The 72,089-nt window shown below is 39.3% G+C and overlaps 3 protein-coding genes across 3 annotated transcripts; all 3 read right to left on the reverse strand.

The window, feature by feature from the left end:
* Nucleotides 1–31,192: 31,192 nt before the first annotated feature.
* On the reverse strand, nucleotides 31,193–36,880 carry LOC127675647 (immunoglobulin superfamily member 1). The gene is made up of 11 exons (XM_052171694.1): nucleotides 36,814–36,880; nucleotides 36,686–36,718; nucleotides 36,003–36,293; nucleotides 35,498–35,776; nucleotides 34,621–34,908; nucleotides 33,585–33,872; nucleotides 33,115–33,402; nucleotides 32,630–32,917; nucleotides 32,218–32,496; nucleotides 31,703–31,826; nucleotides 31,193–31,537 (listed from the first exon to the last, which is right to left on the reverse strand). The coding sequence occupies exons 1-11, from the start codon at nucleotides 36,845–36,847 to the stop codon at nucleotides 31,402–31,404; spliced, it is 2,328 nt and encodes a 775-aa protein (XP_052027654.1). The 5' UTR covers nucleotides 36,848–36,880; the 3' UTR covers nucleotides 31,193–31,401.
* A 1,879-nt stretch (nucleotides 36,881–38,759) lies between these two features.
* Nucleotides 38,760–40,180, reverse strand: LOC127674677 (immunoglobulin superfamily member 1-like). The gene is made up of 3 exons (XM_052170334.1): nucleotides 39,937–40,180; nucleotides 39,179–39,457; nucleotides 38,760–38,884 (listed from the first exon to the last, which is right to left on the reverse strand). Exons 1-3 carry the CDS (start codon nucleotides 40,178–40,180, stop codon nucleotides 38,760–38,762), a joined length of 648 nt encoding a protein of 215 aa, XP_052026294.1.
* A 1,449-nt stretch (nucleotides 40,181–41,629) lies between these two features.
* Nucleotides 41,630–46,525, reverse strand: LOC127675648 (immunoglobulin superfamily member 1-like). The gene is made up of 5 exons (XM_052171695.1): nucleotides 46,463–46,525; nucleotides 43,935–44,054; nucleotides 43,767–43,793; nucleotides 43,121–43,402; nucleotides 41,630–42,847 (listed from the first exon to the last, which is right to left on the reverse strand). Exons 2-5 carry the CDS (start codon nucleotides 43,972–43,974, stop codon nucleotides 42,498–42,500), a joined length of 699 nt encoding a protein of 232 aa, XP_052027655.1. The 5' UTR covers nucleotides 43,975–44,054; nucleotides 46,463–46,525; the 3' UTR covers nucleotides 41,630–42,497.
* Nucleotides 46,526–72,089: the final 25,564 nt, after the last annotated feature.

The raw sequence follows: 72,089 nt of genomic DNA on the forward strand, positions 1-72,089 counted from the left end.
AAGCAAATGAATATACCTTTTTCTCAGGACCTCATGGTACCTTCTCCAAAAGAATATACCTTTTTCTCAGGACCTCATGGTACCTTCTCCAAAATTGATAATATAGTTGGTCACAAGACAGACCTCAACAAATATAAGAAGATCAAAATAATCCCATGCCTCCTATCAGATCACTATGGAGTAAAAGTGTTCTTTAATAACAATAACAATAAAAACAACAGAAAGCCCACATACACATGGAAACTGAACAATACTCTACTCAATGATACCTTGGTCAAAGAAGAAATAAAGAAAGACTTCAAAAACTTTTTAGAATTTAATGAAAATTAAGGCACAACATACCCAAATCTATGGGACTCAATGAAAGTAGTGCTAAGAGGAAAACTCATAGCTTTGAGTGCCTCCAAATAGAAATTGGAGAGAGCATACACTAGAAGCTTAACTGAACAACTGAAAGCCCTTGAACAAAAAGAAGTTAATTCACCCAGGAGGAGAAGAAGATAGGAAATCATCAAACTCAGGGCTAAAATCAATCAAGTAGAAACCAAGAGAATCATACAAAGAATCAAAACCAGGAGCCGGTTCTTTGAAAATATCAACAAAGTAGATAAACCCTTAGCCAGACTAAGCAAAGGGCACAGAGACAGTTTCCAAATTAACAAAATTAGAAATGAAAAGGGAGATGTAACAACAGAAACTGAGGAAATTTAAAAAATCATCAGATCCTACTATAAAAGCCTGTACTCAACACAACTGGAGAATCTGGAGGAAATGGACAATTTCTTAGACAGATACCAAATATCAAAATTAAATCAGGATCAAATAGATCATCTAAACAGAACCATAACCCCTAAAGAAATAGAAGGGTTCTAGAAAGCCATCCAACTAAAAAGAAAAAAAAAAAAAAAAAAAAAAAAAGCACAGGACCAGATGGTTTTAGTGCAGAATTCTATCAGACCTTTAAAGAAGACTTAACACCAATACTCTTCAAACTATTCCACAAAATAGAAACAGAAGGAACACTACCCAACTCCTTCTACGAAGCCACAATTACACTGATACCAAAACCACACAAAGATCCAACTAAGAAAGAGAATTTCAGGCCAATTTCCCTTATCAATATCAATGCAAAAATACTCAATAAAATTCTTGCCCACCAAATCCAAGAACACATCAAAAAGATCCACCATAATCAAGTAGGCTTCATCCCAGGAATGCAGGGATGGTTCAATATAAGGAAATCCATCAATGCTATTCACTACATAAATAAACTCAAAGAAAAAAAAACACATGATCATTTCATTAGATGCTGAAAAAGCATTTGACAAAATTCAGCATGCTTTCATGCTAAAAGCTTTGGAAAGGACAGGAACTCAAGGCCCATATCTAAACATAGTAAAAGCAATATACAGCAAACCGGTAGCCAACATCAAAGTAAATGGAGAGAAACTTGAAGCAATCCCAATAAAATCAGGGACTAGACAAGGCTGCCACCTCTCTCCATATCTTTTCAATATAGTTCTTGAAGTCCTAGCTAGAGTAATTAGACAACATAAGGAGGTCAAAGGGATACGAATTGGAAAGGAAGAAGTCAAGCTATCACTATTTGCAGATGATATGATAGTATACTTAAGTGACCCAAAAAAACTCTACCAGAGAACTCCTACAGATGATAAACAACTTCAGCAAAGTGGCTGGTTAGAAAATCAGCTCAAGCAAATCAGTAGCCTTTATATATTCAAAGGATAAGCAGACTGAGCAAGAAATGAGGGGAATGACACCCTTCACAATAGCCACAAACAGCATAAAGTGTCTTGGGGTGACTCTAACCAAACAAGTGAAAGACCTATATGACAAGAACTTCAGATCTCTGAAAAAGGAAATCGAAGAAGACCTCAGAAAATGGAAAAATCTTCCATGCTCATGGATTGGCAGGATTAATATAGTTAAAATGGCCATCTTGCCAAAAGCAATCTACAGATTCAATACAATACCCATCCAAACTCCAACTCAGTTCTTCATAGAGCTAGAAAGAGCAGTTCTCAAATTCATCTGGAATAACAAAAAAAACCCAGGATAGCTAAAACTATTCTCAACAGTAAAAGAACTTCTAGGGGAATCAGTATCCCAGACCTCAAAGATTACTACAGAGCAATGGTGATAAAAACTACATGGTATTGGTACAATTTCAGGGAAGTGGATCAATGGAATAGGATTGAAGACCTAGAAATGAATTCACACACCTATGGTCACTTGATCTTTGACAAAGGAGCTGAAAGCATCCAGTGGAAAAAAGATAGCCTTTTCAAAAAATGGTGCTGGTTCAACTGGAGGTCAGCATGCAGAAGAATGTGAATTGATCCATTCTTATCTCCTTGTACTAAGCTCAACTCCAAGTGGATCAAGGACCTCCACATAAAACCAGACACACTGAAACTAATAGAAAAGAAACTGGGAAAGACCCTTGAGGACATGGGCACAGGGGAAACGATCCTGAACACACACCAATAGTTTATGCTCTAAGATCAAGAATTGACAAATGGGACCTCAATAAAAGTACAAACTTCTGTAAGGCAAAGGACACCATCAAAAGGACAAAACGTCAGCCAACAGATTGGGAAAAGATCTTCACCAACCCTAAATCCGACATAGGCCTACAAAGAACTCAAGGAGGTAGAACCCAGAGAACCAAATAACCCCACTAAAATTGGGGTACAGAGCTAAGCAAAGAATTTTCACATGAAGAATTTCGGATGCCTGAGAAGCACCTTAAGAAATGTTCAACATCATTAATCATTAGGGAAATGCAAATCAAAATGACCCTGAGATACCTCACTCCAGTTAGAATGGCTAAGGTCAAAAACTCAGGAGACAACAGGTATTGGCAAGGATGTGGAGAAAGAGGAACACTCCTCCACTGCTGGTGAGATTTCAAGATCGTGCAACCACTTTGGAAATCAGTTTGGTGGTTCCTCAGAAAACTGGGCATGACACTTCTGGAGGACCCTGCTATACCACTCCTGGGCATATACCCAGAGGATTCCCCAGCAAGCAATAAGGACACATGCTCCACTATATTCATAGCAGCCTTATTTGTAGTAGCCAGAAGCTGGAAAGAACCCAGGTGTCCCTCAACGGAGGAATGGATACAAAAATTGTGGTATATTTACACAATGGACTACTATTCAGCCATTAGAAACAATGAATTCGTGCAATTCTTAGGCAAATGGATGTAGCTGGAGAACATCATACTAAGTGAGGTAACCCAGTCTCAAAAGATCAATCATGGTATGCACTCACTAATATTAGCCTAGAAACTTGGAATACCCAAAACATAATCCACATATTAAATGATGTCCAAGAAGAATGGAGGAGTAGTCCCTGGTTTTGGAAAGACTCAGTGCAGCAGTGTAGGGGAATACCAGAACAGGGAAGTGGGAAGGGGTAGATGGGGGAACAGGGGGTGGGAAGAGGGCTTATGGGACTTTTGGGGAGTGGGGAGCAAGAAAAGGGGAAATCATTTGCAATGTAAATAAACAATATCGAATTAAAAAAAGAACACTAGAATGCATCAGTTCACCACTCTTTTCTTGTGACTGCTAATATAATGGTGATGCCTTTTTTTCCCCTGATGAATGGTAACTTTGAACTGTGAGCCAAAATAAATCCTCTCTCCCTTAAAAAAAATTCATTTCTGTAGACAAGGCCATAAAACTTCTCTGTATACTCCTAGTGTGAATTACACATCCATTAATGGTTTTACAACATTATCAACATTTGAGAAGGTAAGATATTTTCATCTGCAAGTGTTAGGGGTGAGACAGTTGTTACTTTTAAGGTTAAGTATTTTCTCCTATGTTTGTTACTCATTTGTCTTTCACTTTTGTTGGTAAATTGCTCACTCATAACCATTGCGTGTTAGATTCCAAAACATATGTTTATTTTGCTACCAGTAATAAAAGTTTTACTTTATATTCCATGTATAGTATATAAATTAAATCCATATATTAATAAATGTAAAGCAATATCTTGATTATAATTGTTATTACATAGTCCAATCCAATTTTCTTAGCACTCTCAACATTGTCTAAATTTTATTTCAGTTTTTGTTTTATTTTTTGGTTGCAAAACTTTTCTGTTCTACTCATTCATTCTGTCATATGTGTTCTTCGACTAAATTATTTGTTGTGCATTTTTTATTAAAATTGAATGTATAATAAAAGATTATAGAAGTTTTTATAAAGTATTGTAAAAGATTTTTATAAAAGATTATTAATTATGTGTACACATATGTGTCTGTGCATGTAAGTGTAGGCTCAGACTCAGGTCAGGAGTGTTGCATGCCCTGTAGCTTTGTTGTCAGGCCATATTACATGGGTTTTGGGGACTGAAGTCTGGTTCTCTGTAAACACAGTATGTTCTCTTAAATTCTGAGCTATCTCTCCAGTCCTTGGTTTTGTTTTATTATCAAAAATTTTAATCCACGAGGAATTTTGCTTTTGTTTGAATATAACGTATGATCTCTATTTTTGTTTCTGGCTATCTAACCCTAAATCTTTATGGCTCTTTATGTAATACATGTATACACATCTTTTCTAATTTTCAAATTTACTAACAGTGTGTGTTGAGAAATTCATACTCTCCCTACTAACTTTAGATGAACTTTCTCACATACTAAATTTGCATGCTCTGGGACCTTATATTCTGATTTATTTATCTCTTTAGTTATTCTTGCATTGACAAAAAACTACTGCAATAACAGAACTTTTTGATCTCTTGATATCTGATTCAATAACTTTGGCTCTTTTTCTTTTGCCATCCTATTTCTATAATTTCAATTCCTGATCAATTATAAGATCTACTTTAAATTCTACAAACACTACTACTTGTAGTTTGATCATACATTTAATTTATAGAGTTATTTGATCATAAATGACCGTTTTATAACAATGGTTCACTCCATGCATAGGTATTATATATCTTAAGTTAATTATCCTTTTAGTACCTTGCTTACAATGTCTTAGATATTTTAATATGACCTATAAGGGTTATATGAGTTAAATGTTTTATAATATTTCTTCTGAAGTAATTTTCCTGTTATAAATGAGGCCTTTTTCCTATAACATTTAAAAATTGGTTATTTTATTTTCATGAAACAAGTATTGAGTTCTCATGTGTCTGATATTGTTTGGTCCTATAGATAAAAATTAAGCAAATTTTAATTTGATGTAGTAGATTTTTATTGCTTTCTTCTGAATTTTCAGGGTAAATGGCAAAATTTTATCTATTTCTTCATAATGTTAATGTGTCTTATTTCTATCTTTGGTTATTTGTTTCTTATGGGCTTTGAGTACGATGTCAAACAAAAGCAATAATAATTGACATCTTTTTGTTTCTTTACGAAAATTCTCGTTTCATCATTAAATATGATGTTTGCTCTATGTTTATTATAGATACCTGTCACAGATTATGTGTATTTGATTCCTTTAGCCTTTACATAAAACATCGATTAGTAATAGGGGTGCTAATCCCAGGAACATTAATTGTCCATGTATATTTCCAAAGATTCAGCTGAGTAGCAACTTTTAGTTGTTGAGATTATATTGACTCTGATATGAGCTATCGTTAGGAAGCTACTATTTTAGTATGGCTCTAAATTCATTATTGTATACATTGAAGCATTAATTTAATCAGAGCTTTAAAGGTTTAAAAATGTAAACCTGTCTGCCTTATATTTAAGTTAGCAGAGGAACTAAGGAAGGAATGCTAATAAAGCATCAAATAAGAAATAACTGGAGTCCAAAATTTAAAATAAGAGCAGTGAAGAAAGGGAAATAGTCAAGATCCCTCTAATTAATTAATTGGAAGAACCAGATTCAGATTGTCAATGAGATGCAATCAACAAGGAAGAACATAACTTGAGAAATAATGTGTTTCAACTATAATTTCAGTCTCCTGAATGAAAACAGTAATGCTTCATTAATATTAAAATAAGTTCTGCAGAATGGTGTGTGTCATATTAAGAATATTAAGTTTTGTGAAATAATTTTTGGCATTTATTGAGGTGATTATATAATTTGTATTTGTCAGTCTGTTAATGCCGTGAATTGCATTAATAAGTTCTCTAATATAAGCCATATTTATTTTATGGGAAAATCCTTAATGGTCATGACTTATGGTGTATTTTTCTTTTAATACATTTCTGAATTTGAATTGCTAATATGCTATTTAGCCTTCTGCATGTATCTTCATAAGCAAGATTGGCCACATAATTTTCTTTTTCCTTTTATGTTTATCTAATTTTTGGCATAAAATCTTGCTAGACTTGCAATGTGAGTTGAGGATGTTTCTCCCATATTACTTAGAGCAGGAAAATGATTTATTCCCTGAAGATGTAATAGAATGCATCTTTCTGAACTTAGGGATCCTGTGTCTTTTTTAAGGAATAAATCTATGACAACTTCGTGATTGTTGTACAGGTCAGATATTGTACTTCTTGAGTCATTTTTGACAATTAATGTTGTCTAAAAAACCATTATCATTATTGACTTTCAAAACTTTAATGTGAATAAATTACACACAATAAATTGAATATGACTTGAATATAGGGATAGGGATAAGGACAGGGATAAGAATAGGCATAGACACTTCCTCACTCATTGTTTATTGACATTTACATCTAGTTTTCATTCACAAAATTTCCCTAAAGTTTGCCTCTGTTTGTAGCCTTTTCAACTAAATTGTTCCAGGTTTTGTGAATTAGTGCTTCCCTTTCACTTAATGTTTCTCAAAAATTCCTTCACGTTACGTTTTTTAGGTTATATTCACTTTTTCATAGTCAACCTAGTTCTTTCTCTAACATCTTGGATTTTCTCATTCATTTTTTTTCTTTTTTTCTCTGTGTAGCCCTGGCTGTCCTGGAACTCTGTAGACCAGGCTGGCCTCAAATTCAAAAATTCACCTGCCTCTGCCTCCCAAGTGCTGGGATTACAGGCAGAGAAGGGACACTAGTTTCATGTGCCACCACTGCCCGGCTGGATTTTCTCATTCATTTAAGTAACATTCCCTTTGAGTGCTGTTTTGTCTGTGTTTTATACATATTGCTATACAGTAATTCCCATTGAAGTCTTCTCTCAATAGTTTTCTATTTCAGCTTTCATGCTTTCTTTTCTCGAGAGTTAAAAGAAGCAACTTTTAAATGTACATAAATGTTAATTAAAATATATTAACACTTATTAATTTAAAATGTAGTGATATGCATTCTGAGCATATAGAAGTTATTTTTCTACTACTGAGAATACTGAGAATATATGAAGTTTTTTATGGAACTGTCTTAGTGTTTTATTGCTGTGAACAGATACCATGACCAAGGCAACTCTTAGAAGGACAACATTTAATTGGGGCTGGTTTACAGGTTCAGAGGTTCAGTCCATAATAATCAAGGCAGGGACATGGCAGCATCCGGGAAGGCATGGTGCAGGAGGAGCTGAGAGTTCTACATCTTCATCTGAAGTCTGCTAGAATAATACTGGCTTCCAGGCAACTAGGATGAGGATCTTAAAGCCCACCCATAGTGAAATACCTACTCCATACCTACTCCAACAAGGCCATACCTCCTAACAGTGCCATTCCCAGGACAAGTAAATATAAACCATGACAGGAACCTTATACACAAAGTAATTTCTATGGATATCAAACATGTATGTTTATGAAATACATGTGTGTATATACACATATATTGTAACAAAAACAATGTATTATCTAAATTACCTTCAGCTTTGTTTCTATTTACTACTTAATATGTTGCTTGATTTCTGACAGAACAACATGGAAATTTCCTCTGGGTGTTTTTGATTGACGATTTCTCTTGTTTTCTTATCCACATTTATTGCAAAGTTGAAAATTTATGAATACTTTAATGATTGACATATTCCTCTAATGGATTAATGCAATACGGAATGTTTCTCACAGCCTCATCATTTTTGTCAGTTTTATTATTCATATTTAAATTGTTATACCTACTTTATTTAAATGGCTATTTTCTTCATGTATTTTTTCCAGTTTTTATTAGATATTTTCTTTATTTACATTTCCAATGTTATCACCTTTCCTCGTCTCCCCTCCAAAAACCCCCTATCCCATCCTCCTTCTCCCGGCTCACTAACCCACCCACTCTGGCTTCCCTGTCCTGGCATTCCCCTACACTGGGGCAATGAGCCTTCACAGGACCAAGGGCCTTTCCTCTCATGTCCAACAAGGTCATCCTCTACATCATATGCAGCTGGAGGCATTGGTACCTCCATGTGTACTCTTTGGTGGGGGTTTAGTCCCTGAGAGCTCTGGAGGTACAGGTTGGTTTATATTGTTGTTCATCCTATGGGTCTGCAAACTCCTTCAGTTCCTTGGGACCTTTCTCTAGCTCCTCCATTGAGAACCCTGTGCTCAGTCCAGTGGTTGGGTGACAGCATCCCCTTCTGCATTTGTCAGGCACTGGCTGAGCCTCTCAGGAGACTGCTGTATCAGGCTCCTGTCAGCAAGCACTTGCTGGCATCCACAATAGTGTCTGGGTTTAGGAACTGTTTACAGGATGGATCCCCAGGTGGGGCAGTCTCTGGATGGTCTTTCCTTCAGTCTCTGCTCCACATTTTGTCTCTGTATCTCCTCCCATGGGTATTTTGATCCCCCTTCTAAGAAGAACGAAAGTACCCACACTCTGGTCTTCTTTATTCTTGAGCTTCATATGGTCTGTGAATTGTATCTTGGGTATTTGGAGTTTTGGGGCTAATATCCACTTATCAGAGAGTGCATACTGTGTGTGTTCTTTTGTGATTGGGTTACCTCATTCAGAATGATACTTTCTAGTTCCATCTATTTGCTTAAGAATTTCATGAATTCATTGTTTTTAAAAACTGAGTAGTACTCTTCTATGTAGATAATATATAATAGAATACTATATGTAATATAAATATATACACATTTTCTGTACCCATTCCTCTGCTGAATGACATCTTGGTTCTTTCTAACTTCTGGCTATTATAAATAAGGCTGCTATGAACATAGTGGAGCATGTGTCCTTATTACATGTTGGAGAATCTTTCGGTTATATGCCCAGGAGTGGTATAGCTGGGTCTTCAAGTAGTACTATGTCCAATTTTCTGAGGAACCGCCAAACTGATTTCCAGAGTGGTTGTACCAGCTTGCAATCCCACCAGCAGTAGAGGAGTGTTCCTCTTTCTCCACATACTCACAGGCATCTGTTGTCACCTGAGTTTTTGATCTTAGCCATTCTGACTGTTGTGAGGTGGAATCTCAGGGTTGTTTTGATTTGCATTTCCCTGAATACTAAGCATGTTGAACATTTCTTTTTTCTTTTTTTTTTTAGATGTATTCTTTATTTACGTTTTAAATGTTGGCCCCTTTCCTGGTTCGCCCATCCTCCGAAAATCCCATAAGCCATCTTCCCTGCCCCAATCAAGCCTCCCCCACTTCGCTGTCCTGGTATTCCTCTACACTATGACATCAAGTCTTTCCAAGACCAAGGGCCTATCCTCCTTTTGGTGTCTAACAAGACCAGCCTCTGCTGTCGATGTGTCTGGATCCAAAAAGAAACTGGAGAGAGCATATACTAGCAACTTAGCAGAACACCTGAAAACTCTGGAACAGAAAGAAGGTAATATACCCAAGAGGAGTAGAAGGCAGGAAATCATCAAACTCAGGGCTGAAATCAACCAAGTAGAAACAAAAAGAATCATACAAAGGATCAACAAAACCAGGAGCTGGTTCTTTGAGAAAATCAACAAGATAGATAAACCTTTAGCCAGACTAACCAGAGGGCACAGAGACAGTATCCAAATGAACATTTCTTTAGGTGCTTTTCAGCCATTCAGTATTTTTCAGTTGAGAATTTTTTGTTTAGCTCTGTACCCCATTTTTAATAGGGTTATTTGCTTTTCTGGAGTCTAACTTCTTGAGTTCTTTGTATATATTGGATATTAGCCCTCTATCAGATGTAGGGTTGGTAAAGATCTTTTCCCAATCTGTTGGTTGCCATTTTGTCCTATTGACAGTATCTTTTGCCTTATAAAAGCTTTGCAATTTTATGAGGTCCTATTTTTCAATTCTTGATCTTAGAGAATAAGTTATTGGTGTTCTATTCAGGAAATCTCAGATCACTTTCTTTCACTTGTGCGTATAAGGAAGGACATGGTTAGACATTGCTTACTTGCCTAATCTAAGATTATTTGTTTTACTATTGGTACATTCAATTCTTTATGATCTAGTACACTTATTAGTATTTATCTCTCATCTTGTAATTCTACTACTACCATTATTCTTCTGAGTAAATTATGCTCTTGTTTCTGTACTTTACTTTTCTATTTTGTAGTATTTTTAGGCAAAAAAAATATTATCACATATTCTAGTGGTTATCTTAGAATTCTAACAATTTTTACCCACATATTCTTAGAATTTATGATTTTTATTTACTCATTCTGGAAAAGAATCACAACTAGAGTGATAGTTTCCTTGTTTTTTTTTTCCTCCTAAGCCATGTAATTCCCCATGTTGATGATTCTGAGACTTAACAAATTTATTGTTTTTACAATAATAATTATTCAGATTTACTTTTAACTTTTACTGGTTTCTTTTCTGACTATACTTCCTTTTACTCTAAATTAGATCTTTGAATTGATTTTTTAGTTTGCTAAAATACAGACTCCTAGTAATTCATTTAACAATAAATTATTGTTCATTAGATTACTATCTTTGCATGTCTGACAAATGTATTTATTCTGCAAAAGTTCTTCCCATCATACTTCAATTTTAATCTTTTTTACTATAACATTCCTGCTTTGAAATAACTTAGTTTTCTCATGAATTTGAGGATAATTACCATTTGCTAATACTGGACATTTTCAACATACAATCTGATATTAGATTGTTTCTTATTTCTATGTAGGTAGCCTGCCTGTTGTTTTGGAGATTTTCACAGATTTTATTTTATAGATTTTCATCATGTTATGCCCTAAATATGATCTTCTTTTAAACACACACACACACACACACACATATATATATAATTTGTTCATTGTCATTTTACATATTTAGTGCAATGTTATTCCAATACATAACTATAATGTATAACAATCCCTGAGAGCAATTCTCTTACCTGTCACCTCAGATTATATAGCATTATTTTGTGTTAGGAAAATTAAGTTTTTTGCTTTGTAATTGCTGTGTGGTTTTATTTAAAGACTTGTCTTTCTTCAACATTATCCCTTCATTTTCCTTTGTTCATCTTTAACATATTTAATCTATTTTGAGGACATTAGTTCAGATTCTTGAATCTAGAGTCTCTAATTGACAGTACTGGTTTCTCCTAAATGTCTGCTGATTTTTTACTTATTGTTCACCTTGGATTGACAGGTCCCCACTTTGCTTATAAATGTCATTTCTTTTTATCACAGCCCACACTCATCAAGAGTTTGAAAAAAGGAATGACATGCTGCTGAGTAGAATGTTTAAATAGTTATCTCCTGAGCATCAATGCTTCCTCTGGGTGTGACCAGCTATTACCTGTCTTGTTTCTCTAGTCCAAGAGTTCGTAATAATTGCAATAGTATGGTGGGAGGTGATGGGCAGGGGTAAAAGAGAAGGAAACACTCTGCTGCCTTCCTAACAGATTTAGGTAGAAGATTAAGATATAAAATCACTCAAATGCTCAAAATGGGGTGCCATTGTAAAAAATGATTGCTCTCCCTACCCACTAAGACTTATTTATTCTACTTCCTTCCTTCCTTGTTTCAGGATTGGAAAGCATCTGAAGTCACACCGGGCTTCTTTATCCAGGCTGTACATGCTTTAGATTTGCTATTCTTCATTAATCTCATCTTCTCTGCCTTGTGACTCAAAAGGACTGCTCAAGATTTATTTTATGTAGGTACACTTACTATTTTCATTTTATTGTGAATTTATTGACTTCAATTATATTTTTTCTGGTGGTTATAGGAATCTGTGGTGGGAAAAAAACCAGATATGGAAAACTAGTATATCTTTAGTGACAGCCTACAGGTTTAGGTCTACTTTCCCTCTTCTAACTAGTGAAACACTTGAGACTCAGAAAGCACTTCCTAGGAAGAGCTGTATATAAAAAGTGAAACTGTATATACAAAGTTTAACAATCTGTAATTGAATATTCCTGAGGGATGAACTGGGCATCAGAGGAGATGATTCTAACAGACTTCTAAAAATTGATGTGCAGCCACTTTGAATCACTTTTAAAGGTTTTGGTGTGTTCACATACATCTTCATGCAGTGAAGAATGCACCAATTATTAGACAGATTTGTATGCTGATTATCTTGGCAGAACATGGATTTAAGAAACCTATATTACACCATACTAAACCAGCATGATCTCTTACTGTGTAGTAAGTATGTGTCCTTGTATCTTCATCAAGGAAATTTCTTATAGCAACAAACACAAACCATAAGAAAAAATAACAACTAATCAAAATGCAGAGCTCTGGAACCTAATCACAACAGATACATCTACAAAATCCTACCATACAACCTAAGGAATGCTCAAGGAACTTTGTGGAACATAGGGTGGAAAGATTGCAAGATCCTGGGGATTAAGAGTTTGCTGTGAGACTGGATCTCCTAGTAATATCAAAAGGTACACCCATAAAAGTCTCACCCAAACAACTGCTTAAACATGAGCTGAACAAGAAAGACACCTGTAGCTTTGCTAACACAGACAAGAGAAAGCCCAAGAGGCCTTAAACCTACACAAAGAACCACAGGCAGCTAAGGAATGCTGTGAGTGGGAGACATGGTCTTCCCCAGGGAAGAACACACTAATCACTTTCCCAATACTAAATGATGAGCCCTGAACATATATACAAGTAATATTATACAGATTGAGCAGGTTATATTTATGCATTATGAATATATATGTACCTACAAATACATATATGTAATAAATCATTAAATTTTAAAAAGGGGCAATGAATTTGAAAGTGAGCACGGAGGGGTATATGGGAAATATGGAAGGGATTGAAGGGAGGAAAGGAAAGAGGAATGATGCAATTTTATTATAATCCCTCAAAATAAATTGTTTGTAAAAAGAAGCATATTATTGAAACTTCTATATATAAGGAATTTTTAAAGGGCATTTTAAAAATTAAAATTATAGGCATCCATTTCCAGTTCTTTCTACAGATCCAAAATCTTATAATGAAGAACAGCCAGGGCTTCAGAATAAGGAGGCAAAGCATTTTCTTTTCTTTTCTGGAATAAGATCATATTGAAGGTGCTACTACTCAGGAGGGGGGGAGTGATAACAGAGCACAGAGTGCTTTATAGAATCAGAGAGGCTTCATTAAAGAAATTGGAGAGGTGATTTGCATCTGAAAATTTCAGATTCAGTACAAAATTAACATGCACGCCTGATGGGTTCTCATCTAATAAAACTGAGAGTAGATGCCTGGTATCCTGAAGGCAAAACAACTTAATAAAATTAATCTACAGTGCTCGGAGTGCTTAGGTGCTGCAAAGCTTCAATGATGCATTTTTCATTAAGTGACTGGATAAATATAATTTTCTGTATTAGAAAGCCTGAGTCCTTCTTTTAATTTATTGAAATTAGAAATAAAGAGCTTAATGACTCATCAGTGTTAGGGTGACAAAGGAGAGGGCATTATTCCATGGTACTCCCCATTGCTGGATGAGGGGACAACAGGATTGCTCTCCATTGTTTCCTTAGGGCTCATCTGTTCATTCCAAACACCTTGTTGCCAATTCTGTGCTATCCTATTTAACTCTTCAAATGCATGTTAAGGTCTCCACTTTTACAGGAAGACTGGGCCAGAAAAAATAGAACCAAGCTTGACCTTTTGGATGTTTGACATAATTTGCAGCATGATGCCAGTCAGGGCATCATCACTTCAGGGGCAGCACTCGCCTGGGTAGTGCTGTATTTGCTCATGTTAGGAAGGAAAGGGCTAATGACCTTTTTGGATGAATGTGAAAAGGACTTTGGACAAGGCTTCTTATCTCAACACGTGTATTTCATATGCCTTTTTCTTTTACACCAGCCTTCCAATATTAGTCATCTGTCCTTTGAATAAGTGGAGGCCCTCTTTTAACATGCAAATGTTTCTATCAGTGTAAATTATTCATGTTTCATATGTTCTTTCAAATTCCTGAGTCAGCAGACCCACCTTGAAGTTACTACTCTTCTACAATACATTTTCCAACTCATCTTGGCCATGCTTTGCCAATCTGTCAAATGGGAATGAGTATCTTTGCCTTGGAGATCAGCAGACTAAAGGAGAAAAACAGCTGAGAAAGTGCTTGACTTGCACGAGATGTCTTCTTCACTTACTTCATTTGTTCTAGATCACTTAACTGAGGAGGAAGGTGGTAAGACAGTGTTCAGAACTGACCCCAAAGGATATAGAGGAGCAGGACCCAGACAGCAGTAGAGAAGTACAAACAGGCCAGCTGTGACTTGAGGAGTAAGTCTAGGGGTGGGATGGATGTGCACCAAAGGCCATAGTTAAGACTCGCTGATAAGTCATGTCATAGTGCAGAAGAGGCTTCATTGGTTTGGCCTTGGTGTTCTACTGAGTGATATTGGGCAGGTTATTAAGCTTGCTGAGCCTCAATTTCCTACTCTATCAAATTAAAAGTAGAGTTATATCTTTATTAGAGTTATAGTTAGGTTTCAATGATTTACAGTGCATACAATGTACACAAAATAAGTGCTCAGTAAATGTAATTTGTTAATATGCATATTTCTCTTCCTCCTGCTGCTCTTCCTTCTTTTCATCCCACCTCCTCTTTTTAAGTTAATAACAGATGTCAAAGTTCTAAATCCTGGGACCAGATTTCAGATAAATTTAAGAAAAACTGAACATATTGATAGGGTTACCCATTTCTTGTTTGGGGGTGTTTTTAGTCCTGGGTGTAAACCAGCAGCAAAGCTAAGGATTCAATAACTTATTTCCTTTTCTATTCTGTCATATTTATTCTTTGTTCTTTTGTGTACTGCTCTCTGAGGTTCTGTATGTAGGACTATCACACCAACACTCAGAGAGCTATGAATGGGTACTAATTCAAATATGGCACCTTCCATTGAATTTATACCTTTAATAAGTTGGTTCCCTTAATTTCAGACTCCATTCATTATTCTATTCCCCTCAACTCTGGGGATAGATTAACAATAAAGAAACAGCCCACACACACACACTTTTATGGCCGATTTTTCATACAAAGTAGGAAATGACAAACAGCTTCTGATGGAAGAAGCTCAGCCTCAAGTGACCAGGCCATATGAAGAATGTTCTGGACCCAAAGAGAAAGATTCTAATAAACCAGCAAAATGACTTTCCTAACTCCCATGGCTCATTGATGGCATGTCCCAAAGTGCTCCATCCAGTAAGCTGAAGAAACTCTCAAGTTTACCTGTAACACCAATTTAAGATCCTCAAAAAAAAATTTCCAGCCTGACAAAATGGGGGACATGGAGTTTACAGTGTATGTCATATCCCCAAATCAAAAGCATGTGGAAGTTCATCTTGACCTTTTCTTTTACCCTTTTCTTCCTCAAAGTACTTTTATCCAGGCAACTGTCAAATCTGAGGTCAATGGGGAATGAGAAAGCATGTTGAACACTGGAATAAGCTATTATGCTCTTCAAAGGAAAATTAGGATATCTAAATACTCTTTTAAGCTAAAATTCTCAGAAACACTTACAAGAAATTAGCCCTTAATGACTCATGTGAACTTATCTAATCAGAATAGTCTCCTACAAATATGTCCAATAAGCCTGGAGAGTTTAGACTGCTGGGGTTCAGGGAGAGGTGAGTGTGATGATGCGTTTTGTGATTAAGTAGCTTGGTACATTAAAGTGCCATTGTTAGAGCATGAGTCGTTACTGACCTTCTCCATGCAGCTCTCCTGTTGCTATGGCCCTCAATGATGCCTCTTTTGCTTCTGGACGATGACCTCTTCTTATTTCTACCCTCGTCACAAAACTTGCTTTTACAGAAATGTTTGTATATGCCATTCTGATGCTGCTGCTGCTGCTGCTGCTGCTGCTACTGCTGTGTGTGTGTGTGTGTGTGTGTGTGTGCATGTGTGTGTGTCTGTGTGTGTGTGTGCATGTGTGTGTGTGTGTGTGTGTGTGTGTGTGTGTGTGCTGTTCCTGGTGTGTGTGTGTGTGTTGGTGATGCTGCTGGTGGTGGTAGTGTTGGTTTTGAGGATGATGTTGTGTGTGTGTGTGTGTGTGTGTGTGTGTGTGTGTGTGTGTGTGCTGTTCCTGGTGTGTGTGTGTGTGTGTTGGTGATGCTGCTGGTGGTGGTAGTGTTGGTTTTGAGAATGATGTTGGTGTGTGTGTGTGTGTGTTGCATTGAATCAAAGAGTAAAAATCTGTCCTGTGATGTGATGTCAGTGAATAAAAAAATTTTAGCTCAAGACAATATTTGAATTTCAATAAAGAACTAAAGTCCTAAAAGATAGAATCTCAGACCCTAGTAGTTATGGAGTAGGGGACTTCTTGGCCAGATGTAGATTTATTATGTTTTACTTATCCATGCAGGGCAATATTTAATTAGATACTTGTCACATCTACCTGGTCTTTTTAATCATGTAGGTTGGATAAGAGGTTATAGATACCAGGCAATAGCTGATGAGAATGTTTCCCACTGGGTCAGCAGTAGGCGTAGTGAAGTGTGACACACATAGGCTATTAATTACATTTAAGCAGGTCTTATTCACAGACAGGAAGTGAAACAGTCACTGTCTGGCATTGATTCTACATGTCTTCAGTAAGCACTGTTATGTGCCAGGCACAGTGCTAGTTATTACAGTACAATAATTCTGAGAAACTCTGAATCTAGTAGGTGAGAGAAGGATATGTTTTAGAAAACTTTAAAGTGATTGGACAAGTATATAGATATTTAAATGTAGTATCAAAATCCCTTTCTGACACATTGCACTGGATTAAGCACTTTACATATTTTAGCGAGAAAACACAGTGATTGTTTATATAATATGAAGATGAGTCTTCTCAGTAAGTGTTCCAGGAAATCCATATAGGACTAAGGGAAAGAATGGTGCATTTAACTACATCTAGTCATTTCTTTATGGCACTAGCAAAGTGAGAGAATCAAAAGGCAAGTGGAAAGAGAGAGAGATGTGATTCTTCCACGATTGCAGGATACTATAAAAAAAATATTTGTAAGTCACTAAGGGAAAGAAAACTACTGAAAATTGGGTAAACAACACAAGAAATAATTCCCAGTGAACAGAAAAACTTTACACAAACTTGTACATAATTGTTTTAGACAAATCAGAGTAGTTTCAAAATATTCCCCAAACTATTTGGGCAATGGTGGTACACACCTTTAATTCCATTAATCAGGAGGCAGAGGCTGGGATCTCTGTTAGTTAGAGGCCTGCATGGTCTACAGAGCAAGTGTCAGGATAGCCAAGGTGACACAGAAAACCCTGTCTCAGAAGAAAGAGGAAAAACAAACTATTCTTGAGAACATAGCCACTAAATAATTGTTAGGTGCCTTTGCTTGGAACACAAATTTGAGCTGCACTTTGTGGAAGACAATTTGCCATATTTATCAAAATTATAAACATCCATATCATTCAACACATCTGTCTTAGTTTGAAGACTAAATCATGGAGCTATATTTATATAAACAAGTAAATATAAAGATGTAACATAGTATTCATAGTTTCTAATAGCATAGAAAACCTAAAGCCAGCAGAGAATCTAAAGAGCACAGAGAAGAAAGAAAGAAAGAAAGAAAGAAAGAAAGAAAGAAAGAAAGAAAGAAAGAAAGAAAGAAAGAAAGAAAGGAAGGAAGGAAGGAAGGAAGGAAGGAAAAAAGGAAGGAAGGAAGGAAAAAAGGAAGGAAGAAGAGAGAGAACTAGAAAGGTAAAGAAGTCAGTATGTACCTACCATAGCTATATTATGTAACAAATTTAATAAACGCATATATATATATATATATATATATATATATATATATATATATATATATATATATATATATTGATATTGATATTGGTATAGGCAGACCTTTGAGATACATGGGAACATAAAAAAAGATGCAAAACAGCACTGTCTTATCTGTGTAAAAACAAAACATACACAGATATTGTTAAATATATATAAAACAACTCTGGGAAAAATAAACTGATAGTAGTCCCTTTGAGGTTAAAACTCCAGTGTGAGAGACATTAATGTCCTCTCCTTGATACTTCTTAATCTCATGCAGTCTGAATATTTTAATCATGTGCCTTTACTGCTACTGATCCTATGTAAGTGAAATAGAATACGTACCACCTGTACCACACAGAGTGGGTATAATGTATGTATTACTACACAAATAGAAAACCAGAGAAATATCATAGGCTTTACTAACAGCACAAGGGCTAGACACCTAAGTCAACTATAAAACTGCTTTGGTTAAGGACATAGTGTTTGGACTGATAACTAAGATTCAAGTGAAAAAGAGTTGAGCTAAGTTTATTCCAAATATAGAGAACTTCTCTAGTTTCAGGGGATCTGATACCCTCTTCTGACTCCCACAGATTCCTACACACACACACACACACACACACACGAATGCACACAGGAATACATCCATAAAAATAAATTCCTTTTTTAAAGATCTTCTCTAAGACCTAAGGAAAATGGTTCATACCTATAATCTAAGCATATAGAAGGCCGCAGTGGGAAGATATCTGAGTTCAAGACCAACTTAAACTACATAGTGCATTCTGGAGAAACCTGTGGCAGAGAATGTTATCTTGTTTCAAAACAGAAAAATACAACAAAAGAACTTCGTTGAGCTGGGAAGTGGTGGGGATGTTCAGATGGGCAGTGAAGTTAAGGATAGAGAGAAGGGCTAGAGAACATGAAGTGGTTTGTTTGCAATGCTAGCTACATTAGACTGAAATCTCAGAGAATAGTTTGCTTGAAAATGATCAACTGAAAAGATTCACACTGTGGTGTAAATGAATCAAAACAGGTATTTGCATTTTAATAAAAGACAGAATGTTCCAAAGGTCCAATTTCAAGCATTAGTAATTAGGGGGGAGGAATTTCCCTCATGTCTCTCAATTCACACATTTATGAGAAGATGACACACCTGGTTGTCTTGGTACCAGACTGTTCTACTCAGTAGGAAACCTGCCACCCTATTGGAGGTGAGGGAGAATTCTATTTTCCAGGAGCCTCTAGTCCAAGTCTGGTAATAAGAGGCTGGGGAGAGCAGGTGGCTCTTGTGGTAACCAATCTGTTATGAACAGAATCCTGCAGGCATTTGTTGCTGAGGGACTGGGGGGGGGGGGCAACCAGGTGTCCTAACTAACTAGGTCTGCTCCTTTTCCTCCATTGTCGCCATACAGTGCAAGGGAAAGTACATAGATTTGGGAATCAGATGAACTCTGTGTCCATAATGGTTTCCCCACTTGCTAGCTCCATGCCTGAGGGCAAGTTACTTAATCTTACTAAGCTACAAGGCCCTTATAGGGTTCTGAAGAAAATACATATTAAGTGCTTAGCACAGAGCATGATGCATAGAGAGCAGTTAATAAATGTAAGCTTTTATAATCATGATTATCCCCTGTTCTTATAAACCCACTAATGTTTTGTAAGCCTTAGGTATATTGATGGAATTATTCTTAACCATTCTTATTCATGAGTCCTCTGGTAAATTTGTTCCTCTTCTTGGGAGAGCCCATTACGTATTCTTATTTTTATTCTTTTCTTCTTATTCCTTCTCCACTGACAGAAATTTGTGGAAGATTGTTGGCATTATCATTACTTATTATGGTGGCTGGTAGCCACACATGTTACCACCACCACCACCAAGCCTCTAAGAATTCTGCTCCTCCTCTAGTCTATAAGTGGTGATCTCCCAACCCCATTGCTAGGGGGGAGCAGCAGAGCTGACAGTCCTTTTCTCCTTGCAGGAGCTGCCCTACTGACTTACTGTACATGCAAGAGAGGGACAAAAACAAAACAAAAAACAAGGATTTCCAGTGTCTTCTTCCCATCCTTCACTCCCTCTTATGCTCACCAAATTCCAAGGGTCTTCTACAGATTCAGAGGTATCTCCTTCTGCTCCTTTCTTTTCTGGTGGGATGATTAAAATAAATGACAAGGAGTAAATAAATTAGGTCAAAATTTCCCAGAAAGCATAGGAGTACCCAAGTGTGAAGAAGACCTCCTTAAATGTGTGTGGCAATGACAAAGCACAAACTCGGCAATTCTAAGACAGAATTTCTAAGACAAGAAAGCCAAAGATTACTGCTTTTCCTTCACACTGTGTTCAGCCTACTGCCCTTTTACTGCAACATGAATATGGTGCTTCTATTGTCCTCTTCCCACAGATGAGGATACTGAGACTAGAGAAACTGAGAGATTTGCACAAGGTCACAGATTTATGTGACTTCTAGGCCAGGCACTTTAGTCTGTACCCCAGGCTATAGTCTGTGAAGATAAATTAAAAGTAAGCCCTTGAACTGGAGGAAGCCTAAGGCAGATACACCTCAAGGTTACTTCTATTCATGCTTTGGTGATTATTGCATATCGTGATATTTATAATTTTCCCTTACATTTTCCTTTTAAATTTGTTGTAACTGTATGTCATCCAATGTCACCTATTATTTTCTCTATCGTCTTTAATAAAGAAGACTATAGACTAGATAGTTAATAGTACCATTAATTGAATATGTACTGTATGCTAGGCACTGGATGTGCATAAATGCTAATCCTACAAACCAGTTCCAGGATCTGAAATAGGTGCTATCATTATTTGTCATGAATTTACATAAAGAAAGAATCCATTTGGGGAAATTATAACAAGCTATCCAATCATAGAGTAGATAAGTGGCAAAGCGAATGATTCATATCTGAACTTCTTCCCACAAACTGACTTTTTTTAATAATTTACTTCTCCAAAGGTTTTGTTGATTACTTTTTATTAGACAAGGAAAAGGATTTGTATATATCTATGATAATCTATATATACTACCACACATGCATGTGTATATATCTATGATAATCTATATATACTACCACACATGCATGTGTATATGTATGTGTATGTGTATATGTATGCCTTTGAGAAGAGGGTAAATGGAGCAGTGTCACAGAGAACTCAAGACATTCCAAAGACCCACAGAAGAAAGGGAATCACAAGTAGCTGATAGACTAAGAACTATTTTTAGCCCATTACAGAGTTACTAAGTAACTCAAGAAAATTGGGAGTTCAAATATTTTCTTCTGCAGCTATTTCTTTACGGTGAAAAAAAATCCTCTCATCTCTTCTAGTTTTTTGAATGTTTGTTTTTGTTTTTGTTTGGTTTGCTTTTGCTTTTGAGCTATGTAGTGCTGATTTGACAATTGGCATCTGTAGTCATCACATTTCTGAGCAAGTCTTTTTCCCCCTGTCTGAGATCACTAGGCTAGCAGTATAAAATGACCAGAGGAGTGACTGTTTCTGAGGTCTGAAATGGGTAAGGCATATGGGCAAATCTGTGTTGGGTAAGAAGTAGGGGGCCAGGTTGGATTCTAATGGAGGGCAAGGTAAAAAAGTTCTTTTGCTTCTGTCTTCAGAAAGTCTCCAGAAGGGATGAGGGAATGACTGTGCATTTGCTGAAAAGTTCGCCCTTCCAGATCTTGCATTTTTAAATCCTCTTATGTGCAACCAGTGTGGAAAGTTCTCTCTCTCCCATGCTGGCATGGGCAGTAATATAATAATGATGACCCTCTCAGTAGGCCTCAGTGTGGCCCTTTTCCATGCTGTCCCAAAGGACTGTCAGGTCTGGCGCCAGCAAGAATTGCTGCCCAGAGAGGAATCTTGCCTAGAACTTTTTTGAGACCTGCCACCATCCAGTCTGCTCTTTGTTCCTCTTTGAGCTTCGCCTTTCCTGGCTGCTCTCCCTCTGGTATGCCCCTGGCTGGGGTGCCAGCCAAAATGTTGCCCTTCACACACTCTGCCTGCACACCGATATGCTTCCTCCCTTTGCTTGGCTACCAGGCAGAAGGTTTCTGTCAGGATTGCTCAACTGAGAAATGCTGAGTTCCATACAATCCAATGCTTGCTCTCTGTGACAGGGCTCTTCTTTCCTTTTGCAGATCTTTACGCTTTGTGACAGGGGACCTTCATGGGTGAGTCTACTTTGGAATGATTTGCTTTGAGTCTTAGGTTTCACACTCTGCATCTCACATTCCTTCACTTGCTGTGACTATTCCAGTCCTTGCCCCATCCTCCTACCCAGAAATGAAATGTATTTTGTTCTATGTGTATGTTTATACTGATCAAAAGACAAAAATGATATTGAGGTCTGTGGAGTCCTGAACCAAACTACAACCTCGTCATTTCTACATAATTTTCTTACTTGTTCTACAAGAGATGATATTATATAAAATGATCCACAGGGAAAATATGAGCTTATTTCTTCCCTGTCCTTCCTCCCACACACACCACCCTTCCAGCCTTTCAATTATTGCAGCACACAGAAATAGGAAAGCCATTAACCCTAAAAATCATCACCATTGAAACAGAGCATCTTAAGTATGTCCAATTTGCTTAGTTAACACCAATTTGTCTGAAAGCATATCCACACATTGGTCTGCTGCAAGTGGGGCTCTAAACCTCAGCAGTTGAAAGAAAAAGGGAGAATTTGTTGTGGTTTGAGAATTTTATAAATGTATTGTTTGACAACTTCATATATTTATATAATAAATTTTAGTTCTCAAAAGCCACTTCCCTATATTCACGTCTTCTCTTTTTGTGTGTGAAACTCACTGAGTCTAGTTAGAGTTTCTTACCAGAGCTGTTCTTTGTTTGTTTTTGTTCTGGCTTTTGAGACAGGGTCTCATCTATCCCACGTTGGACTCAAACACACTATATAGCCAAGGATAACTTTGAATTTTTGATCCTCCTGGAATGAAATTTTTTAACCACCAAGTCCAGCACATGGGGAATTTTTCCCACACCTTGTCTAAAGAGAAACCAGTGGCCAAAGACTCTGGTAGTTTTAGGTTAGTGTTCTCAAACCTAACTGTGTATGGGAATAAATCTGAGAGACTGTTAGTTGCCAAGGTCTCACACTGATGTATTTCCTCTCAGGGTTGTCTTTCATGGGAATTTTTCAAAGCCCTTGAAGGGAATTATGTGTGTAAGCAAGGTTCTCTAATCACTAATCTAGAATATTGTCCCAAAATCCATGGTCTGTGCAGGAACAACACAAGCGTTACCTATGAGAACCATAAAGGTCTGGGTATAGCCTCAGATGCAGTGAATTGGAGCCTCATCAATCAATGCAATGCAGACACAAGTTAAAGATTAAGAGGCTCTGAGCATCTTGTAAGCAGTTTGAGGGCTTGTAGGTTAGGAGAAAGATACCATCAGCATAAATACTGCAATGATTTTTTTTTTTTTGATAAAGGAAGGAAAGCCTACAAACATTCACCTGGTCAGTTTGATGTAGAGCTCCAGAAAACTATAGACTGGATTATTAAGAGGATTGTTTCTGAGCCTTTGGAAGGAGACCTGATAATCAGCAGGGAGCAGCACGGGTTCATTAAGAATGAGTCATGCCAGACTGGGCTCATTTCCTTTTGGATGGGCCTCTAAGAGGAAACTACAAAAGCCATTTACCTGGACCTCTAAGGACTCTGCTAACACTTCTACAATGCCTTTTTGGACAGTTTTTAAAAAAACAGATGTAGTTGATAATATGGGTAGTTGGACAGTCAATGTGTTGAGTGGTCATATGCAAAGTAGTTGGGATTAGGAAACCACAATAAACTTGATAAGTCTAAGTTAGATAGCTACAGGAAGAAACATAAGAGGGGATGTATGGCTGCTATTCTCTGGTTGGGGAAACCATGAAGTTGTGTATTTCACCTTGGAAATTAACAGCACAATCTCAGAGAGAAAGGAAGACTTCCACAAAAAGGCGTAGTGTTTCCAGTGACTTTGAAATTTCATTCACTTCCACTTTGTATGAGTAGAGTGTGATCACTAAACATGCTGTTGAGACCATGGGGTTAAATTAATGGATTTAAAAGGTCCATTGTATTGGAGTTGACAATTTAATAAAAAAATAATACAAAATAAATTCTACAATTCATCAAAGCCTATATAATCATTGTTCTCTTCCTGTTGCTACATTTGAAAAAATGGGCATCTTTTACTTAGAAAAATCAATGTCCAAAGAAAGAATTTCATGTTATACATGTTCTATGAGCCAATGAGTATGAATTTGGAGACTCTACAAGAATTTCCTTGCCCCTATAGGTATTTGATAACTGAAGAGGCAATTGAACCTATATATAATAAGCCTGTAACAAAACAATACACCATAAAGAATAGTGTAGCATGGACCATATATCTGACTACCCCCCCCCCCCTTGCCAGTGTAAAAAATGAAAGTAATAAAGAAGTGTTTAAGTGGCTGGCTCTGGTCAACTTAACCCACCTATACACCTCATGCTACAGTTCTCTCCAGATCTTGCTTGTTTCTGCAGCAGAAGCCTGGTCTTTGTGGGTTCCTGTGAGTCCCCCTGGGCCCGAGCTACATGGAATGTGCAGAGGAGGAAAGTTAGTGTGACAGATAAGTCATTCCTAAGTCTACTTGCTGTGGTGGGGCTGCTCGACCTACTAGCATTCCTATTCTGCCCAGATGGAGAAGCTGTGAGCAAAATAGACCCTCCTTCCTTAAATATTTCTGTCTGATATTTTGTCACAATAATGAGAAACCTAACTGTGTCTAGATAAATAGACTCAACTCCACCTTCGGAACCAAAACAGAATAAAACACAAGCAGAGATGTTGTTAGTTGAGAAAACTTTGGTTAATTATGATAGGTTTACTAGCATCTTCCAGGCTTTACAGGGTTTGTCTCAAGTTCAAATAGAATTCCAACTCTTATTGAACATGTTTATTAGAGAAGTGGTTCCCAACCTGAGCGTTGAGACCCCTTTGAGGGTCTAATGACATTTTCACAGGGGCCATATATCAGGTTACCTCGTATATCAGAGATTTTATATTATGATTTGTAACAGTAGCAAAATTACAGTTATATAAAAGCAATGAGAATTATTTGTGTTTGAGGGTTGGTTGTCACAACATAAGGAATTGCATTAAAGGGTTTGCAGCACTAGAAGGGTTGGGAAGCTCTGTGTTAGATGATCATTTTACATCTTGCACCTTTTTTAGGATATAAAGATGACCTACTGAAGAAGCAAGAGATATTTTCTACCACAGGCATTAAAAAAAGTGTGTATAGATGACTTAACCAGTACATGAGACACATGTGTGGAGTCTCAGGTTTCCAAAGCAACAACTGGGAGCCAGGCATGGTGGCACTCTTTGGAGTCTAAGGAGGATGAGGAGTCTAGGGCCAGCCTGAGCTAAGTTCACATCACAAAATTTAAAAGGGGACCAGGAGAGAGAGGCAAAGGATGTGTTGCGGATGAGAAGAGGGCCACAGAACACATGTGATATGAAAGTGGAAGTAGGTTATTGGGGATTGAAGGGAACAATGTGGGAACAGGGGACGGAAGAAAAGAGAGGAGGAGAAGGAAGAGAAGAGAGGAGGAGAAGGGGGGGTCAACAACAAGAAATTATGTTTGAAAATACCATGTTGAAACCTAATACTTTGTGTGTTAATTTTTAAATTTATAATTGTATAACAAAACAATAACAACAACAAAAACCTATAGTTTGTGATTGGCCAGTAATAAGTTCGCTGAGTGCTTTCATTTTCCCCACAAATCCTGACCACAGCCAGTGGAAAGCATGACTAGAGCCAGAATTCCATAGGCTTAGTTCATTGACCACGGCATATGACAGACAACTCTGGCTGTCATTAACCCGTGCTGATGGCAGGGAGGGTCATTGAGGAACATGTTTCTTCCCCAAGCCTATTTATTATCTCCTACCATGGCTTTTCAGAAAGCGAGACACATCATGTTGCCTATCTACAGTTGCAACACCATTTTATCCCTCTAGAAAAGAAGACTGGACGAATTTAATTTGCGCCAGAGCAGAGAGGCAAGGAATCCTGGAAAGGAATGATGAAGATTACGACTACATTTGGTAACCTGTGGCAGGATTCCTCCTTAGAGCTTAGAGTCTAGCTTCTGTTGAAAAGGAAGGGGGAGAGGAGGAAAGGGGTGTGCATTCTCACAAGAGAGCTGCAGGTTTTGCACTGGCAGTGGACAGTGAATTGGGAGGAGGCCCTTTCTTCCCTTGAGAGTGCAAGGTCAGGATCTCACAGAAACCTGAGACGGCATAGCTCAGCGATTACAAACATGAAGTGTGGAGCCAGACTGCCTGGTTCCAAATTCTGTTCCTAACACTTGCTAGCTGAGTGACCTACTAGCTTGTTTAACTCCAGTGTGCGTCCGTTTCCTTCTTTGTCAGAAATGTGAACAATGATAGGCCTGACCTCGAGCATTTATTGTAAGGATCAAAATGCTTAATAAATGGAAAGCCTTTTTGGTAAGTGGGTGTGAGTGCCATTTAAGTAAATAAATAAACTAACCTGGTGGAAAGGTGATCAACCTAGTAAACCCAGTATCTTCATTCTGTCCCAGGAAGGTTAGGATAGCAGAGCCTGGAAACAGGCTGTATTAGTTTACTTTTCTCATGACTGTGACAAACTACCTGGCAAGAAGCAACTCAAGGAATGATGGACTGCTTTTAGGGTACAGTCCATCATGGTGGGGAAGACATGGCGGTGGTAACACATATCCTTACTTCTAAAAGTCTCAATAGAGCAAGAGACAGGGAAAGATGAATGCCACTGCTCAGTTCTCCTTTCCCTTTTCTCCTTTTTATTTTGTTTGGGACACACAGCCCATGAGACACTGTCACACACATTCAGGGAGAGTTTGCACTGCTCACTTAACAGTCTCTGGAAATGTCCTAACCGAACCAGCAGTGTTCCTCCAAGGTAATCCCAAGTCTTGTCAAAGATAAAACTGAATTCTATTTCCACTTCTGCCCTTGCTTACCAGCTGATTGGCTGAAATAGTTATCTTAGGGCTCTACTTCCTAGTTACATGTGACCAGAAATGATAGCAAGGAGCTTTATGCTATGTAGTTGTTTGGGGTAGATGAGTTTCAATCTAGAGATATCTTGAAAGAGACTAAGTGATCATATGTGTGTTATATAAGCTAGGACTCAGAAACCAAGATATAACAGAAGCAAATATCAACTCTTAAGATTTTAGTTAAAACTCAATTGCCAGCTATGTCATGTGCATGAATAAGGGACAAGAAATAACTGAGCTGTCAAGAGCTTGTGTGAAAAATAAGCCCTGTGAGGTTTGTTGACCACAGATTTCGTATGAGCTAACAGTTTGATCTGCCTACTTGTGTTGTTAATGTAATTTTAGTTGCTGGTAATGATGAGCAGAGAGATCCCAGAACGGAATCACTTCAGTTGTTTGTTCCCTGGCTCCTGTGCTCCTTGGACTGCTGTAGACACAAGAGACCATGTTCTGTTGACAGTGTTTCTGGATGGACTGTGAGAAACACAAAGATAATCTGTTCTAAAGCAGTATCTTGGTTTGGGAGGCAATGAAAATGTCTTTCTTGAGGATGTGATGCAAAGGATCCAGGGAGAGAAGCACCGAGAGGCCGCATGTGAAACGTTTCTATCCACTAATAGAAATGTTTACAGAACACACCCCACACCCAGCTTACCAGCAACTCCTGTTGGGTCTCTCCACAGAACAAATCAATAATCTGGCTAGTTCTCGCTGCTTCCTCTGCTGCTGTCCTAGCTTAATGCAGCCCCTCTTTTTGGATCACTGCAATAGCCTCCTTGGAGATCCCTTCCCTTCCATCCAGATTCCATCACCAGAAAAGGCTGAACGGTCCCATTTAAATATAACTCCATTGGCTTCATATTTCATTCAGAGTATAAGTCAAGTCCTTATAGAGACCTCCAACATCTTTCTTGGCTGCATTCTCATTGCCTCTCAGACTAGTATCTGCTTCTATGTTCCTCTTTACTCTGCCCTAGCCACATGAGCTCAGTCACAACTTGAAAAAACAAGGCATTTCTTCCATCTCAGGACTGTTGCTCCCATGTTTACCTCTGGATAGAAAATACTTTCCCTAGATATTTGTATTCCTTGTTATTTTGTGATCTTTAAACCATAACTCAAATATTACCTTCTTAGTGAGTTTTTCCCAGCCATCTTTCAAACATTGTAGTGATTTTCCTGTAAAATAAATCTTGAAGTTCCTTTTTGTTGCTTAACTTTTCAACATAGAACTGATTACCATGTAATATTTCATATAACTTACTACTGATGATACTATTTCTTCCCACACCAGATGGGCAAGGAAAATATGTTTCACTCAAAAATGTATTCAGTGCCCATGACAGTGTGACTTATAGAAAATAGTCAATGTGCATTTGTAGAACACACAAATTGAATAAATTGAATGTTTTAAAGTAATGCTCTGCTTGAGTCTGGCAGAACTGATATAGACGTAAAACTCTGCCATATCTGGAGCCTAGATAATTGGGAACTACTAGCATAAACACGTTTCTGAATGGATGATTGAACTCTGATACCACTGCTGATGGAGATTGATTGGACTTGGATTTCTCCAATTTTCCAAACTTTGAAGGACTGTTGTGGATTTATTCTGAGTTACGACTTGAGTCAGAATTAGGACCAGTAAGCATGAAAGGGATAAACACAGGCAGAAAGTCCATACACCAAGTGGAAATTCTCAAGTGATCTCATATTTGGTTGTGCTCCCTTTTAGGGGGGTGAGAGCATATTAGAAGAGATTGTCTACTTACATGTCAGTGTGGCTATAGAGAAGAGATTGTATACTAGATCATCATCATATCTATGGAGACAAAAATGTAAGAATTCAATGATCAAAAAGGATTTTCATGTATTTTCTGAAACTCAACAGAGGCATTTGGATTTTCTTTTTGGAAAGACAAATTCTCCTGTAAAGGTTCATTCCCTAATTGAGATTCCACTTCCCAGACATTACCTGATGCTGGTGATGATTAGAGGCCAGCCAGGGGTAAAGGGACTGATTCCCATGGCAACCAGGTTGAAAAAAAAAACCAAAAAACAAAAGAAAACAGACCACAAGGAGATTTGTCAGAAACAAGCTACATTGGCATTATAAATAGATATTTAATTCATTGAGTTTGTTACGCCTTCTGCATTATAAATAGATATTTAATTCATTGACATAGCTTTGACAGGAAGTAGCAGAGTTAAATTCCAGAGCAATTCTTTGTCTTTTAAGTATCTCACAGTTAATTGACAAGTATGTTCTCCCTTCTAATACTTGCAGAACTGAGTTTTCTGAGTGAAAGAACAGGGTGTGTGTGAAGGTTTTAGGAAAGCGAACTGAGAGTCCAGTGTCACAATATTTCTCACAGTTTGTTTCTCAGGTTTTTTCCTGATTGCACATGAGTATCTCTCTTTGAACCTTGGTGACACAGAAGACCCCAGATTCAATGTGTACATTTCACAAGAGTCTGGAATGTTTGTCTTTTTTAGGTCCTGCTTTTCAAACTTGGAGATTTCTCTAACTTTCTGTCCCTGTTTCTCCCTCAAATATTTTTTCTCATTCTCTCTCTCTCTCTCTCATGTGTGTGTGTGTGTGTGTGTGTGTGTGTGTGAATAACTAGAACAATCAAATGCTCCCTTGATAACTTGTACAGCTCTGTCACTAACCTTGACAACATACACTTTGAAACACCCGAAGATCAGAAAACATAACTGGGCCCCCATCAAAGGACTTTTTTATCCTAAAGCCAAGGACTAAGGACTGGCCTACTTCCAGTGTTCAAAAGGCACCACTAGACTGAGGGTTAAGAATGTGGAGTTTGAGGGTAGAGAGTAATGTTCAGCACAAAACAACAATTAGGATTGGCTGGATTCAAATGTAAAAGCACTTTTCAGATGCAATTTTTAGAAACATTATAAGAAATTAGTATAAGCAACTAATAGAATCTCATCAAATGGAAATCATAGTGGGACTTTGTACTTCTACATTCCACAGCGCTTAATACAAATTAGTCTATAATACACAGCGTGTTTCATTCTTTAGGATTAAGGGAAATGGGATGCATTCTTTTTCATTAACTTCTAGGATAAATAAGCTTCCTAATGTAAGGATATAAGAGTTACTTTATACACTTTATTGTACCCTTGGTTGAATAATTCATTGTGTGCTCAACCCTTGTATATTGTTCTATTGAACAGTATTTGCTATTTCACAGTACTGGGAGGAAAGGAACTTTTGGGTTTCTTCAGGGTTGTTTTCATGTGTGAAGGACTCATAACCTTCTGTAGGACCCGCAGTTCAATTCTTCTGAGGTCTTAAACAAGGTTCAAGGAAGTAGGTGCCCCCTCCCCCATCAAACATGTCTAGTGTATGCTAAATTCCCATCCAAGAAGGAAAGTAGATGTTGATGCAGGATAAAGGATCAAACACTAAAAGTAAGAGACCGTTCCGATCTGAGTCCGATCAAAGATCACACCTGATAACTACTTGATTACATCCAGAGATTCTACTACTAGAGACCAGATCTTTGGAGAGACTGAACTTTTATTACAGGGAGTGAAATATCCTTTTGTATTAATTATTTATAATTACTATTGAATTAATTAATACCCTATGGTTGCTGATAAGTGTCACAAGACATATTTGGCCAGTTTCAAAGTTCTATAGAGGGTTAGACCTGCTGTTTGAAAGCTTATGGACCTAAAAGTAACAGAGTGAAAAAAAAAATAGTGTGACTTCAATGTTTGTCCTCCTCGTGTTTAACTTGAACAGAACACTGTCATTCAGGGATAGGATGAAGGGGCAGAAGAACATCATGTTCACTGCCCATTACTTAAACTAAGAGGCAAAGTGCTATTTGGGAACCCTCCTGCTCTCCTCCTCCCAATCCTTGATCTGCTTTCTCTATTAGTAGCAGCCCCATTTCCTCTTATCATTTCTGCTATTGTAAGTGCAAAACAGAACAAACAAGCAAAAAACAAACAAGCATACAAACAAAAAAGACCACGACCATGGTTTGGTTTGCAGTTAAATAGTGAATATTCTCTTTATTCAGAAGAATACATTTTTAACAGAATTACATGCACTAGTAAATCAGTACAGTGAGGAGTTATAGGGGTAAAGGAAAGAGCTTGACCTGGTAGAGCTTGCCACTCCCAGAATTCTCTTGACCCAAGTCAGGTGGTTAAAGGTCAAGAAGCAGTAAATGCTGCTGAATTCTAGGATAAACAAGTGGGATTTTCAGGTCTCTGCAGGTAAAAGACAGAGAGGAGAGCTCTTATAAAGGAGAGGATAATTATATCGGGACTGTCAGTTCCACTGAGACTTCCTGGGAGGCAGATGAAGGAGAATTGGTGGTAGTGCCTGGTTCTGCTTCTTGGTTACACTCTTCAAGGACTACGGTCTGATCTCTTCCATCTGTCTCAGAACCCCTGTATAAAGACAAAGATACAAAACTAATACGGGGGTGGGGTGGGGGGGGGCAGTTCTGAAAACAAATTGTTGGGCAGGGCTCAGATGCCAGAAAAGTAACTGGGTCATGGATTTTCCAGCAGCACTCCATTTCTGGAACTGAGCTTAGCTGAGTGAGTATTTACCTAGTCCGAAGCCGAGGCCATTTCTTCCACTCTATGGCTAGCACTATCCCCAAGGCTACCACCACCACCACAATCAGGGTACTTCGGACAATGTTACCCACAGTGCACTCTTGAGCAACAGGCCCTGTGGTATATATAAAAAAAAAATCAGAATTGTAGCTTAGCATCTCAGTGTTCCTTTCAATATTAGGTTGTCCTCTTGCTCTTGCCTCCCCAGAGCCACATGCAAGCCATGCATTGAACTGGGGAAGAAATGTCCAGTCAGGGTGCACGGAGACCAGGCTGAGTCACTTAGACCTCTTTCTGTGAGCCAGGGAGGCCTTAGATGAATCTATTCAGTGTCTCTAAGTGAACACAAAGTCTGATCCTCTCATCTTTATAAAAGTTAGGATATACTTGAGGGCTCCAACTCCACACCCTTCCTGTCTCCTATTTAGGTTTATCTCTGTGGGGACTGTTCTTGAGATCCTAGGAGCATAACAAGAGGAACTTTCATGGAAGCATTATCCACTGACCTGCTGCTCCAACCAGCTCCAGGGCATCGCTTGGCTCTGACCAGATGTCAGGGTAGGCCTGCAGCCGGTAGCTGCAACTGTAGTTTCCAATGCCTTTCCCTTCCACATTGTCAATGACAAAATCTCCATCCTCCGAAAACTGTTGGGGGGCCTCTTCTCCATCATGTTCTAACACAAATTCAACTCCTGGCAGGGGTCCTCGGCACTGAAGGGTGATGTCCTTGCCTAGTTTGAACACAGTGCTGGGCCAGGCTGACAGAGATGGTTTAGGGGGCTTATCTGTAACCAAACCAAGAATACACACTTAAAAGAAGTGCCCTGGAAGCCCACCATTTTTTTTTGTACTATTTGTAACCTCTAAAAGGCTTAAAAACCACAGAATCTAAGGCTTCCCTGGGTTTCAGAACCTTACCGGTCACCCAGATCTCTAGAGAGTTGCTGTGATTTGAAGCGGCAAGGGGAGCAGAATCCAGATAATAAACACAGCTGTAAACACCAGAATCTTGATCCCTCACCACTGGCATCCAGAAGTCAGCTCTGTACCCACTTGGCCTCTGTAGTTCTAAGGGCTGCCGTGTCCCCTCCTTCAACAGGACAAATGTCGAATCTGGCAGTTCTCCTTGACATTGAAGAGTCATGTTTTCTCCAGGGGCTACCATGGGCCCAGGCTGGACTAAGAGGCTGGGCTTAGGGAGTAAACCTACAAGAAATTAACTATTGGTCAGAGGTCAGCTATTTTAGAGTTTATTTCTCTATGAGATCCCCTAGTATCTCATTGTTAAAGAGGTGAGGCTACTTTTGCCTCTGTATGAGTTCTTAAAAAAAACATCTTCCACAAAACAGTCAATCTGCTCCTTTCTACACTACAACACCCATTCCATAGTTTCATCCCCTTACCAGTGACTATGAGTTCCAGAGTGTTGCTAGGCTGTATCTTGATAGGGCTCATCCAGTCAGGGTGGTAACAGCAGCTATAACGGCCTATGCTAGCACCAGATATATTGATGATAGGGAATGCTCCTTCATGGCTAGTGGACCCCCAAAGCTGCATCGAAGTGGCTTCTCCTTCTTTGTGCAAAATGTACCCAACTCCACGGACTGGTCCTTGGCACCAAAGAGTAACATTCTGCCCCATGGTTACCACAGAACTAGGCTCAGCAGACAACCATGGTCTGGGGAATGTATCTAGACAGAGAACAGCAATGAGTAAGAAAGATATGAGTATACAACCTTGTTAGCTGTCCTCCATGATAATTGCTTTGCTTTGAATCCCCTTCATAATTTGGCCTACAGTTCTAGGAAACATTAACCCCCATAGTGCCTGTGCAATTGATTCTATCCCAGCCCCAGATTTTGCCTGTTCTTACCAGTCACCCAGATCATAAGGGGAGCACTAAGGGATGAGCCCCTGTTTGACATGGTTGTCTCATAGTAGACACAGCTGTAATTCCCAAAGTCCTCCGCTCCAACAGTGTAGAGGAGAAAGTCAACTGAGGTCCCCGAGGCACTCTGGAACTGTAAGGGGGCATGAGTACCCTCCTGTAAGAGGGCAAACCTCATGCCCTGGAAAATTCCTTGGCAGCGCAGGGTCACATTCTTCCCAGGAAGTACCACAGGGCCTGGCTGTGCCAGGAGTGTGGGTTTGGGGTAGAATTCTAAAATGAAGAAGATCATAATATAAGAGAAGTCTGCTCCCCACACTTTGCAAATAGCTTTTATAATGTTGTTATAGGAGATGATATATGTTTATTGTAGAAAATTAGAAAATGCAATAAAAAACTAATGAAGAAAACATAATTTTACCAACTCAAATATAACAATTCCTCACCTACTTTTCCTCTTTTAACACACGACTATGTCCTTAGAGCTGAGGCTATTTATGTAATTGAGACCCCAGTACATGAAGGGATGTAGAGTCTGATATGTTTATATTGTAAACCCTTTCCTGTGACATTAAACACCCTTTGATATGATCATTTGTAAAGGCTGAATAACATGTACCTGACATTTCAAGGTTTTCTCCTATTCTCTGAGGGCCGTCCAACTACCAGTCCCTGACAGTCCAGGAAAAGGCTGATATTCAACCCAAAACTCAAGGCCAAGCTTAAACAGATTATCTCAGAAAGCAGGCAATTTGAGCTTGGTTTAGGGATTGAACAGCCCTATCTCCCTCACTTCTTTCTTCAGAAGTGAATTATTGTCCCCCCCCTTCTTTGTTGTTTCTTCTTATGATAATGACATGAGCAGCTGTCGTACATGGACAGTTTGTTATCATATGCCAAGCACTGTCCCAAGAATGTTCTCAGTAGCCTTTAGAGAACATATTTCTTCCCCTCCCACCAGCAGTCTTTCCGCTCACTGGGGTCAATACTCCCCCTCCCAAGAAGACCTCCCCTCCCTAACCTGTCACAATGAGCTCCACAGGGTCACTGGGCTCAGACCAGATGGAAAAGTCATAATAACGGCAGCTATAGTTTCCTCCATCACCAATGCCCACTGAAATGATCAGAAAGTGGGCTGTACTAGCTCCTGGGTTTCCCCAGGCTGGGTCACTGGATGCAATTTCATTGCCATCCTTATAAAGAATAAAGCTTATGTGTTTACGGGAGGTGGAACAATTGAAAGTCACTCGGGAACCAGGAGTGACCACAGGGCTAGTCCATGTCTTGAAGAAAGGTTTAGGGTACGTTTCTAGAAGAGAAAAACAAAATGTTACAAAATCAAATAAAAAAAAAAACAAAAAACAGAAAGCAAATCAACAAATGTTGGTTTTAGGAAGCAGTCCCTAACATGCATTTCATTCAGACATATATGCTTGATGTTTTGATGGTTTATTTGTTTGGTTTTATAGGGATCCCTCACCCCTGTCCCCCATTGCCGCCAGAGAAATTCTGTCACTGGAACAGGCAAAGGAGTATATTAAAAGTGCAAACTTTCCTCGGGACTCTTAGTTCCGAGTCTTGGTTTGCCTATCTGGATAAGAGAAGGAAATAGTAGCTGCTTCACCTCACTTCAAGATTTCCTCTATAGTTAAACGAGATAATTGATGGGAAAATAATCAGAAAAGTTAAATCACCCTCTACAAACCCAAGCTATTAATAACAATTATGGCTATTAATATCATGCAGCCAGAGGCCCTGGCACTCCCAGTGCCACGCCTGCCTGGCTCTAAGATTGGACACAGGCTCCTAGTACTAGCAGCAAAGTTTGTGGTAGAGATAGGAGTGTCTATCACGCACCTTCCTGCCCCTCCTCCCCCACACACCCTATTGAGCTCTACCTTTTATGACAAGCTCCAGGGGCTCACTGGGCTCAGACCACTTGAAGGGCTGCATTTCAGTGTGTGTACGGCAGCTGTAATTGCCCTCCTCTTTATCCTCCATTCTTTGAATTGTAAAGAAGGCTTCTCTCCCAACAGCACCAAGTTGCTGGACAGGTTCTTGCTTTCCCATCTTATAGAGAGCAAACCCCAAACCTTCCAACCATCCTTTACAGCGGATCTGCAGTTCCCGGCCCCGGATTGGAAGGGAAGCCGAAATGACAGGTTTGGGAAGGATGTCTAGAAAATAAAATGGGATGGCTAGCTGGTGGGACACTGTTTGGTAGTGCCCAGGATGGGACGCTCACTTACTTTCTTTGCAAACAAATGAAATGTATCCCTGAGTTCCTCAGTCTGTCTCCTGTTACTCTTTTCCTCACCCCTCCCCCACCCTCTACGGCCAGCAGTACAGGAGTTCCATGGGGCACTGGGGATCACTCTGGGAGGATCCTCTGCTTTCTCTTACCTGTCCCGACTAGTTCAAGTGCTTCACTAGGCTCCGACACAGCCATCTCCTCCCATGAATGGCAATGGTAACTCCCGGTGTGGCTGTTGGTCAGAGAACCAAGGGGGAAGGCAGCCCGGACCTGCTCTGAGGCCGGGCGAGTTGCAATCCACCCCGTCCCGTCCTTCAGTAACACAAACTCCTTAGTTGAGGCAGAAGGGCTTCTGCACCAGAGGGTTAAGTTCTTCCACGGGGCCAGAGGGAAGTTCGTCTCTGCCCACAGTTCAGGCTTAGGAGTTGGCATGATTATTTCTAGAAACAGCAGAGTTAATACAGCCATCCAATTGGTATTCCCCCTCCCTCCTTTCCTTTCTCTTGAAGCCCCTACCCAGATCATACGCCCACCCGCTCCCCTTCAATCAGAAGCCTTTTTTTTTCCTATCTTGCTTCTTTCTCCAGGTGCTGGGGAAAGAGAGAGCTGCTGTCTTAGCTGAGCCTCACAAAAGTGCAGGAGCCTGAAGGCAATTTTTACAGGCAGAAAGGCAAAGTTGGAGGTTGAATGTTGCCAGAAGCTTTAACAAGTGCCCCTTCCTGGCTGTCCTCCCCTCCCAACCAGTCACTCCCTGGGCACTGACACTGACACTCTGTAGTTATTTCGGATCTCCAGAGAGGAATGTCCCAGTCTGGGGCAGGAAAAAACTCACCAATCTCCTCTGTCAATGCCCCATGGCACAGCCCTGCAAAAGAAACCCTTGTCAGGTTCTGCTCTGTCCTCACCAAGACTGCCCCCCAGCCTGCTGCCCAGACCCCTGTTCCACCGCTTTGTACTCACCACAGCAAAGCAGAACCATGAGGATAAAGAGCATGGCGACCCCTTGAGCTGTTCCCAACAACCAGGCTTCTCTAGGGACACCAGAAAAAAAAAAGATGAGAGGAGTTGCTGGGGTTAGGGGGAGGGCGGAGAGAAGGGGCGGCAATTTATGTCATTGGCTTATTCACTACCCAATAGGGATTGGGTATGACCAGGATAATGGGGCATAATCTTTTCTGACACTGATGACATTTCTTCTTCAGGCCCTAACTGCCTACAACCCCCTTGCACTTCCATGACCTCCATGACCCTCATCTCCGCCCCTCCCCCAGTGTGTATCATATGTCTGCCTCCCATGGCCCCTGAGGAGGTTGCTGCTGGCAAATGAGATGTCAGGTAGGAAAGTACTTTTGTATCTCCAGTTCTCGGAACCCCCCGGAGCTCCGCAGCTCTGGGTGGTTGAGTGTGGGGGTGGAAAGAGCAACCTTGAGTGTTTCTCAGTCATCAAGTTTAAGTTTGGAAGCAGTTGTTCCTAAGGCAGTATTGGTCTTCAGACTGACCTGCCTCACCTGCCTTTGTTATGGAAGGGTTGCCTAGGCAGCCTTGATGAATTACCAGAAGATGGCCTGTCAGTCCTGATCGAGCTTGTCAGAGAGTGGGATTTCTTTCTCCACCACATAGATTGTGACTACAAATGTGTCTCACTGTTGCCGGGCTCTGCTTCCTGCACAATTAGGAGGTATAGAGCCGAAATTTCACTGACAATTTTGTTTTCCTTAGGAAATAGTGACTGTCCTCGGCCTTTTTCTGGTCAGGAAAACAACTTTTCAAGCTGCCGTCTATGAAATTTAGATTCTGATCCTATTCTTTGATGCAATGACCTTGGAGTAGGATAATCCCACTAGGAACTTAGCCTAAAGCATATGAAATTTAGGACAGATCTATAGGTCGTAAAAATTGACCTCCCTGAACACAGAAAACTTCAAGGGTGTTCTCTCTCTCTCTCTCTCTCTCTCTCTCTCTCTCTCTCTCTCTCTCCTTTCTCTCTTTCTTAGAAACCACAAGTGGCTCTATCACACTATCCCTCAGATCCCAGCAGAAAACAGACACACAGAGTCATCCATTGTGTATTAACTTTCCCAGGCACACAAAGGTGTCAGTCAGGTACATCCAGGTGGTAAAACCTCTATGCAATTAAGAACTGTTACTTCTCTTTTCATTGTCATCTGGAATACCCTTAGAAGACCATGGGGATTAGGGAGAGAGATCAATGGTCTAAAGGACACTGGAGAATCTAAAGAAACAGCAGTAGGATCTTGTAGGCTGTATTTTCTGGCCAGAGGCAACAATCTGACCCTATGGTTCCATTTATTGTCTTATCAAATGCCTATCCAGCTTAAAACTCTACCCTAAGGGTGCTCTGCATGGACAATAGAAATCAAGAGTAACAGAAAAACTTGTTTGTAAGGAACCTAGAATGGACTAAAATATTATCTCTATCCCTTGAATGTGAGGGGTAATGTTGGGAAGAAAAGGATGGTAATTAGATAAAAAGCTGTAAGAAGCCAACAGCATAGTTTCTAATAAGCAAGCATATTCACACCATATCAAAAGGGAAGACAGCTATAATGTCTTATGGACAGAGCTGTTTAAGAGGAGATTTGGGCACTGTAGGAGGTGTAGAGAGATCAGGGAACATGCTTCTGATGATTCTTGTAACCCCAAGTAGGATCTGTAACCCCAAGTAGAAACTATCCCTGACTTCACTGGGCTTGGGGAATGACCCTTCTGTGAGGTGAAAGAGAAACAGGTGGAATGAGAATGCCTTGAAGTGTAAGTCTAGATGCTGAGGAGAAACCTAAGAATGTGTCCCCAGGCTTACTGCAACTGGGGACTGGCCCATTCTGGAGACTAGGAGAGCACATATAGTCAGCTAGCTTGGGCAACAACAGACTGAGCAAAAGCAATTACCTGAGTCTCAGTCTCCGGCACTTCCACCGTATCCACACCACTAGCAACAGCAAGGAAACAAGCTGCATGGTTAAGGACACCCTGAGAGCGTCATTCAGAATGGAATTCCAGGTGAGGAAGCCTGTGACCAGAGGAGACCAGAAGCAGAAACCTTGATGGGATGAGGTCATACAGATAACGTCATGGTGGGGGAGGGGATCTGATCACAGAGAAGGCGTCTGTTTAGAAGCCTGAGACAGATGTGTCCTTCCTGCTCATGGAGAATAGGAAGGAATCTTCAGAATATTCTGATCACTCCTTTGAGCACACCCAAGGAAAGTGTGGTAGATGCCTGCTTGCCAAGCCCTCACTCCCCTTCCCATATGTTTCTGGACACTGCTTTGGAATCCCAGGATATGAGAAGTTATCTTCTCACCTGCTGGCCTCTTCAACTTCAGATGCTCACTTCGATGTGACCAGATGTTAGGGTGTGCCTCAATACGATAGCTGCAACTGTAGGTTCCTGTGCCTTGCCCTTCAATGTTAGTGACGAGGAAGTCTCCATCTACTGAGAATTTTTGGAATGTTGTTCTTTCTTCCCATTCCAAAGAAAATTCAAGTACTGGATGAGACACTCGGCACTGAAGGGTGATGGTCTTTCCTACTTTGAACACGGAACTGGGCCAAGCTGAAAGGGAGGGTTTAGGGAGCTTATCTGAAACCAACCCAGAGACCACAGTTAAAAGTGACACTAAGTCAGTGCCCTCTCCCCTGGCAAATGTTTCACAGCTCTCCATTTGGGATTCTCTTCACTTACATTCGATTAATGACTTCAAACTTTGTACATTTAGAGTTCTTTTCCCCTCTCCATGGTTCTCTAAAGACTACTGGTTCTTTATTTCAATCAGGAAGACCTCATACCTGTAAACATTCCCTGGCTTAAAGGAAATTAATTTTAATTTGTTTTCATGACTCACAGTGGTGCTGTATCATGCTGAGAGGCAAGGTTTAAGGTTAATCTCAGGAGAGAAGTTTCCTGAAGGACAGAAAGGCCTACACCACACTCCTAGGGTTTTCTCTTTGGCTCATACCTCTAGGAAAGTGCATGAGCCACTAACCCCCTCCTTAGAGTACTGTAATAATAATAAAAGCAAATGGGTGACAGTAAAATTAAAGCCAGTTAGGATCACTTGCCTACAACCATCAGCTCCACAGTGTTGTACGTTGCCATCTTAATGGATGTCTTCCAGGTAAGATAATAGTGGCAGCTATAGATGCCAGCATCCCTGTAGGTCACATTCTTTAGGAGGAATGAACTGTTGCCAGTATTGCTGGAGGCATCCAGAAACTGAAGGGGCTTTTCTTCTCCCTTTTTATAGAGTGCAAGACCTACTCCATCCATCAGTCCTCCACACCTCAGGCTCACGTTTTGACCCATTTGAATCACAGGACTGGGCTGAACAAGTAGCCAGGTCTTGGGGAACGTGTCTAGGATGAGACCCAAAATACAAACAACCAATGGTGAAACTCTCCAGGCCTCCTAATACTTAGGGTGATTTCCTTCCTCTGTCTTCCCGTTTGTACTTGGCAAATCCCTCAGTATGGTGCACAAATTCGGTTCCTGACCCCCACCACTAGCCCTGGGGCTGGGTGACTAAGTACAAGAGGAGAGAGGGAGTCAGAGGAAGCTTTCTAACCTGTTCTATAGCATACCCATATCTTACCAGTCACCCGGATTTTCAGGATATCACTAAGCAGTGAGCCCCTGTATGACCCATCATAGTAAAAACAGAGGTAGTGCCCTGTATCCTCTATCTTCAGATCCTGGAAGTAGAAATATGCCTCATTTTTTATTGGCTTCTTGTGGTAAAACGATTTCTTCAAGTCTTCCAACCTCATTAAAGCAAACGTCGTTCCATATATTGGCCCTTGACACCTGAGACTCAGGCTTTCTCCTGGTGCCAGGATGGGCCCAGGATGGGCTGTCAGAGTTGGTTTGGGGTAGAGACCTAGAAAGGGAAGAGACCCTTAAGATACAGTTTGGCCAGCTCTTCCCTAATCTATGTTTATTCTCCTAGCTTCTCTGGGCAAAAGCGGTAATTGGGATGTAAGCTTCCTTCTCTTGCCTTAGATTTATGCCTCTTCGTGTATATAATCAAGGGTAAGTTCTCTTATAGCCCTCCCCTCTCATCCAACTCTATTAGCTCCACTGTGAGCTCAGCCAGGTATAGGTGCTTGCCTCAAGGCACTGTCTACATTCATAATTCCCTGTATCTTCTGGTCTCTAAAATGACAAATACAGTTCTTCCCACAGCCAGACAATCTACACATCTAAAAATGACTTTGATTCCATTTGTAGAGCATAACTTTCACTGAAATATTGATGGATGAGAGCATCTGAACACATTAATCTTGCTTTAAGACCCTTCTTCCAACACTTGCAGCATGAGGTTGGAGGAGGTCAAAAGGGAGATTTGGGGTGATAACTCAGTAAGCCAATGCAATCTGGTAATGGGGTCCACCCTCATTTCCATGGATTGTTTTTCTAAGGTGACTGTACCATTAAACTTCAGCTTCATATGACTCTGTGTTATCCCCACTCAGATCCCAGGTACACCAGCTCATCCACTATGGAAGGATCAGCTTGGTCATATACTCATTGGAGCTTTTTGGTATGAAACATGTTGGTCTAGTGGTATTGAGTGTAAATAATATAAAGTCCTTGCAAGCCTAAAATTAATAGAGAAATGGGAAATCCTGGGTGAACATTAATCGTAGACGTGTGTTAGTGGGGAACTATGTTGGAAGGGTATGTGTACAACAAGCATCCACATACATGGGTTAGACAGTCCTCTGTATTTTGATCCTCAAGAAAAAGCTATATTAATAAAATTATTAACTGCCATTTATTGAGAACTTATGTGCCAGGCACTGTACATGTTATTTAGGCAAATCCTCACAACAACCCTGTGAGGTAGGCATTATTCTTATAGCAATGTTTCAGATCATGAAATTGAAACACAGAGTGACATTGTACAATAGACTGGAAGGATACTGTTATGCTGTCTTAGAATGGAGAAAACCAAAGCACAGAGAAGTGACATGACTTGCTTAATATCATACAGTGTCATAGGTGGAACTAGAAATCAGGGGTACTTTCTGTAGTACCACAATTTCCCTAGATCTATTTTGCTTGTGACAGAAACTACATATATGTAGACAATTCTTTCTGGAATCATCCAGGGCATGGGATAGAAGCTGGAATGTGTTTCTCTAGCATTTGGACCTTTGGGGGAGTTGCCTTCTGTGTTTAGAGCTCGGTGATGCCTTTTGCTGTATCTAGTGATATGGGACAAAGTAATCTGCTGCTTTCTTTCTCATTTGTTTTGTTTGTTTCACATCAATGGGCACAGTGATTCAGTCTGTTTCCCACTCCTAAATATAATCATTGCAAATACATTTAAACTTTTAATAAATCAATTTTAAGACTGTACTGGCAATGCCTGGCACATATTAGGTGCTCAATAAATATTGGATGAATGAATGACTGATGATCAACAAGTAAAGGACAGTAAAACTATGATAAGATGAAGTTTCTGAATAGCTGGGTAGGCTCACAAACAAGCCAAAGGATTATCTGCTTTAAAGCATGTATGACTATAATTTGTAGGTCAGGATAATGTCAAATAACTCTACCTCATTGACTTTGCAAGGCCTAAAAACTGGCTGAGGCAAGTAATATGAAAAACTTTTGCTCAACCAGCCATGATCCCTGGGATAACAATTGTCAGATGCCAGCAGCCATGGCCACACCCACCTGCTACCACCAACTTCAGGGGGTTGCTGGGCTCTGACCACAGAGTGGGGAGCATCTGGATATGAGTGCGGCAGATGTAAACCCCTTCATTCTCAGGTGCCAAGTTGTCAATGGAGAAGATGGCCATTGTCCCAGTTGGGACTTGATAATCTACGGGCTCTGTGTATCCCTCTTTAAACAGCATAAATACCAAATCCTGAAGCCATCCATGGCAGAGGATGTTAACATTGCATCCAGGAAGAGGGGGAGTCTCTGCCTGGATCCAGAAGATGGGTTTAGGGAGCTGGCCTGGAAACAAAAAAAGAACTGACATGAGTTAAAGAAAGGGTGGTGCTGCCTAGATAGCAGGAGAGGCGAGATAAGCTTTAGATGAGCCGCCCGGGACTGTGTCCTCTACATTCATTGTCTATTACTGAGTAGGCGCTTATGTGTTATCTGTGACGCACATACATGCATGCATTTGAGGTAAATGAATCACTTCACCAAATCCTTCCCTCAGATGGTGATTTTGCTTGCTACGAGCAGGTGAATATTCTTGAGTTTTTAGCCTTGCCAACTCACCTGGTGCTTCTAGCTCTAGAATTTTACTGGGTTTCGACCAGCCTTTCTCCTTCCAGTAGCAGCATCGATAAAGACCTGTATTGGACTCAGTAAGGGCACCTATGAAGAATGAAACTTGGAAGGTCTTGTAAGGAGGACGAATCCAGGTCATCTGTGTGTTATCCTTCAGAAGCAGGAACTTGCTGGATACCCGAGAGGGGCTTTTGCACCAAAGTGTGATGTTCTCCCAAGGGGCCTGGGGGTAGTTGGACTCTATCCACAGCTCTGGTTGAGACTCCACTGCTGCCATTCCCCAAAATCAGAAAGATATTAGCACTCAGTCCTTTCCATCCCACAAAGTGACCCAAGACACACTTTCAAATTAGCTCTAACCCATCCAGATGCTGACTTCTGCCTTCTTGTGGGAGTGGGAGTGTCTGCTCCTGTGTGGATTTAGGACAGAGGCGCTAGGGTCATATGTTCAAGGAATCCAGCTGAGCAGGGGAGTAGGCTACCTTCTAAAGCAAGATAAAGCTCTGCATATTTCTTGGGAAATCAAATCATAATGAAAGAGGATTTGATTCCCAAGTAGCCCAATCTTTCTTGAGTATCTTAAGGCAATACAGACAGGCCAGTACCGTAGAATCCCTGACAGGAAGACACTTACCCACTGAAGTCATACCCCGATTGAGCCCTGAAAAGAGAATGGTAAGGGAAAGTCTGCTTTTTTACATTGTCCTCCAATCTCAACAAGCTCCTCAGATTCCCCAAGGAGCCTGCTCACAAGAGCCTTTCTAACAGGGTCACTTGCTTCTCATCCCTTCCTTGTACTTACAAATGCAAAGGAGCAAAAGAGTGAAGGTCCGAAGCATCATGGCTTACACTCTGGCCTGTCCAGGCTTATGGGCCCTCTGGTGCAGTCTTGAAGGCTTTGCTTCTTAAAAGGTAGTAGAATCTAAAAGAAGACATTTTCTTGCTCAGGGTCTAGTTCAGCTCTTTCGTGTTGAGGTGTGATCATTGCATTATTATTCACAACCTTCATTCCACGAGCTCCCAGGAACCTAGCTTGTTAATAAAGGCCACTTGTCACTTTTCCCAGTATCTCTACTCAAGATCTCCTGCTATCCAAGATGCTATATTTGTTAAAATGTTTGTCCCTGAGATTTCAAAGGCACAATGTCCTTAAACAAGCCTGAAGAAATACTACTGAGTGGGGGAAGTGGACCACGCCAAGAGTCACCTTTTGAGATCTTTTAATTATCCAAGTGCACAACTGCAGTAGTCACACACGGCATGTGCACACATGCACTCACACACACACACACACACACACACACACATCTGAGTCATCCAATAGCTTAATAAAAAAGGCATTATTACTACGGCGGCCATTTTGTTGCTGGGGCAAATGAAGGTTAGGAAGGATACATAATTTGCTGAAAGTTAAAATATTAAATAAAAATTAAAGTTCATTTTTAACTCTGAGGCTGACATTCAAGTGTCCAGAGGCAGCATCTATCTTTGTACCCTCTTCATCCTCTGTTACCCCTCCTAGTTCTTCACAAAGACTGTTTCTTGTAAGGAGTGCTTATAATGCACCCTTATCCCTTATGTCCAAAGCTTGATACCCTATCTTGAGTATGCGTTAGTTAATCCAGCTGCTTCCACATAGTTAATGAAAGTATAAATAAATGATCCCTCTTAGAAGTTGCCCTTAGCTTCTAAACAGATTTGTTCACTACCTCTGAAGAAAATGGAATTATTTGAATTTGAGGGGACATAGAAAATATAGTTGGTTTCAGAGAGGTTTTTCCATTTTTCCAGAAGTCACTCGCAACCATGAGTAATCCATATACATGAGGTGGGTCTTCTCCCCTTGCACCACAAGGTAACCTTCTGCCTGGGGAAGGTTTATCCTCACAGCACAAACTCGGGAGAATTCTCCTCTGAGGGACCTCTACTCATAGGACAAAATCCCACTTGCCTTCAGCTATTTGGTCTTAGCTCAGTAGAGTGAGGTAGATGTAGCTCCCACGAGAGAAAAAGAGAAGGAGTTTGTTTTTCTAAACTTATGGCAGCCTGGCAGCCTCAAATATGGTCGAATAGTGAACGAAATGGAGAAGTGGAAAGCTTCGTTTTCAAAAATGCCTGGGACTTAGACAACAGGTGGAGACAATCTGAGAAGATTCACAAGAGCTGGGCCCTGTTTTCATTGTGTGTGTGTGTGTGTGTGTGTGTGTGTGTGTGTGCTGAAGGATGCTTAACTTACAGTCTCTGAACTTTTTTGATTTTTAATCTGTTAATGTGTATCTGGTATTGTTGTTTTCGATTATGGAAAACAAGCATACGCGCCAGGCATTCTGTGTACATTTCTTCTAAACAGGTGTATTTTGTCTCATTTTTCAAAGACGGTTATAATTTGGCATACGACCATAAGGAAACTCTTCCCATCCCAATTCCTAGAACCCCTTGTCCCCAATTTCCTAAGTGCCAGGCCAAAGCTTGGATACCACCCTGTTGCTGTTTCCCCTTGGGGCACTGGGCCAGGATCTATTGGGGGAAGCTAGATTCTTTGCCAAGGAGAGTTCAACCTGGGACTGCAACCAGGGAATGCCCTCTGAGGACCCAGCCTGATCCAGCCTTACCACATGGACATCTGGGTCTTGTTTCTTGGTAACTGGAGTGGGGTTAGAAAAGCTGAATTTCACAGCATGGGTGACCACTCCTCAATCATTAAAACAAAGCAAAACAAAACAGAATTGTACCATATCATTTCAGCCAAGATGATGAATCTTATGCTCAGGGAACTTGGGAACAACCCCTGATGTTCAAAATTGGCCACGCCCATTTTGCTCTTTCACCCCACCCCCAACTTAGGCAGTTGAGGCTATTTTTTAACGGTCCCCTAGTACTCTACCCCAAGCACTTTCCCCACCATTAGGCACTTTCCCCACCATTAGGCACTTTCCCCACCATTAGGCAGCACCACCGTGTTTTCGAGAGTGATATGTACAAAATATCTAAAGGCTAGCCCCTTTCATAGCTTTAAGGGCTCCAGCAATCAAAAGGGTTGGGCTCCGCGGGGTGCAGGGTACAAGCATTGATTAGGGTTTGGAGGGAAGACTGCGAAAGGAAAGGGGAGATAGCCACATTGCCCAGAGGCTCATCGAGGCGGGGCTCGGATCCGGGGAAAGGAGGAGAGAGGCAGGAATGAAGGGGGTGGGGGAAAAGACTGGGGAGCAGTTTGATTTACGGCGATTAATCACAGCAGGGGGAGTCTTTCGGGGGTTTTGTTTAGGATTTTTTTGTGGCCAGTAATTAATCTTCAGCCACTGGACTATGCGCTCATTTGTAGGTACTTACGGTAGTAGAAGGCCCGCTCTGAGGTTGGAGATTCTCCAGAGAGCTCCTCCAGCTGCAGCAAACTGCCCGGCATGGGGAGAGCTGTCTAAGGACGGCCTCTCGGCCCTGAGCCCCGCCTCCCTGTCTCCCCCACCCGCCTGCTGTCCCGCCCCAGCCTCCTCCCCTCCCTCGCTGGGCTCCTGAACCCACCTACACCAACTCTGCCTAGCACCTGCAGTCCTCTGACGACCAGGATTGGAACGCCCCTCCCAGCTCCCGCCTCTCTCCCTACTCCCTGCAGAGGTTGCCCGAGCTGGAGTCAGGCCCCTGCCCCCCGCCTGTCGCTCAGAGATTCATTTGGTCACTGTATCCTGGGAGGGAGAGAGGGCCAACTCCCAAGACAGCTGAAGCTGTATGTAGATCCACCTCTCTAGCTCCCCAATGCCTTGAAAGCGACCTCGGGTGTTCCTCTGCTCATTAAATGCCCCCATGCATTCATAAATGTTTCAACACAATATTTGAAATGCCTACTGTATGCACTTTGGCACTGACCCTGGGCCTTTCTAACCTTCAGAGTAACCCTGCAAGATAACAGTTCATTCTCTCAGATTTTACTGTTTGAGGAAACTGACACTTGTGGACAGTCCTTAGTAACTTGGTCAGTCTTCAAAGTCTAGTTAGGGATAAAAGCCCAGGCTTTAAAGACACGAACTTTCAGAATTCAGTTTAGGTTCTACATTCAATAGTTGTGTGACCCCCTAGCAAGAGAGTACAATTCTCTGAGGCCCACTTCCCCTGTATTTTAAATAAGATAGCAGAGCCTACTTCGCAGAGCTTTAGTGGCTACAGTAAATCTCCAAGTACCACAGGCGTGACACACACTAAGTTCTCAACAAATGTAGCCGCTGCTGCTTCCATTCTTGTTAATCTGTAAATCCCTCCTTAACAGCCTTAGGGAAGTATGTTTTTGACGATAGAGAGCAATGTTTTGAAAAATTTGTTGACTACAAAATAGAGCTGGAGCACAGCCAGGGCCTGGCTTGTGTGTGGAGCAGGGAGGCATTCAGGGGGTCTGATCGCAACCTCCAAATTGTTGAAGCAGGGCTTCTCTTGTTTCCATCAGCTTATTCCAGGCCAGCTGACCTTCAAACTTCTAGATGGTTCTACTATCTCTGTCTTCCATCACACTATAGAAGTAGTGGGATTACAAATGTACAACACCCATATAGCTTTTAAACATGGCTTCTGGGGACTGAACTCAAGTAAGGACACTTAAACATACAGAACTTTCTGGTCTGTTTTTTCCCCCACTGAGTCAGCCCTCTGGCCTCATAAAGGTTTTTTTGAAGTGATATTTTTAGGGTGAGGCAGTAACTATAGCTCAATAATAATATGTGATAAGATTAAAGTATGGCAACCAACAGGCTCATGGGACAATAGATTAGACATAGCGGAAGTTTCCTTTATGTGTGTTTTACCTTCATAAAATTCCTCGAAATGCCTAATGAAAATCAATTTCATCAAAAAAGAAACTTTCTGAAAACAAGACACTATGCTTTTAAGGAAGCCATTGGAATATCATAGCTTCATGTAGCAGGTGGTAGGAGTTGCAGGGTTCTGGCCCTCTTAAATCTTACTCAGCATTTCAAACTGTAGATTGTTGTGGCATGACTAGTTAGACAAATTGAAATCTACATTTCTAGGCAAATTACTTAACCTCTCAGTCTCCCTTTTCTCCTTTGAAAAGGGGAAAGAATAATTGAACTTATTACTACACAAGGTTTTGTGTAGGACCGAATAGAAGCTGCCCCTGTCAACAACTACCTGGGAACTAGGACACAACAGTTGCATAAATGCTTGCTAAGTAGTAGCCATTGTTCTGGAGTCTGTGGATACAGTGAGATCTTCAAGCTCTTCAAGACTCTGTAGTCTATCCTGAACTCATGAAAGAGGATGAGGAACCCCAAACAATAGAGGTGGGAGACTTAAATACCCAGGCTGGCCTTGAACTCAGAAATCCACCTGCCTCTGCCTTCCAAGTGCTGGGATTAAAGTCATGTGCCACGAACTTCGTATGGCAGAGAAACACCTTAAAAAATGCTCAACTTCATTAGTCATTAGGGAAATGCAAATCAAAACAATCCTGAGATTTCACCTTACACCAGTCAGAATGGCTAAGATTAAAAACTCAGGAGACAGCAGGTGTTGGAGAGGGTGTGGAGAAAGAGGAACACTCCTCCACTGCTGATGGGGTTGCAAATTGGTACAACCACTCTGGAAATCAGTCTGGCGGTTCCTCCGAAAACTGGGCACCTCACTTCCAGAAGATCCTGCTATACCACTCCTGGGCATATACCCAGAGGATTCCCCACCATGTAATAAGGATACATGTTCTACTATGTTCATAGCAGCCCTATTTATAATTGCCAGAAGCTGGAAAGAACCCAGGTATCCCTCAACAGAAGAGTGGATGCAAAAAAATGTGTTATATCTACACAATGGAGTACTATTCGGCCATTAGAAACAATGAATTCATGAAATTCTTAGGCAAATGGATGGAGCTGGAGAACATCATACTAAGTGAGGTAACCCAGTCTCAAAAGATGAATCATGGTATGCACTCACTAATAAGTGGATATAAGCCTAGAAAACTGGAATACCCAAAACATAATCCACACATCAAATGAGGTACAAGAAGAACGGAGGAGTGGGCCCTTGTTCTGGAAAGACTCAGTGTAGCAGAGCAAAATCAGAACAGGGAAGTGGAAAGGGTTGGGTGGGAAAACAGGGGGAGGAAAGGGGACTGATGGGACTTTCGGAGAGTGGGGGTCCAGAAAAGGGGAAATCATTTGAAATGTAAATAAATATATCAATAAATTAAAAAAAAGAAAAAAAAGAGGATGAGGAGAGAACAACAGAGGAATGTTGGGAATTGCCAACTGAGGAGAGCAAGCAGTGGCTCTCCTAGCCTAGCAGTACTGCTCTGAGCCGTGCAAGCAAGCTGCTCTTACTCTGTGTTAGCAGGAAAGAGAGCAAGGGTTTTGAACATGTGGAAGAGACAAAATTGGACAAGTAAGGTATTGTCTGGAGAATGCTGACGCTCATGCTCATTACAATCTGTGAAAGTGGAAACACCAGAGCACTGTTTTTTGGAGACAGTTATACTTGGCTGGCTTAGAACTCACCCTGTCAACTATTTTGGCCTGGAATTCATAGTAATCTGCATCCCCCCTCCTGCCCCACCCTGTTCCCAAATGCTGGGATTAAAAACCTGGGCCAACACACCTACTTCCACCATAAAGTTTCTTCAAATGCTATGATAGTACCAGAAACTGACTATAGTCAGTTTTAAACCATTTATTTAATCCCCATAGCTACATAAGGAAGTATCCATTATTCTCAACCCCATTTTACAGACTAGAAAACTGAAAGCATAGATATTAAGCGAACTACCTAAAGTTCAGTAACTAAGCTAGAATACAAAACTAGGTAGATTATATACAGAGTCAGGTATTCTCAATGGTCTCACAGTTCTATTGTTTTATCTCACCTTTGCATTGGACAATTAGGATGGATAAAACAAACTGGAACTTTAACAAAAAACACAGATGGGAAACTGCTGTATAACTTATAACGTCACCAATCAGATGCACTGTTAATAATGTGGGAAGAAAGTAATTTGTTGTTCCCTAGCTCTCTGCAAGTCTCTGGGTAGAAGCTTGCAGTCTTGGACCTGAATCTAGAGCCCAGTATCATCCCATCTGGCTGTGGAAGCCTGAGAAGGTCCTGGAGCTGCAAGGATGAGAATACCACTCACTCCAGCCTTTTTGCTTTGGGACACCACGGAGTTGTGAAAACGCTTATTATTCAGGCTTCATAGAAGTCCCTCATTCAGACTATGGCTGGCTACTGAGATGCCAGAAACTCTGTCTCTAAGCTACCTAGTAGGGTTTGAGCCTTGTAGCCTGCAGAAAGAGAAGCATTCTCTGGCAGACCCCCCCTGAAGAAACCTCAAGTGGCTGAGCATTATAAAGCTAGCAGGAGGAGCCAACGGGGTCTAAGGGGTGGGAAGGTAGAGCTCTAGGGAGATGGACTTATCTGAATGTTGATTGTGCTAGTCGCCGTCCATCAAGAATCTAATATATGGGTTTGTGGAACACACACACACACACACACACACACACACACTTTCTCCTTTCCCTTTCACACACTCTCTGTCTCTTTCCTCTGAGAAGCTCAGAGGTTTTTCTCCTGGTTTATTACTCTGAGATTTAGCGATTGTTAAATAATTCTTTCCAGGATTATTTTGAGAACAACTAATTTTGTAGCTAATGTCTAGGCACTGCTTTGCTTTCTACATGATCTAGATCCAGTAGGCTGGCATGGGAGCTCCTACCCTCGTCTAAAAAGTAGTGGAACTTGAAAGTATTTTTGACCCACACTCCTCACTTCCAGACCTTGAGTCTAGAGAAGAGGTCTGTCTGCAAAATGTTCAGTCACAGGTTGGTGTTCTTGGGAGTGGGGAGTCCCTCTGACACTTTTGCCTCCTTCTTTTGAGGACCCTTTTCCTCCTTCTGGGTCATATTTTTGAGTCTTGATATGAGGGTTTGTGCCTTGTCTTATAGCAAATTGTTATGCCATGTTGGGTTGATATTCCTGGGAGATGTACTCTTTTCTGCAGGAAACAAAGGAAGATCTGGGGGAGAGAGGAAGTCGGGGGAAGACTGGGTGGAGTGGGCGTGGAAGCTGGTCAGAATGTAATGTATGGACCTTATTTTTAAAAGAAAATATCACTTAGTTATCACAAAGCATTTGTATTTGTGCATAGTTTTGAATTACAATAAATTTATTTGATATTGAAACAAAAAAACCTCCAGAGTCCTCTCTTAGGGATTCCTAGAGATTCTAAGGTACCTTCAAAACACCAGACTGTATTGAGTACATTTTAAATATATTTAAAGGAATATAATGTGCACAGGTAGATTTGAGAGTGTTTCTGAGCTACAGAGGCCATTAGGCTAGAACAAAAAACAGAGACTATTTCACACAGCATTACTGAGGGGTGGTCAAGAAACTCTAGATGAGCTTTGAGGAGCAACAACGTAATCATGAAGACTCATGCAGACTTGGCAGGCATTCCGAATAATCAAGTTTTTGATAAGTTGATGGTGTCTTTTTGTCGTTGTTTGTTTTCTTTTTTAAACAAATTGGTCTTTTATGTACTGTCCCAAATAGGAGAGACACATAGGACAAACTATCTCTTCCTCGGGATGCACTTAGGCTTGCCAACACACAGGAACACCAAATGTTTCCATCTTATCTCCACACTGTACTGAGTGACCTGATAGCAACGGCTTTAAGTGCGTCACGGTCAGATGATTCTTAAACACAGAAGTTGCAACTCTTGCAAATCAGAGGAGAGACCCCACCCTATCCCATTCCCATTTCACCCTGAGAACACTTTTTAAATATTTACTACAAAGATTAGTCCCTTCCAGGTGTATTTTTAAGATGGCGAATTTCACTTTCAAACAAGAACTTTCCCAACCCACCCCCTAATACTGATGATTTTTACAAACTTCCAGGACTTGTGAGCATTGTGATTTCCCCTACTTGTTCTGTTTCCCTATGATGGTAAGCTGAGGAATGTGTAAGATCAATGATATTTCACTCACATTACAAGGATGAAGATATATTTAGCCATCCTTCTGTGGACCCCTCAGATAGAGATGCGATCATTTTCTACTGTGGAGAGAAAGTGTGATGTAGAGAAAGCCACCCAGTGGGAATTTCAGAACAGCAAGAACACCTAAGCAGGAAGAGTACTCTCCAGCAGTAAGGGCAGATGAGGAGTTAGGCTTTGCAGGGGCGGAAGGACGGCTGCATAGGAAGGGGTATTGGGGGTGAACTAGCAGAGCTTGTACTTCAACATATTCACTATGTCCAATTATTAAGAGTCAGTAGAGGAAGATGTAGCTGAGGGTGTTTCCGGGACTGTGCAGGAAAACTTCTAGAATAAATAAAATAAAAGCAATGATCCCAAACTGAAACGTATTTAACCCAAAACATCATTGCAAGCCATATAGCATTAGATAGAGGCTTGCATGATCAGATATCTGGACAGTGCATGCAGAGTACCAAGTGAGTACATAGCATGGTTGCCTGGGCAACATTGGCTGAAGAGTTAATGGCTACATAGGAACAAATGATATTTGTTTATGCTCCAGTCTCACAAGGCCACAAAGTTCTGCTTGGTCCATCTATCAATCCTTAACAAGGTAACCTTCTGGCATTATCTAATGCCTTTACATGTAATTGAGGAACAATGAGCATCTGAGTACATCAGGACTAGGAGAGTAGAGATGCAAAGACAGACATAAAATACAGAAGAATTTTAAGGGTGGCTGGAAGCTTTTTCCTGTTGTCTTTTCCTGGATTGAATAAAGTTAGATTCAGAGGACAAAGAGGCTACCCCACTGTGAATAGCCAGACAAAATGGGTTCGAGAAGTTTATGTCTCACCCAGGCAGGATGCATGAAAGTGCTATTGTCAGGGAAGCCCTTTTCTACTCCTGAGTCAGCCTTACCTCCAAGGTGTCAAGATTACAGGCATTTTCATGGGGGTGGTGGGGGAAGTGAGAAGGAGATGCCACTGAGGAATGGGCAAAAGGGTTTCTCTATTTACTTGTAATCACTTGTCCAGAGGGAAGTATACAAGTTGGCAATTAGATTCTTTTATTCGATTTACTGTATGATTAACCAATTATATGACTGAAGTTAAACAGAGATGTCTAAATATAAGAGCAACAAAAATTAACAATTCAAAAGTACCATTGCAACATTCTGTGTCTGGAAATATCCCTTTACAGGCAATCATTGCAATGTTCAGTTCTTGTTTGCTTCCCCAAAATATATCCAATTTTTCTTCCTTTGTTTGTTTGTTTGTTTGTTTGTTTGTTTGTTTCTTTCTTTCTTTCTTTCTTCCTTCCTTCTCCTTTTCTACTTCTCCTTCTCCTTCTCCTTCTCCTTCTCCTTCTCCTTCTCCTTCTCCTTCTCCTCCTCCTCCTCCTCCTCCTCCTCCTCCTCCTCCTCCTCCTCCTTCTCCTCCTCCTCCTTCTTCTTCACTTTCCTCCTTCTCTCTTCCTCCTCTCTTCCCTCCCAGGTCGTTTACTATGTTGCTCAAACTGGTTTGAAACTCAAGATCTTTCTGCCTCAGCCTCCTAAGTGCTACTATTACATGTATGTATCACTATGTGTAAGACTCAATTGTGAAAGAAATTTCCTAAAATGTTCATGGTACACTGAAGAACATAAGAAAAGACTTTCTCCGGGAAAGGGGAAATCATTTGGAATGTAAACAAAGAATATAGAAAATAAAAATATTAAAAAAAAAAGACAAGACTTTCTGTGAAAACAATCTGTGAATTTTATTTGGTAGGTTGTATTTAAACCAATGATAAAATTGTTCATTTTTATGAACAATTATGTTTTATGTTTTAATATATCATGTCATTTACTCTATATTATTTTACTATATCATTCTTTACAACTCATCCTTTTCATTTTCTGTCCCTTCGTTTTTTTATTTTAATTTTTTCTGTTCCTATGCAGTACATGTCAAGCACAATTATACACATCTATACACATATGTAAGATAGGTACATACACAAAATAATAACCAATCAGTCCAATTGTACATTTTACTTTATTTCTCTCAATCACCCTACGTAAGATGTAATTCATCATAACAATATCTAAAATTCTATTAAAACATGAGACTTTCTAGGTGAATTTAATCACTTAGTTTCTGGTGGTATACATTCTCCTTGGGTATGAGCTGCTTTTAGAAAAGCCAGTGGCTTAGGATTTTTACTGGAAAATACCTTCAAGTTATCTCGACTGTCTCAGGCATTTCTTGCAACTTCAAATTGAACACTTGTCTAGTTCGTGCACTTGGGGTTTCACACCTAAGTTGGAGAATTTTCTCCAACACAGTATCTCTCTCACTATTCCTATAGCACAGTCAGCTATGGGCACTATTGTTTACTTCCTGAACAGCCTGCTGGGAGATTTTCTTTCCTTTCAAGTTTAATAATTGAACAGTAAAATCTCTTAGGCTTTTGGTTTTAGATATATAAGTTAAGATTGTGTTCGATTTGGGAATGCTTTAAGAATAATTTCCTTAATATTCTCTTTTTAAACTGATCTTCAATTAGTCTTCTTTTTACCAGTTGTATCTTTCGTGCTATTTTGAGGTACTTTACCTCTCTTGAGTAACTTTGAGTGCTTGCTGTTTTTTTTTTGTTTTGTTTTGTTTTGTTTTGTTTTGTTTATATGGACTTTTCTGTTAGCTGTTGAGAATGTCAACTGGCCCTGCATCCTTTTGGTGTGATAAGTATCAGTTGTCTAAATGCTGACTCTGAATTTAAATTCTGTTTGTTGCTTCTCTGGGAAAGCAATGGTTCTAGAACCCACTGAAATCCAATGTCCTATCTTAGCATAAAAGAGCTCCCATTCCCTCTTAAACTTGTATTAACCAATCTATGGTTAATATGATTGTATTCCTAGCCACCTCCTGCCCTCACCTCACCCACCCCCACTGTATTGTAGCTTAGACTCTTACTAACTGGGAACTTAGCAATTTGGCCTTGCACATAGCTGTGCCTTCAGTCTTCTCCACTGGAAGCTCAAGAGTTGAGGTCTTTCGATTGAAATGAAACACCCATTTTAAGCTACAGGCCTAGGAAATCATGAAGAAAATTAAGAAATAATCAACATCTATGTTCTTTCAAATAGCATCAGGGGTCAGAACTTAAGAACCCTATATGGAAGATTAAAATTGATGAGTACACAAGTAAAAAAAAAAGTACACACATAAGATGTAAGTGTACTAAAATACCTGGAAGTACAAAATTACAAAGATACTAATATAGAAAAATAATATAGTCACACAGAGGTAGACTTAGAAACAAATATACACATGCAATAAGCCTTATATATTCATAGTATTCAGCTTTTGCCTGACCAAAAGACACAGAATATTTCAATGAAACAACTAGGAGCATTAGAGCTATAGCGAGCAGAGCTCATCCAAATGTTCCAGCATTTGTTGAAAGGGATTTTGACTTTGTGTCAGAGGATTTGAATTTCAACCCTGGCAGAGCTGCTTACTAACTATGCAGTCGTGTGACATTTGGCAAGCTAGTGAAAGTTATTTGAGTCTCCATCTCCTCATCAGTAAAATGAGTATTCAATAACTATGAGCTAAGTCTGAATATATAACTCTGTTTGCTACAACCTTGTCATGCATTATCTACCTCTTCATAGTGCAATTTCATTTGATGAAAGGTATAGGCAGAACAGTGATGGAGAGGGCAAAACTTGAATGGATCTGAAGGGGACACCTACAAGAGTCTCACAGCATGATCTTTATGAGAAAAAATGTATTCAGCTTGATCATGCCCATGTATTTTAGAAAGATGGGGAAATAAATGCAGTGTTTAAAATTATAAGCGAGGGCTGCGGATGTGGCTCAGTGGAACAATGTGTAATCAGTAGGTATAAGGCCCAGATGCAATCATCCAGGACAGCAGAAGGAAAGGCACAAAGCTTGAATATAGAGATAGATTTGTCCATATTCACTGCTAAGGATAATAGAATGTAGAGCATGGTAAGCTTTGAAAAATTTCAGACAAGACACACTGAGAGCATAATGGAGAAAACATTTAATTCTGATTGACTGCACTTAAGACAACTCTTCATTCAAATCTCCTAGACTCAATAATCCTTATTATTGGGCATGAGGATGGCATCTATAAATTCCCTGTTCTAAAATATCTTCCTTACCCGCTTGATGTCATCCTGACATTCTACCATATAATTTATATCATTGGAAAGTATGTTGGCATGTGGCATAGAAAGTGCTTAGAAACAGAGACTGGGGATACAGGCTAATGCTAGACTATTAAAGAACATAGCATTTTTAAGTAAAATACTATGATTCTGCCAAATGGAACAGCCAGGTCATAATCTAGACCATGAGCAGGGCTTCTTACTAAGGACAAAATATCTTCTTCTAGATCCTAATACTGGTCCTGGCATTAGTTATGCTTGTCCTTGTCACAGATTCTTAGGGACAGGGCTGAGAGGCCACTTTCTAAGCTGACAGTCCACCTGTCCCACTAATTCAAGCCTCTCATAGTTCAGATTTCTGTTTCAAAGGCAAGCAAAAACTGGAGATGGAACATGTATGAAAATGCCCGTCTTATACACCTAAAGTCAGGGTCTTATATGCCAACGTATCCAAGCAAATAACTTTTAATGGGGTGCCTAGAAGCACATTTTAGAGGAGAAATAGTGTGTAGGGAGAAGAAAAACAAAATTAGTTCCTGTAAATGCAAATGCAAAAGGTGATTTCATTAGATTCTCCTATGAATTCTCAGAAATACTCAGAATTGTTATGGAAAATTTGTCTAAGCACCTGATGGGATTTGCCTAATAAAAATTAGAACAGGTGCTGGGTACCTCTACATTCAAAACAATTAAAAATAGTTTTCAGTGCTTAGAGTGGTTTGCTGCTTAGAGATCTTAAGTAAATAGAACTTATTCACCTGTGGGTTTATATGATAATATTTATTGTACAGCTACTTTGAGTTCCTATTTTGGGGATACAGCAGTAAAGAAAATGAAAAATCTCCTATAATCAATGAATAATTTTAATATCTGTTAGATATATCCTCTGTATCTATAGTTTTAATATAAAAAGATGCTCTATTCCATTACTAAAATATTAGAACTAACTTGCTGCAAACAATGTCAATTTGGGTGTTGATATGATTTAATAATGACCAAGATTGGTTTGGGTATGAACGGCTCTGCATAGGCTTCTGGGTGACTCTGTCATCATTATTTTTCTTGAATTCCTTTATTACAAGTCCAGTAGACAAGAAAGAGAAATGTGTAAGGGGGAAACATGGAATTCCAATGACATATTTTAAGAGTAGAGAAAAAGTTTTGTTCAAGATATTAAACTGTCTTTTGATTAGATATGTGACCTTTATCTACAGAAAATTTTCTTGTAATTTTTAAAGTACATTCCCCCAAAATTCATGGTGACACAATCAAGTGGAGAAACTCTAGTGCCAAGGAAATGTACACTGTGATTGTTATTAGGCACTATGGTGTTAAAAATATATACTAACTAATGGAAATAGCACAGGGCAGTAATTAAAGTATCCAAATGACTTGTCATTATTAATAACCCTGGATTTCAACAAGGAGCACTTGCTGTGGAAGTTCTGTAACTATCCTGGGCACAGTATGACAATATTTTAAAAATATGTACACCATGAAAGAATCCCACTTGAAATAGCTGTAAGATGGTGCCAAAAAGTTACCAAGTAGAACTTAGCACAGGCTCCAAATGACTTAGGACTTGTAAGTAAACTAAAATAGAGTTTAAATTTTATGGCTTTGAAAAATAGAGCATTCTTAATAACATATGCTTTCTTGGATTTAAAATGCTCAACTGCTGCTCATTCATTTGATCAAACTTGATTGAACCACCACAAATAAGGAACCTTCAGATGTTTAATAGAATGCAGTCAAGAACAAATATAAGAAAGGGAATGCAAATAGGTATAAATCCCAACCATGAACATACTGGCAAATAAAAGATTAATAAAATGACACTGCACTTCTGGAAATGTGTCATAGCATTTAAAGAAAAACTTGAAGTACAATATACAAATATTTGATAAGAAAAGTAAAGTAAACTGGTCATGGGAGTTTAGTAAATGTCAATAAAAGTCTTCCCAGATGAAGGGATCACAGAAAGTGTTACATTACTTATGACCTGAGATCAGAAGTATATTTAATTATTCTGGCAGCTATAAACACAAGAAAAAGGACAGGGAGATCCATTTATGTGTCTTCTGTACCTAATATACAAGTGGTGTTAAGATAAGTACTTACTAAAAGCTTAACATTTGCCAGACCCTTATTGTCTTTTTACAAACATTTTCAGTTACCTTTGTAGTAATTATGTGTAGTAAAGCACTGGCAGGAACTGTTTGAAGACCGATGGTTTGAATGAGAATGGCTTCCATAGGCTCATATGTTTAAACAGTGCCCAATTGGTGGAACTGTCTGAAAATGTTTAGGAGCTGTGGCCTTGTTAGAGGAGGAATGGCACTGGGGGGGTGGAGGGGGGTGGGACTTGAGGATTCAAAAGCCATTCTCAGTGAGCACTCTGCCTAATCCACATCTCCAGATGTGAGCTCTTAGCTACTGCTCTGTCCAGCATCATGCCCACCCCCTGCTATGATAGTCATGGAAGCTAAACTTCTGGAACTGTTTCCTTTATAAGTTACTGTAGGCATGATATCATATCATACCGCAGTGGAAAAGTAACAAAGGCAAAGACCTATTGATCACACTTAGTATCCATTTTGTTCTTTCCTTTCCCTGTAAATGAGAAGTTAATCAAATTGCCCAAGATCACACTAGTTAGCCAGAATGGGGGTTATAGTATACCCCCCCCAGTATATTTGGGGCTCCTAATTCCCAAACCTGTGTTGATGAGTTTCAGCATCTGTTGCTTCAAGTAAATGAATGAATAAATATGACATGAAGAAGAGGTGATAAAGCCAGACACCACTACTTCTGAATTTCGGCAGTGAGTGAAAAAGAGCAAGATGGAGTAGGGGCAAGAAGGACGATAGACAAAATTATCTCTGTATTTTAAGTCTAAGCTAAGAAATGTGCTTTTCTTCCATAAAAATGGAACTATTATATGCTGATTTAAAACCCAGTCTATGACCCAGTTGAAAAATGTTGCAATATCTTAAGAGGTGGTAATATCTGCATAAAGGTGTCCTAGAAATATACTTCAAAGAAACCCCACAGAATGGTCATGTTTATTTTTTATGTAATGGGTAATTATTAGCCCCTCCACCCCTGAACTCTGAGAAAATGTTTCTAGTTCAACAAAGAACTGTTTTTTAAAATGGGTCATAAATATGTAAATATTGTCAAGAATAAACATTAGAAAAATTATTTGAGATAGATCATATTTTAGGGAAGAATTTTAAAAATCAGAATTCATTGTTGTTATAAAATACACATTATTTTTCAGTATTTAGGGATTACATAGTTATTGTTATTTTCAATTTACTTTTAAATGGCTCAACCATATATATCTTCAAGGTGAGGAGCTATTGGCAATTGATGGCTGCTATTGGAGAGAAAGTCAGTTTTCTTCTTCAGATATGGACTCTGATAGGTTGGTCATTTTTCAGTGGATGGTCTTACATGGGTGCATACTCTACACCACTTAGTAAATTCAGTAGGTTCAAAAAAATACATGAAGTTTGGAGAGAAGAGTGGTGATGTGATATGAAAAGAGTCAGAGGGGAGGATGTGTGAGTTTAATCAGAGCACATTATATTTATGAATAAAACTCTCAAACTATAAAAAGGAATGTGTGTTATGTACTCCTCACAGACACACAAGATAAGAGAGACTGAGTATTTAAATATGTAAGATTAAGCTTTTTGGAATATTTTATTTTACAATAATATTACAAAATTCTTTATGAATTTATTTAAAATTAAAAAAACAAACTAGTAAGCAAATCCCACAAAACAAAATCAGTTTATTGTATGAATATATATGTATGTGTACATATATAGCATTTATTAATAGTTCGTAGTCAATCACTGCAGTAAAAATTTCTATTTTCCTACACATTTATTTCTATTGATTTTCCAACTTTCCTATGGTTGTTAATCTTATGAAAAGAAATAATTTCCAGTTTTCACAAGTGATTGTGTTAACCATAAAGTCATATTCAAGGCTAATTTCTGTTTAGGCTCTTAATACCATCTTAATTGTCAAGTCTTAATGTGATTTGTCCATTTTTACTTAGGTGACTAGTTGGTTAGTTAAGATGACTTGGATGTTTGAGTAAACATGCTGTTGTTACTGGGCTTTTGGAAAATGATGTGGAGAGAGTAGATGGAGTAATTGGGGACAATTAATTCAAATGGTGAGCCTTTTATGAAAAAGAAAAATTGCCATGGGAACGAAAAGAAGTAGAAGATAGTTATGAAGGTTTTTGAAAATTGCTTTTAGTTCTACTGTTCAATTTCCATTAGGTCAGATCTGATGACTGTTATTATTTTTATTATAATCCTTCATCTATGTATAGTACCATTGTTTTCTTTCCCATCAAAGTGCTTAGGTCTCCTCTGGCTCACTTGCCTTTCCCACAATGCTGTAAAGTAGAACCTGGGTTTATGGAACCGATAATGTTTTTCTTTTCTTTTTTCCCCTTTCTTTTCTTCTTTTTGCCTTCTCTCTTTTTATGATTCTTTTTTCTTAACCAGTTTACTACATAGCATTTAACTGCAGAAAAACAATCTGCTCCGAGGTAATGGTGGTTTTGTATTGAATGTTGATAGGCTAAATATAATATAGCTATGAGAATGTGTAATAGACTTAACAACTTACAATATGTCTGAAAGAGGACGAGGAACAATTGAAAAGAACTAGAGATTCACTGCTTCCATATCCTGTACTGGGAAAGTTTGCTTTAAATTTGTGTTTCCATACAGTTTGGGGAAAGAAACAAAAGGTCTCAATCTACATCATCATTATTATTTTCTTGCTTAAAATAAGAAGAGCATCCTGTGATTTCATAAATCTATCCCCTTATAACTTAATGTCATCAGCTTGCAATCACCCAAGTGGAAAACACCAACAGAGATTTTTTTCCAAGAACTTGTGTTTCTCACAAATAAGGTTAGACTGGATTCATTTAATATAATTTTAATTTTGGCTCAAAATAATTTGTATCTTTTCCAAGTTTAAAACTATAGAAACTACTCATAAACACTAAGAAGATGTAAACATTTTTCTAAAGTACTTTAATACATCTTACTAATACAACAATACCACGCTTTTGGGGGGACTGTTTCAATATTTAGCAAGATATATAGATGCAAAAATGAAGAGGTTTGCTTTATGATGTTGCTCAGTGCGCAGGACTGAGAGAAAATGGTAGATTTTGGAGCAGTGCACCAGTTTAAGAAGCTGAGGACAGCTTAAGCACATCCTATTGTTTTCCCACTACAAGTGAACACAGAAAGCAAAACAAATAACTTAAATCTGTAATTTGTCAACAGGTTGGATTTGAGAACATTTACATTTCAAAGATGGATTGTAAAAATAGACATGCTCTTGAATGCTTAATTATCTGTACGTTCATTCTAAGAAGAAAAAAAACCAACAACAACTTTCCAGTAGGAAAACCAAATAAAATGGGACATTTACTTGATTACCAAATTACGACAGTTTTCATCCGAAATAAGAAATAACATCAGAAATAAGCCTAATAATGCATTGAAAATAATTTTCAGTGTTCATAAATATGGAGCGTGAATGTGAAAATCCTGTATTTGAGTCAGAAACAACCAGATGTCTAAGAAGCGGATGAGATAAGGCTAGGCAGCAATATGAATAAAAGAGATTTAATGCCTTTTGGGGACTGGGAGTGCCATATTATTCAGTTGTGTGTTGTGGCTGCACAGAAAACTAAATCCATCTTCATCTCCATCAGTAGATAGAGTCCAAAACAGGGGAGTGATCACAGCTCTGTGCTTGGCAGTCTTGTATTTGAAGCATTCCATGAAAACGCAGCATGGTGGGGGAAGGAGAGCTGGGCAGTAGCCACACACACACATCCTCATCCGGAAGGGAAAGAGCAGGTTGGTAATTTGGAAAGCATACTGAGAAACCTGGCCTGAGTCAGCCTGGAAACAAGAATTTTCAGGGAGGAAAAGGAAACAATTTTCTTTAAGTTCAACTTTGCCAACATATCTGTTGCCCCGCAACCCTGAATCTTCTCTCCCCATGTGACTACTCTTTTCTCTCTAAAGCAATTTACCCAAACATTGACGTTCTAATTGGGCTTTTTTATGCTGCCATTATTTCCTTGCATGCCCTGAACACCATGATTACCTTATCCAAACCCCTTCCATTTCACTCTTGTTCTTGTGCCTTCTAACATGTAGCCAGCAAGATTGAATCACAGAAAACACCCACTCCCATCCCACTCCAACCCTCCCCCAGCCACAATCTTCCCACAACCCCAACTCTCCCCCACCCCATTTCACATTGCCTTTACAGGAAGGGCTTCAGGTCCTTGGGAAAGGAAATAGAATATGAATTAACCAGCAAAGACCCGTAAGCTTGAAGCTTTGTGAGAAATGGTCTAAGTACAAAAGAAGCAATTCTAATAAAGCTTTAAAATGAACTTCCTTAGTCCCCTTAAAGCCCAATGGCTTTAGACCGGGGAATTTGAGCACAACTCCTCATGGGTGGGCTGATACTGCACCTGTAACACTAATCTAGGATCCTTAAATATCAGGTTCCTACCTAACAAGGAAAAGAAAAGGGGAGTTTGTTAATACAAAAGTTTGAACACAGAGCACCAGCATCTGAATGATTAAACATATTTCAGGGGTCTGAAATACTAATGACTCTAATTTGTCCAAACACAGGAGTTTTAATGGGGGCACGAAGGACTGGCAACAGCGTGCAGACTAGGAACCAACAACTGTGCACTTTAAAGAGAAACGTTACAGGTCATCCTGCTGAAATTCTCAGAATCACTATAGGAAATTAGGTGTAATTGACCGATGTCATCTTGTGGAATAGGAAGGTAGCTGAATGCTTAGTATCCTCTCTGTTCAAACAAGTAAATCAAATAACTTGTCAGGATATAAAAGGCTTATGGTAGAACTTCATGCAAATTGGCCACAGCTTTGATTTAAACATTCTGGAAATGTAAATTTCTGTGCTAGAACATAACAAATGAAAGGAAAGCAGAACATGGAGTGAAACAAGAAAGAATGGGGTAAAAGAAAAAGAAAGACAGGAGTAAAGGAAATAAACATATAGGAGCAAAAAGGAACACAGAAATATATCAAAATAAATTTAAGTAGGAAAATAGAGACCATAGGCAGGTGAGAGAGATAATACTACTAATTGAAAGACTATAATGCATTTGCACTTAGAAAAATCTTCAAAGCTGTGAGAAATCAAAGGTTTTTGTTTCAAATTGTGACTGCTAATAACATCAGCAGTGCTGATGAACCAACCTATAAGGAGGGGGAGAGGAGAGGACGGCTTGATGTGTTCTTAGTTCAATAGTCTTTCCTACTACCATTCATGTTGTGCCAGATACTTTGCTCTGGGTTGAGGGGCCAAACAAGCACACCATCGCTGCTACTTAAATGGTCACAGTAACTTTATTCATAATAGATCCAGACTGGAAATAACCCAAATGCCTGTCAAGTAGTAAATAGACAACTCATGTTGCATCCAAACTACAGAACACTATTCAGTACAAAAAGTAAAAGAGAGTAGAAATAGGGACTACTGACACATTTGATATCAAAGTATCTCAGAAATAATATGTGAAGTGTGAAGCAGAGGGAGAGCTATTTGGAAAGAGGAGAGGGAAGGAATAAGAGAGTGCATATAGGGAGAAGAAAGAAATATTACATTTTCATTTATATGTATAATCTCTATACAACTATGTATGCATACACATGACAAGAAATCAGAGGGGTGTGTATGAGTACAAAAACAGAACAGTGTTATATGAGAAGGTATATAGGGTGAATATGATCAGAATACAATAAAATGCCATAGCAAAACCATTATTTTATAAAATAAAAATAATTACTGTCAATGTTTTCTATCAGGCACGTAAAGCTTTTCCAGCACTGTTAATTGTATCACTAGGCTAATTTTGGAAGCTACGTGTTGTTTGACTTTTTATTATAATGCAAATTGAATGTAATATATGAAGAAAACAATCACATCATCTTAAAAAAAAAAAACCTGAAGGTTGAGCTGACCCCTGTACCAGAGCACTCCATACCCAAATACAACCAGGAGAGAACTGGTCTCTGAGGAGTACAGACACATCTGTGAGCACAGGTAAGACCACCATTTCTGCTCCTTGGGACTCAAAAGGAGAACTTAGGACACAGGAACTGAGGAGCAGCCTGGGACAGGATCCTTCTGGTTTCATCTACACCTGGAACTGACCCTGTGTTCCAGCTCTCCATACCCAAATACCTCCAGGAGAGAGCTGGTAGCCTAGGAGTGCTGACAAACCTGTGAGCACAGGTAAACCCACAACTTCTGCCCAAAATTCCACCAAAATACTCCTAAACCTGATAAACAACTTCAGCAAAGTGTCCAGATATAAAATTAACTCAAAAAAAAAAAGTAGCCTTCCTCTACTCAAAGATAAACAGGCTGAGAAAGAAATTAGGGAAATGGCACCCTTCACAATAGTCACAAATAATATAAAATACCTTAGTGTGACTCTAACCAAGCAAGTGAAAGATCTGTATGACAAGAACTTCAAGTCTCTGAAGAAAAAAATGGAAGAAAGTCTCAGAAGATGGAAAGATCTCCCATGCTCATGGATTGGCATGATTAAGATAGTAAAAATGGCCATCTTGTCTGAAGCCATCTACAGATTCAATGCAATCCCCATTAAAATTATGACTCAATTCTTCATAGAGTTAGAAAGCAATTTGCAAATTTATTTGGAATATCAAAAATCCCAGCACAGAAAAAAACTTCTCAACAATAAAAGAACTTCTGGGCACTCACCATTTCTGATTTCAAGCAGTACTATAGAACAATAGTGATAAAACCGCATGGTATTGGTGTAGAGACAGGCAGGTATATCAATGGAATAGAATTGAAGTCCCAGAAATGAACCCACACAGCTATGGTCACTTGATCTTTGACAAAAGAGCTAAAACCATCCAGTGGAAAAAAGCCCCAGAATTTTCAACAAATAGTACTTGTTCAACTGGCAGTCAACATGTAGAAGGATGCAAATTTATCCATTCTTATCTCCTTGTACAAAGCTCAAGTCCAAGTGGATCGAGGACCTCCACATAAAGATACACTGAAACTGGTAGAAAAGCAAGTGGGGAAGAGCCTCGAGCACATGGGCACAGTGGAGAATTTCCTAAACAGAACACCAATAGTTTATGCTCTAAAATTAATAATTGATAAATGGGACCTCATAAAATTACAGGGCGCGGGGGGGGGGGGACTGGGAAAGTGGAAAGCATTCATAATGTAAACAAAGAATATAGAAAATAAAAAAAAATTACAAAGGTGCTATAAGGCAAAGGACACTGTCAATAATAGCAACCAACAAATTGAGAAAAGATCTTTACCAATCCTACATCTGATAGAGGGCTAATATCAAATATATACAAGGAACTCAAGAAGTTAGACTCCAGAGAACCAAATATCCCTATTAAAAAATGGGGTACAGAGCTAAACAAAGAATTCTCAACTGAGGAATACTGAATAACTGAGAAGTACCCAAAGAAATGTTCAAAATCCTTAGTCATCAGGGAAATGCAAATCAAAACAACCCTGAGATTCCACATCACAGCTGACATAATGGCTAAGACAAACTCAGGTAACAGCAGATGCTGAGAGAATGTGGAGAAAGAGGAACACTTTACTGCTGGTGGGATTGCAAGCTGGTACAACCACTCTGGAAATCAGTATGGTATTTCCTCAAAAAAAATTGGACATCGTTACTACCTGAGGACCCAGCTATACCACTCATGGGAATATACCCAGAAAATTCTCCAAAATGGAATAAGGAAACATGCTCCACTATGTTCATAGCTGCCTTATTTATAATAGCCAGAAGCTAGAGAGAACCCAGATCTCCCTCAACAGAGGAATAGATACAGAAAATGAGGTACATTTACACAATGAAATATTACCCAGATATTAAAAACGATGAATTTATGAAATTCTTAGGCAAATTGATGGGACTAGAAAATATTATCTTGAGTGAGGTAACCCAATCACAAAAGAACACACATGGCATACACTCATTGTTAAGTTGGTATTAGCCCCGAAGCTCATGAAGAAGGAAGGCCAAAGCGTGGCTACTTCTGTCCTTAAAAGGGGGAACAAAAGTCTCACAGGAGGAAATATGGGGATAAAGTGTGGAGCAGGGGCTGAAGGAAAGGCTATCTAGAGACTGCCCCCATTGGGGATTCATCCCATATACAGTCACCAAACCTTGATGCTATTATGGTTGTGGGGAAGTGCTTGCTGACAGGATCCTGCTATGGTTGTCTTCTGAAAGGCTCTGCCAGAACCTGACAAGTACAGAGGCAGATGCTTGCAGCCAACCCTTGAACTGGGCACAGGGTCCCAGACACTTGGAGAAGGGACTGAAGGAGCTAAGTATGGTTTCAGCCCCTTGGGGGAAGCAATAGTATCAACTAGCCAGATCCCTCAGAGCTTCTAGGGACTGGAGCACCAAACAAAAGTACCCATTGTTCAGGCCACATATGTGACAGAGGATGGCCTTGTTGGACATCAGTGGGAAGCATGCCCCAATGTAGGGTAATACCAGTGCAACAAGATGAGAGTGGGTGAGTGGCTGGAGGAGCACCCTCATAGAGGCAGGGGGAGGGGGGATGGGATAGGGAGTTTCTAAAGGGAAGACCTGGAAAGGAGAAAACATTTGAAATGTAAATAATGAAAACGTGCAATAAAAATGGAATATATATGTAAGTGTAGAGAACTGTAATTTTATTTTTGGCCAAATAGATATATATTAATTATTTCAAATTAAAAAAATACATTGCTGAGTTAAAGAAGGTGGAGAGGAAGTGCTGTACATTGTACAATTTCACTTATGTGGTGTTCTCTTAATTGAACTATACTTTGGAGTGTAGACTTAAATGAACTATACTTTAGAGGACAGATTGATAAGAGCTATAGATTAAATTTGGGACTACAGTAAATCAGCAAAGAGTAATGATGGAATTTTGAAAGCAACAATAATACTCTTTATCTTCACTGTGAAGATGGGTGCATGGTTCATAGAGGAATACTCGCAGAGCTGTATGCTTACAAACTGGTGAATTCGAACTCATATCTCAATTGTGTTGACAAAAATAAACAACCCCAAAATTGTCCAAACCCAACCTACTAAGAGGAATGCTGCCCTTGCTGCTTTCATCCTTTTACTATGAAAGGAGCATTATTTGAAAATAAGAAAGCCAAGTCGCAGAGCACAGATTTAAAGATACTTATGCATTCACAAAATTCCTAATTGCCTTGTATGCCACATTAAAATCAATCAAACTGGCATTCAAGGTCTTTTACACTTAGTCTTTAACTGCCAACATTCTTTGCAAACCCCAGTACATTACAATCAGGCAGCTCCACTCACCTTATTCAACCTGCCCTTCCTTCTTACGCAGTCTTCTGTTATGCCCATAACCAGTTTACTTCTGTTCACTTCTGTTCACTTCTGTTCTGATTTTTCATATTTTCTAGCACACCTTACCTTCATACATCTAACAAGTATTTATTGTGTACCTACTATGTACCAACTGAGGTACTGATTACTGAACACACATGAGCAAGTTTGTCAAAATTGTTATCTTTATACATCAAGAAGACCATAAGCAGTCAATTGATATGAAGAAAGTGATGTCAGAAACGGTCATATGATGGGGGTGACATGAGTCACAAGCTATTGGACTAACATTTGAAAGAAATCAGGTTTCCACATGTAAAATGAATTGTAGGTAATGATTTCTTCAAAGAAATAACAGGGAGGTTGAAATTTGTAAGGTGTGTTATGACTCTTCAGAAAAAAGGAAAAGAATATATCACATGGAATGAACAATGATAGGGAAGCCTCCGCAGGTGGACAAAAATATGGGGAGAAAATGAGAGATTTAAAATGACTTAAGAATGTCTGACACATAAAGAATAAAAGAACCACATGCTGAATGATATGGGACAGGAAGTCTTAGGGCAGATTATCAAGTGCTTACAGCAAGATGTCAAGGAAATTTATTTTTAGGACAAGAAAGCACCAATAAATAGATTTGAGTAGAAGAAATTTTGAATGAAATTCCTTCTGTGGAAGGAATAGTGTGTTACTACAGATGATTTCCAAGTTTCTGCTGGAGGAACCTAAGGCATAGTTCATTGAAATAGAGACACAAGAAAGAGAAGGTGATGAAGAAAGGTTAAGTATTAGAACACAACAGCTTAGTCTTTAGGTACATGAATGGACTTGCCTAATCAACTTCCCTATGTGAAATCATGAAGCTATGTCAAGTTCCCCAACTTTAATTTTTGTATAAGCTCCCTAAGAAATGGAAATCTTTGAGGACAGAATTCTTCTTTTTCACATTTTATTTATTATAATAATATATTTTTATTAATTTGGGAATTTCATAGTATCTATTTTGATTATATTTACCCCCTCTTCCTTCTCTAGCACTTCAAAGGTTTCAACATCCAGTTCCATAGATAGCTGCTCCACCTTCTTTATTGCCACTGTATTCACAGTAGCTAAGAAATGGAAACAATCCAAATATCCTTTAACTGATGAATAGATAAGGAAAATGTCATAAATATATACAATGGAATCCTATTCAGCTGAAAAGAACAATGAAATTGAGAAACTTGGAGGAAAAATAGAAGACTCTAGAAAATGTATTGAGTGAAGTAATTCAGAGCTAGAAAGACAAATACCTGATATTTTATCTTTGATAATTTTATGCATGAGTATTGTATTTCCATAATGTCTACCCTGTCCTCTTCCCTCTCCAACTCCTTGATGTCTTCTACCATTGCCTCTCCTCTATCTCTCTTGCCCAATCAACTTCCTTATGTGAAATCATACAGCTATGTCAAGTTCCCCAACTCACTTAAATTCATGTGACCGCTTCTCTCTCTCTCATGTTTGTATACATGCACATATGTATATATAAATATAATCTGATAAGTCTATTTAATGGTGATTGTGTTTGTGTGGTAAGATTTCTTTCATGGATGGTATTATGTCATTGTGCAGATCTTGTTTAGGTGAGCATAGTTTTTAATTTTCCTGGTGGTCAAAATGCAATGAGCTGACCATGAGGTGCCCAATGGACTGCTGATACATCTATAGCACAACTTCTGCAACTCCTACATCTAAGGCAGACAGAACATTGCAGAAGAGGGGCTAGAGAGCCAGAGGACCAGGATGTCTGCTGTGGCCTGGTGTCTTTTATATACGACAGGAAAGCTGAAGGAAGGATTCCATTCTGGTACTTCATATGTTTAGAAACTTAGAGACTTTATCTAGTGCTAAACATTGAATAGTTTCCCAAAAAGTACTCATTAACTAGTTGAGTATTGCTATGGATTACAGTTACTTTTGAAGATGATCAGTAATAAATAGTATTTCCAGTGCAATCAAACAAATCATGGAAGGGTAAAGTCATACTTCATTTTATCCAATTAAAAGAAAATTTCCCATGAAATACAATAGATATATTTAATATCTATGCAAGAGTCAAACCTTTTAAGACTGCACAAACTGGAAGATCCCTGTAAGGTTTCTTAGTCTTGTCTCCAACTAATGCCAGAATTCTTTCTAGAACATCCCTCCATGTTATTAGCATATGTTCTTCTGCTCTTTTCTTACAGGAATCTTATTACAACTTGCCTCAAATAATCCCATCTTCAGACAGCTGTGACCTAGTGTTCTCCTTTACAGTTAATCTAATTATGCTTCCAAAATGAAATACTTTATTTGTGTATCATTATTGCATGATGAATATAAGAAATTATAGAGCATTTATTTGTTTGTTTGTTTGTTTGTTTGTTTTAATTGTATAGGTCAATTCACAGCAGTTTCCTTGACCATTCAATATGTGGTATAATTTTACATTCTTTACCCATCTTTACTCTGTGTGGCATGGGTCCTAGTGTACATATAAATTTCATGTATTTGAGAAGACACACACAAAAAAGAAAGAAAAATGTTCCAGGTGTGATCTAATAAGTACAAAAAAACCAAGATTTTCTCTCCCTTCATTTTAATATTCCATTTCTGTAGATACAATATAGGGTAAGAACATTTTTCTCAGTTACTAATTTCACATGTATATTGATAGATGATTACTGACATCAAGCTCTTCAGTGTATGTATAAACTATGACCTGTAGGAACCAAGTGAAATCTTCGAAGTATAGCTCAAGTCTTTTCTCTTTCCAATTATGTGACAAAACTTCAGAGTAAAGGTTAATACAGGATATCACTTTCCATGAAAACCAACTTACCCCTTTCTGTCTGATGCATGAAATTTGTACATCTAACAGTGATTCTTTTGCTATATTTACCTTGAAATTCGCTATTGACTGACCGTGTCTCACTGAAGTTTGTGTGGTAGATCTCTAACCTTCCCTGTAACTGTATTTGGAAATAGGTCTTCTTGGCAGCAATTAAGGTTGAATGAGGTCATATGGACAGGCCCTGATCCAATAGGATTAGTGCCCTTATAAGAAGAGATACACGAGATCTCATTCCCTGCCTACTAGGGAAGGGCACACAAGAAGACAGCTGTCTGTAAGCTACGGAAAGAGCCCCAGTAAACACACCAGTATCTTGATCTTGAAATTTCCAGCCTGAGAGCTGTGTTATTGTTGTTATGGTAGCATGAACAGACTAATATAGAATGTCAGCATAAAAGTTCTTGGCATATTATCAGAACTTAACAGAATGCTGCCTGTTTGAATAAAAATTGAACAGCAGAAGAAATAAGAACAAAAATGTAAATTATTTATGATGCTAAGAAGTAAAACTCAAACAATAATCCAGAAAACTGAGAACATCCCTAGTTATAGTTCTTTCCCTGAAATATCGGTATCTTAAGTAATAGGAGGTTTGCCCTTGTTTATATGGAAACCAGTCTGGAATCTTGAAATTCCAATCAAAGACATTCCTGGCTATCATCATTTATATCAGTGGAATAGTTTCCCACTGGACACAGAATTCTAGGTTGGTTTGATTTCTCTGAAAATTTAAAACTTTTCATGTCATACTTCTGTTTTCCTGTTTCTGACAAATCCACATAAAGTCTTACCACCTTGAGGATTTTTATTCTTCCCTCTTCTCCTCACTTAAGATTTGCTCCTTGTGTTTGATTTTTGCAAACTCAATATTCTTGGGGTTGTGTGAGTGTTCATTTGGCATTTAAGTTGCTTGGTATCCTTTAAGCATTCCTGGATCTCTAGTTACAACTGTATGCCACTAATTGTAAAAAATTTTCTTGACCATTAAGACTTCAATAATTTTATTCCCATTGTTTCATCTGTTTTGAGAATTCAAATCATATGCATATTTTCCTTTCTTATGTTCTCCCACAATTGTGCTTATTTTTTATCTTTCCTTTCAGAATCACTAAAGGATCTTTCTTGATGTTTATAGTGAAAATACAACAATTCAGATACTGTGAATGGACTGAAAAGTACTTATCAGGGAAGAAAATCTTAGCAATAGATAGATGATAGATAGATGAAATGTTGGCAAAGATAGAGAATAAATACATAAATGTTTGCGAATAATTAGAGATTAAACAAATAAATAAAATGTTGGCAAAGAATTAGAGAATGAATGAATGAATGAATGAATAAAATGTTGGCAAAAATTCAGAGAAAAAGCCAGGTTGACACTCCACTCTACAAGATCAATACAGACAGGGAGCCTGAGTCCAATGTGTT

This window comes from Apodemus sylvaticus, chromosome X, assembly GCF_947179515.1.
Source record: "Apodemus sylvaticus chromosome X, mApoSyl1.1, whole genome shotgun sequence".
NCBI classification, from domain to species: Eukaryota; Metazoa; Chordata; class Mammalia; order Rodentia; family Muridae; genus Apodemus; species Apodemus sylvaticus.

Bases quoted from the DNA above. Each gene is read 5' to 3' on its own strand.
- LOC127674677 (XM_052170334.1), bottom strand. From the start codon at position 40,180: ATGGGTCAAAACGTGAGCCTGAGGTGTGGAGGACTGATGGATGGAGTA. The intron at 39,458-39,936 runs GCAAGTGATCCT...GGTTGGTTTCAG, and splicing joins TGTGGAGCTGATGGTTGTAG to ATAAGCTCCCTAAACCCTCC. The intron at 38,885-39,178 runs GTGAGAAGATAA...CTCTGGTCACAG, and splicing joins GAAGTTGAAGAGGCCAGCAG to GCTTCCTCACCTGGAATTCC.
- LOC127675648 (XM_052171695.1), bottom strand. From the start codon at position 43,974: ATGATGCTTCGGACCTTCACTCTTTTGCTCCTTTGCATTT. The intron at 43,403-43,766 runs GTAAGTGTCTTC...GGGGAATGGCAG, and splicing joins TCGGGGTATGACTTCAGTGG to CAGTGGAGTCTCAACCAGAG. The intron at 42,848-43,120 runs GTGAGTTGGCAA...TTTTGTTTCCAG, and splicing joins TCTAGAGCTAGAAGCACCAG to GCCAGCTCCCTAAACCCATC.
- LOC127675647 (XM_052171694.1), bottom strand. From the start codon at position 36,847: ATGCTCTTTATCCTCATGGTTCTGCTTTGCTGTG. The intron at 36,719-36,813 runs GTGAGTACAAAG...TTTCTTTTGCAG, and splicing joins CATGGTTCTGCTTTGCTGTG to GGCTGTGCCATGGGGCATTG. The intron at 31,538-31,702 runs GTAAATACTCAC...GTCTTTATACAG, and splicing joins TGGCCTCGGCTTCGGACTAG to GGGTTCTGAGACAGATGGAA.